A 60,948-nucleotide genomic window follows, 5' to 3' on the forward strand; every position below is an offset into this window, starting at 1 on the left:
GGGATGTTCCTTACTGGCTTGCTTCCCCTGGCTTGCTCAGCCTGCTCTCTTATAGAACCCAAGACTATCAGCCCAGGGATGGCCCCACCCACAATGGGTCCTTCCTGCTTGATCACTAATTGAGACAGTGCCTTACAGCTGGATCTCATGGAGGCATTTCCACAAGGAAGGCTCCTTTCTCTGTGATAACTCCAGCTTGTGTCAGGTTGACACACAAAACCAGACAGTACACCTGGCCCTGATAAAAAGTTCCCAACAATCTTAGTGGCATCCAAAAGCACCACAGCCTGCCTCCTGGTGAGTTCCCAGGAGGTGTGGACAAACCAGTGCTGGACCATACCTGATGCAAATCAGGCCCTTAATGGTTGGGCCGGGCCACCAGACTGCTTGGCATTCAGCAGGTGCCCATGAACAAGGAGCCATGTGGTAGCAGGAACTGCCTTGGCCAGGAGCCAGTGTCCCCTTTCCACGGCCAGCTCAATACAAGAATGCAGAATCAGAGCCCATAAAACTCACACCTGCTGTCCCGTCCTGCTGCGTGAGGCAGGGTGTGTGTGTGTGTGTGTGTGTGTGTGTGTGTGTGTGCATGTGTATGTGTGTGTGCGCGTGCGTGCGTGCGTGTGTGCCTGCTCACTCAGGACCGCCATGAGCTAACTGGGTGGGCTCATATAATGGCCTTGAGAGAGCTGGGAAGCCTCCCAGCAGGAGCCTTCCGACCAGGGCCCACCACTTTCCAGCCCTCCTGCTGCCCACCCCCAACCTCCCAAGAAACCCTGTCCACTTAACAGCCAAAGAGAAAGCTGGAGTGCAGGGAGGGAGCAGAAGAGATGTGTTCAGAGGAGAAATGGGGACCAAATTGCTTTGTGATATGCCTGGGGAGAAATTGCTGACACTTCAGATCACAACTCCCTTCTTTGCCTCCCTCCTGGGGCGTCCAACGGTACTGGACCCTCCCCCCACCCCACCCCCTGTTTCCCAGGACAGACCTGCCCTGTAGAGCATTGGGCCAACAGGACAAGAGATAAGGGTCCAAGCTAAGAAACAGACGAAACTGCTCTCAGACGCTGTCAGAAGTGGTGGAGGGGACATGGCAAGGCCCTGTGGTTGGAAAGGGACCCTGTCTGCACTGAGCCTGGGTTCCTGTCACCTGCAAGCTCTTCCTGGATCCTTGTCTAAACAGTGTGAGGGGTGAACACGGAGTGATCCAGGTGGCCCATCTCGTCTTCTGAGCCGACATACAACATACAGCTGCTGCCCAGTGGGCCACACGCACTCCCAAACTCCGTCCAGTGCGGCCAGCTCCGCATGTCCAGAGGGTGGCCACTGTGTTGAGGTGCAAGGTCGGGTCCTCAGATGTGCCAGTCTGAGTGATGATCTGTGACATCCCAGACCTTCCCAACACAGGGACCATAAGCCACCAGAGCCTGGCATCTGGAATTGCCCTAAGCCTGCCACATTCTCCTCTGCACTGGGGCAAGACAGAGACCATCAAAAGTGGGACTCAGATGCAGGCTGGGGTACAAGCAGAGAGCTTAGGGGCTCATCCAGGCCCTACCCAGCTCCACTGCCTCCTTCTAAGGGGCTGTAATTGGGGGCCCTGGGGACCCAAAGCACCCACCGGCTGATCCCCCAACAAAGATGAGACTGAATGTGACCTAATCCGGATCCCTGCCCCTCAGGGGTGCCCAGGTGCCTGAGCTGGGCCGGGCCTCACTAACAGACTCTAATTGGAAGGTCTGCATGGGGCAGGCCCCCAGAAGCTCTCCCTGGGGTGCGGAGGGCTGGAGCGCAGGTGGAAGAGAATAGGGGCTGGAGGGGGTCGTCACCCACCCCTACCCTGCCGCGTGGGATCCTCAGGGTCTGGGATCCCTGCCTGCACCTGAGCCCCACCCTTAAGGCCTTGCCTTTTGTTTCAGATATGAGGGCCATCATTACAAGGGGGCACTGACAGAAAAGTCAGGAGCCAATGGACTGAGTTTTGCCCTGCCCCTCCCTGCCCAGCTCTGTCCTGACCTGAGGAGGTGGTGTTGGGGGGGGAGGGGAGATGAGTATTAGTGTCTTGTCTCAGAGCTGTGACAAAGCAACTTAAGAAAGGATTTGGACTCACTCTTTGAAGGGTTAAAGGCTACCATAATTCGGAAACCACGGTGGCAGGGTGACAGGACTGTGGGGCGCCCAGTTGAGGCACGCTGTTGTTTTTGCCACCAAAGCAAAGGAAGCAGGGAGATGTGTCACTGCTCAGCTCCCTGCTGCTTCCTGCCCATGGAATACCAGAGCCCCTGGGGCAGGTCTTTCCTCTTGGGTTAGCCATTTCTGGAGATGCCATCACGCAGGCCAGAGGTGTGCCTCATTGATGCCCTGGCCGTTTCTTAATCCAGTCAAGTTGATTATGGGAATTAATCGTCAGTGTGGGAGGACTCCAGCAACCCAGTGCTATCTGCAGGGAGAAGCCAGCTTAGGACCCCACTTCTGGCCCACAGCATACGTGGCCTACCACTTGGGGGTTGGGAGGGAAGGGAATACTATCTATGTTGTCACAAAACCCTAGACTCCACTCTGGAGGAGCCCGAAAGGACATGTTGAGGGATATCTAAGAGGAACAGCCTGGTCTCTCGACCGTACTACTTCACTCCTTTCCCGGAGGGTCCAGTGGTCTCTCCAGAAAGGCCCCGGGTCCTCTCTTCTCCTGGGCCCACTCCTCCCTCCCAGTCTCTGTACCCTGAGTCTCTCCCCAGCCTACACCCTGGAAGCCAACACTAGCATTCTAAGATGTGAACCTGAGAAAATCACAGAAGAGCGCCCCCAAACCCTTCTCTGCCCTCATACCCAGCTAACATCACCATTGGCTTCACTGACACAGGAGCGTGTGCCCCTCCCACCAAGCCCCGAGGAAAAAACTCCAGACCACTTTTGCCAGCGGTGGCAGTGCTGGGGTAGGGGGTGGGGGGCACCGCTACCAGATCCATCAAGAGCAGAGCTCATCCCAGGCGATACCCAGTACACACGTGCACACACTCTCACACACATGTACACATGAATTCACACACCTTCTCACCAGAGCAAAGGGACAGAAACGTGGCAGAGGTCTTGTGGTGGTTCCCTCTTTGAGGACCTGGGTGGTTCCTCCAGGGTCTCTATGTGGCCCGGGAGCTGAATGCCTGATCGCTCACTCTCTCATTGGGGAGGTGGATGGGCAGGATCCCTGCAGTGCTCCAAGGAAGATGTCCGCAGAGGTAATTTATGCTCTCAGCCTGCCAGGGAGAGGCTGGGCGAAGTGTGGGCATTGGACTCTTAATTGTGCCAGTGCCAGCCTGGACAGCCTTGCCCAGTGAGACAAAGACAACACATTCCCCTTCACAGGCATAATTTATCCTCCATTAATGTTCGAGACAACTGACAAATTAAATCTCTTTTAAATTTAATCTGTCTCTAATAGTTAGCAGAAGAAAGGGGGAGGCCTATGAGCTCTTTGAATATTTAAACCTCCGTGTAAAAATTTCAAACCCCAGGAGCACGGAAGAACTAATATTATCCCAGGGAAGGAGGGCTCAGGGCCACTCCCTTCTTCCACGAAAATGCCCTGTTTTTATCTGTGGCTTACAGGCTTGTCACAAATAGGATTAGGGAACCATTTCACGAAACAGAAGCCAACAGGACTTAATGGAAAGACCAAAAGACGGTCCGAGACCCATTTGCTTTAATGGCTTCTCTAGCCAGGAGGCTCTGCTCAATGGCCTCCCAAGATGTGCCCCCAGGACACGCGTCCCCCAAGACACAAGCTAGAAGAGCTCGGGGACCCCGATAAGAGGACAGACCGAGGTGAGGGAGAAGGGCTGGCTGCCAATTACACAATTGATCCATCAATACAATTCACTTACTGCCTTTGCTGAGAGCCAGATCATCATCCACAACTTAACCCTTCACTCTGGAAGCCCATCCTGGGTCCAGGGGGACAGCGCTCCAGCATGGGCGCAGGAATGACCAGCTGGGCACACTCAGGCCACCAGATGAGCTGTAGACAGGCCAGCCAGGCAGCTAGGGGACAGGGGACATCCCCGGTGACATGCGGTGACCCCTGCATCTCTGGCCAGAATTGCCAACGACGAAGCAGACAGAGATTCCTTGAGTCTGTTACTGCAGAGCCAGGCAACCCCAGGCCTCACTTCACCACAGCCAGGCTAGCCATGCCCTGGCTCCCAGCTGGCTCTCAGGTCTTCGTTCCCGCAGTGTATGTGTGTAGAGGAGCGCTTTTACCAGGACTCACGCCACCCCAGCCCATGCCTCACGCAGAACTCCTATTTGCCTTTGGCCAGCAGTGCTCCCAAGGCCCCCCTTTTTCTCAAGCCCTGGCTTGAGACCCCGAAAGCCTCCTCAGCCACCCCTCTTTCCTCATCAACACTCTCAGGTTCTCACTCCACATCACCTCCCTACACACTCATCTACGTCACCCTACTCAGTGTGAGGCCAGGAACAGACGCTCCTTTGAACGTCACATGCTTCCGGCCCTACTGAACCGGATGCAGCCTCCTCCAGCCGCCAGCTCCTCAGACAGCCTTCCAGGACAACCCCGAGAGAAGCCTCTCGCTCAGTTCTCTGGTGTCCTAGAACCCACCACACCATGATGGTTGTGGTGGTTTGAATGAAAACAGCACCCATAGGCTCATAGAAAGCGGCAGTATTAGGAGGTGTGGCCTCCTTGGGGGAAATGTGTCACTGGGGTGGGCTTCAAGGTTTCAGAAGCTCAAGCCAGGCCCAGGGTCTCCCTCTCTTCCCGCTGCCTGACGGGCGATCCAGGTGTAGAGCTCTCCGTTCCTCTCCAGCTCCGTGTCTGCCTGTGTGCCGCCACCCCTCCCAACACGAAGATAACAGACTAAATCTCCAAACTGTAAGCCAGCCCCAACGAAATGGTTTCCTTTATAAGAGTTCCTGTGATGATGATGTCTCTTCACAGCAATGGAAACCCCATTTAAGACTGTTCCCACGGTCGTAGACCCAGAGGTACAGGGTGCAGGGCTAAGATGTGCCTGGAGACCCCTCCTGCCGCAAGACCCCGCCCCGGCTCAGGCCTGCCTCCAGGTACCTAGTCTCCCGTCTCCCACCTGAGCACCAAGGGCGAGTTGGGACCGTCTCTCACAGGCTCTGTGCCCACCTCTCTGTGCTTTGTGACTTCTTCCTCCAGGTGCCAGGTGAGGCAGGAAAAGGGGAAGAGGAGATTGCCTACCGCAGCAGTGACAAAACTGACAGGGTGGCCCAGGGGAGGGGCAGAGACCTTGGAGGGGAAAAAAATGGCTGTGGTCACCGACAAGGAATCCATTTCTCCAAGATCAGGTTTTCTCACACAGGTGGGCATCCTCCCTCTTCCCACCGGCTGCCTCAGAACTCCACCAGGAGGAACTTCAGCAGCTCAAAGGCTTAGACGGGTCAGGGTATCAGGTATCTGACTGCTCCGGTCTGAGGCCGCTCAGTCACAGGCCCAGATCTTTGGGGGAGGACATGGTTAAGACACTCTCCTTTACTGTCTCATGGGAATGTGCTTGGGAACAGACAATTATGGGAACAAGATGGAGCAGTGGTCCTGACAGCCTGAGGATCTGCAATGGTCCCCCAGGAGAAGACGAGGTCTCTGCAGGGAACAATGAAGCTGGGGAGGAAGGGAACATCCTGTGAGTACAAAGGCAAGGGCTGGAGTTACCACACACGGCCAGACCCAAGCACTGTGCGCCGGCCTCTTCCCGGCACCTCAGCGCCGCCTGTATTTGGAGATAGTGCCTTTTAAGCTTAGTTAAAATGGGTCACTAAAGTGGCTGCAACCCAGTGAGAATGACAACCAAGGCACAGGGGACAATAGAGTAAGGCGTGCGGAGAAGGGGGAAGGGAGAGAGAGGCCTCAAGAGAGACAGCTCTAGGCACCTGGAGAGATGGCTCAGCAGCTCAGAGAACTGCTGCTCTTCCAGAAGACTCGGACTCAGCTCCCGGCACATACAACTGCCTGTAAATGTGGTTCAAGGGCAATCTTCTGGCCTCTGTGAACACTGCATACAATGGGTACTGTACAGGCAGACGGATGGATGGACGGACGGACAGACACACACACACACCCTCACACAAATAATAATAAATTCCTTTCTAAGGAAAGAGGGGGTCAGGGGCCCCTCCTAACTCTTGACTTTAGAAGGAAGCACAAATAGTGGGCATTGTTAGAGCACCCCCTCTCCCCCGCAAATGTACTTCAAGTCTTCGAGGGAGGGAATGCTGGGAAATCCTGGGACGTTGGTCACAGCGGAAGTGACAGAAGGCCTGTGATCAGAAAGGCCATGGAACTGCGTCTATGGGAGGTCCAATGGTTAGTTTTGTTGTTTGTCTTGATGTTTGCCTCTTTGTTTGTCATTTTGACACACTCTAGAGTCATCTGGAAAGAGGAAACTTAACCGAGGAAATGTCTTCCTCTGATTGGCCTGTGGGCAAGCCTTGATTTATGATTGCTGTGGGAAGGACCAGCCTTCCGTGGGTGGGGCCAGTCCTGGTAGTCCCAAGTGGTACAAGTAAAGTAAGCCAGGGACGGCAAACCTTTGTGGACGGCCGCTGCTTCATTCCCACCGCCAGGGATTCGCCTCGCTTCGGTTCTTGAGACACCCAGTTTCCCTCAGTGAAGGATCATGCTAGGAATATGAAAGCCAAGCAGGCCCTCCCCCACCCCAGCTTGGTTTTGGTCATGGTGTTTGATCACAGTGATAGAAAGCAAACGGGACAAGCCACTGTGCAGGTTGGACCACATTAGGAGAAAGGTACCGTTGCCCCAGACCCACACACAGCCTTGCCCAACAACCCACTGCCCTCTGGGAACTCTACTAGACTGCACAGCCCAAGGCTGTTCTCTCCCAGCTGTGGCCATTCTCCAGGCCACACATGCCACTCACGGACAGAGGGTACAGGGCTGCTAGCTGCCAGGCCTTCTGGGCATCAGGAAGCCTCTGGCCCAGATGGCTGTCTTACATCTAGAATACGTCGTTCCTCTGAGAGCTTGTCTCGCCAGCAAACGCCGAGGAGGCAGGTGGTCTACAGCCAGGGCTCCCCTCTTAGGCAGACCAGCCCTGTTTCTGGGTAGCCTGAGCCTCAGTGTGGGGGTAGGCGTGTTGGCTCTCTCCGAGATGTCAGGATGGGTTCTGCACCTTCACGGCGAGCGGCCGTCTGCTAAGCAGTGGAGGGAATGAGACCGAAGGAGCGACATCTCCAGCACACGCTGCCTGGCTGCCTCTGGCACCCTCGCCTCGGCAGCAATCCAAGGGCCAGCTTTCCTTTTAGGTGCCAGGGTTCAGTGGCAGGAGGGTTTGATCATTTCAGATTGGAAAAGGGTTTTATAACCATGAGTAAAGTCTTGCATCAACCTGAGGGGTGCTGGGAGTAGGGGGAGAGGCACCCACAGTCTGCCTGCCCTTTGCTAATGATGATATCTTAGCTACTTGGCCCCTCTGGTCACATACTGTTCTCATTTCCAGAGTCGGGGTCACGCAAAAGGTGGGTGCAGTCGCCTAAGTAGGGGTCTGCTGGCTAAGCAGGGCGTTCGTTACTCAGCATTAGAAAGCAAATGTTTTTGTTTCTGAATCAAGTATTCAGGGCAATCTCTCACTCTTAGCTTTTTGCTCCACCCCCAATCCTCCTGCCAAAGCTGCTCGACATATAGTAGAAAACCCAGAGAAAGCAGTCTGTCCTGGGTTCAGTGGGTTGGACCATTTCACAGCCCAGAATGCCCTGGGTTCGCAGACTGCTAAAGTCAGCAACTGACCCCTGAAGGTTCTGCATGGCACGCTTGTCTCCAGCACATTGGGGTGCCACAGTCAAGAGGCAGCAGGCACGTGCCTCCCCCCGCCCCCCCCCCACTCATGAGGCTGCAGACATTGCTAAGCCAACAGTGAGGCTTGAAGGATCATAAAAATGGAGCACCACATGAGGATGTGGTTAAAAGTAAGACCAGTAAGGAGGTCCGTGTATCCCATCGCACCCCCAAAATGGACTCCTTCACATCGCTCCATATACTTAGTGTCCTGGTACCCAAGGGGAACAAACAGCCTGCCACTGGTCTAGCCCCAGGTCTTGTTGGGATAGGGTACAGCCCCACCCACTCACCCCCAGGCTGAAACCGGAATTAACGAAGAAGTCCTGGCTCCAGAGAGCATTTCCAGGACCAAGGCCGGGTATCAGAGCTGCTTAAGGCTGCCTGGTCCACAGGCAGAGGGCTGTGGCGGCAGAAACTCTGGGGCAGCAGCGGGATGGCAGCTTCCTGCCTAGCATGTGGCCCTCTGATTGCTACTCAGTAGCCCCGAGGCAGCACCAGCTCAGCGTTTATATAATTACATTTTCTGACCACCTCAGCCTGAGTGCCTCAGAGTGTGCAACACTGTGCACGCATCTGCACATATGTGCCCTCCCCGAGACATGCCGCCCCTAAGTACCCCAGAGGGCTGAGAGGCCCGGAGTGGAGAGGACAGTCTGCCACCGAGCCTGCAGAGGGCCCCTTACACCAGACCAACACCCTGTCGTCGTATGGGAGGGAGGAAGGGAGCTCACATGCTTGTTGGCTGTCTCTGAAAGGCCAGACTGAGAGCCCACGGCCACACCCATGTGACTTTCCACACTTGGAGACCCTGGATCTATATTTCAGTTCAGGGTTCCTGGTGTCTGTGAATTCCAGAGCCAAAATGGGGAGGCTAGAGAATGAGGATCCCACCCCCTCCTCCCCCCAGACTCAGTTTCCCCAATGTTCATGGCACTGGACATTCAGTCATCTGCTCAGGGCTTCACCCCGCAGTGACAGCCGTGTGAGAGCACCTCTCCCTGTGGGGTCCTGCAAGTGCTATCCTCTGCCCTGCACTGCAGGAGGCCCAGGGCTGAACCCTAGGCAGATCTCTGAGACCCCAGTGCTACTGCCTCTGATGACTTATGCAGGAGGTCAACAGATGAGCTATGGGTGGGTCCTCAGTGCCTCATGCCTCCACTCAGGACCTTAGGCTGCCTCACAGAGGTTCAGAGAAGGTCCCCAGGAAAGGCCACACAGCCCCACCCCAGCCAGTGCCAGCGGAGCCTTGCCAAGATAGGCTCATTACGGAAGCAATTAGCTCTAACAGCTTTTAGCTGGAGCTTGGTGGCTCCAAGAGAAATTAACCCTAATTGCCCCACAATCGCAGGCCCAGCACTGCTTAGCCCACCCCTGGGTCACCAAAGAGAAGTTTCGGAGTGGTCCAGGTATCCTTGGGATTGCCACAAGAGCCTGGGCTTGCCCAGAGGACAGCACCAGGCTCCCCCTCTCTTATATTCCTGAGTGTTGGTAGTCTTTCCAGGTGCATGATGTTGCGGGAAATATTAAAAATGATCCCGCCAACACTCCTGCCCCACCCGGCCTCAGCACCATGTCCAGGCAGGGATGCGCTCAGCGCTGTTCTTGTGGCCACTGAGCTGCTCTCTCCCAGCTAGCTCCCACGGCACCTCAGCTGTGCTCCCTCAGCTGTGCTCCCTCAGCTGTGCCCTCCACCACTGTCAGACCCACACTCCAGTAACCAAGTAAATCAAAATTCTTGAAGCTTCATTAACCAATCAGATGTATGTATAAATAATATCACAATATACAAGATGCCGATACAATAACTTAAGAGCCAATTGATAATGATAAAAGCTTTATCCCAATATTTCTAACCTTATAAAAACTTAGCTAGCTATTTGTGACTAGTAGATGCTACACAGGTCCAAGTCTGAAACCATCTCAGTTCCTCTTCTTCTCCTGCAACCTCTGACCCCTCCCAACTCCTAGCTCCGCCTCCCTTTTCCTGTCCAATCACAGGCCTTCCACTGCCCTAATATGATTGGACATGGAAAATCCTGCAACACACAAAATATTCCTTCAGACTATTTCTTCAGAGGGGCTCCCTTAAGAGCCCAGGCCAGTTGACCCTTACTGCTCTGCGTGCCTCTGCGACCTCTGTCACTCACATACAGATGTGAAAGCCTCTGACCATGGCATCCCATCTGTCTTAGGGTTAATATTGCTGTGATGAAATGCCACAGCCAAAGCAAGTTGGGGAGGAAAGAGTTTATGTGGTCTGCACTTGCATATCATAGCCCATCACCTAAGGAAGTCAGGACAGGAACTCAAGCAGGGCAGGAACCTGGAGGCAGAGCCGATGCAGAGGCATGGAGGGATGCTGCTCACTGGCTTGCTCCTCGTAGCTTGCTCGGCCTGCTTTCTGATAGAACCCTGGACCACCAGCCCAGGTGTGGCAGCACCCCGAATGTGTCAGCCTCCCCCAGGAATCACCAAGTAAGAAAATCCCATAGAGGCTTCCCTACAGTCCGATCTCATGGAGGCATGTCTCAGTTGAGGACCCTTCCTTTCTGAAGACTCTGTTTTGTGTCAGGTTGACATAAACAAACCAGCACGCCATCCTTCCATCCACCTGCACCTTGCATCCTGGGGACCATCTCTCTGGCACTGGATAAGTAAAACACAGAAGCTGAGAATGCTGGGGCTGGACAGACGGCTCAGCAGTTAAGAGCACTGGCTGCTCTTCAAGAAGACCTGAGTTCAATTCCCAGCACCTACATGGCGGCTCCCAAGTGTCTGTAACTCCAGTTCCAGGGAATCTGAAACCCTCACATAGACATACATACAGACAAATATCAATGTACATGAAATTAAAAAGAAAACTTTAAAAAAATAGGGTTGCACCCCATTCCTGTGGGAAAGTAGCATTAGACTGGGTTCTGACAACTAGCCTCTTCAGAGGACAGAGACCTTCCACCCACACAGCACACACAGCATTGCTACTCTGCTCCCAGGTCCTGGGGACAATTCCAATAGAGGGCCCGGAAGGGAGGCACTGGTTGCCTGTGCCCTGAACGGTCCCCCCTGCCTCTGGAGAGAGACAAGTCCTTTATTCCCACAAGCAGAATCAGACAGGAATGAGTCCTGTTTAGTATGCTTTGTGGTGGAGATCACATGGTAAGGACCAGTAACAGAATGGAGGCCCATTGAGTCCCTGAATCTGAACTCTGAGACACATCCTTGGCTGGATTCCTCACCAGGAAGCCAGATTGTCCAGTGGTTCTGATGCTATTCTGGGTTCAGCACGTGCTTCTACAGAGGTCCTGAGAGAGCAGGACGCACAGGCTTGGCTGAGCAGGCGTGAGGTAAGGAGCAGATGGGCCCCCGTGCATGGGGCTTGGGGTGGGCTGGGGGCGGTTCTCACAGTCTCTAGAGCAGAGGCCCGCTGCCACTAAGTGCCAGTCAGGGGGACAGATGATGAGAAAGGGTCTTTTGGTCTAAGGACAATCCCTCCCAAACTTACCGTGTCGAGGCCCTGTTCCCGGGACCTCAGCATGGAAGTATATTGAGAGGTGGGGACTTTGAAGAAGTGACTGAGATAGCAAAGCCCCTAGGTCAGACATCACCTAGTCTATAGCCTCGTGAGAAAAGGAGACAGAGACACAGATACTCGTCGAAGGACAACTCTCGGTGGGATCAGAGACAATGCCAACTTCAGGGGTCAGCCGGCCGATGGCAGCAACCAGCAAGCAGTATCTCCATGGCCCTGAATCATCTCCTACCCCCAGGTTCCTGCTTTGAGTTCCTGCCCTGAGTTCTCTCAGTGAAGGGACTGTGACCTGACAGTGTACGGAGAAATTAACCCATCCTTCCTTCCCCATGTTGCTAATGGTGTTTTATCATAGCAATAGAAATCTTCAGGAAGACATGTGAGCTGGAGAAGACAGTCCTTTGTCATGCTAGTCATGAAGGCCTGAGTGGATAAGGGAACTTCGGAGCTCTGCCTCCCATGGGGAACTGTGGAGCTGTGGGAGGCGGAGGTGTGAGTGTGGTCGGTGGGAGCGAGGGCCTAGTTGATTGGCATTAGGATGAGAGAAGAGGAGAGGCGGTCACTCAGGAGAGGCCCTGGATGTTCAGTCAGAGCGAGGAATGGAGAGGCCTCATCCTACCTCTCTGCCCACCAGCTGGCTTTGGCTCCAGCTTCAACTCTTACAACCAAAATCCTCCTTAAGACATGCTTCCCGGCCTTGCTCGGCCTTCTTTCTTGTAACACCCGGGGCCGCTAGCCCAGGGATGGCACTACCCACGATGGGCTGGGCCCTCCCCAAGCCATCGATCACTATTTAAGAAAATGTACCACAGGCTTGCCCAAAGGCCAATCTGATGGCGGCATCTTCTCACTTAAGGCTTTCCAAATGACTCTAGCTCGTGTCAAGCTGACATAAAATCACCCAAACCTGGCTTTTGCCAAATAGCCAATAAATTATTCAGTTTGCAAAATGCCATTATGTGTGAGTTTACTTAATTGAATAGAATAATTTATGGTAAAACCTGGGGAAAGGAAGATCGATGAGGGACGGCAAAGAGGAATGATTGAGCATCAGCAAAGGCAATTTGATTTTTATCCCTCATTATAATAATGTTAAAGGGAAAACATCAACTTGGGTCAGAATCAATATTTGCAGAGTGTCTGGACCATGAATTTTAACTGGAGGTGGCAAGGAGGTGGCTGGGCGCATCAATAATTAATGCTTTGTCTGCTGCCACAAATAACGCCTGGGTTTGGGTACAGATGCCCACTACCCACAGATTTGTTGGTGATCGTAAAAGGTAATTTAGGAAGGAGTCTGTTGGCGATACGTGTTCAACACGCCCGACATGATTCAGGACTTCGCACAGGGTCCTCACAAATCACTGGGACAGATGAAGTGAAACTTGGCTCTTTTCCAAAGTCCCTGTCTCCAGGAGTCATGCAGCCCACCTTTTGTGCATCCCAGGCTCCCAGCTCTCACACAACACAGGCTGCATACCACTGACCGTGGGGTACCCGTTACCCCAACAGGGCAGTGGACGGCAGGTTCCAGGTATGAGACACACAGCCACGCCCCCTGAATGGGACCCTGAGTATATCAATCCTTGTCACAGTGTGCCCTTGAAGAGCCAGAGCCCAGAGGTTCTGCTGAAGGTGCCGGCATTTTGTGCTCTGCTCTGGTGAAAACTCCTTGTCTGGTGCCTTCTGCTGAGACACTCCCACTGCCAGGGCGTGGGCATGCGTCTACACAGATGGCTGCTGACTCTGGCCCTGAAGGTCTGGGGAACAACAGTGCCCAGGGTCCCTGAGAGTGCCTCGCTGAGCCAGCTTCCTATACTTTGGCATCAGAGATATCCTGAAACCGCCAGGAAGCCCTTCTCTGGCTAGCGTGGTCAGCACCAGGAAACTGGACTTGGTGAATGTAAACTCCAAGAGAGCCGATCCTGTCCAGGCCTGGTGAAGCACAGCTGGAACTCCATGTCCTCACGAGGCTAGCTGGATTGTCCCGTGTTCAAAGCCAATGGGGGCAATTCAGCGTCAAACCAGTGGGGCTGGAAACGCGGAGTAGAATGGGTTCACTGGGAAAGACTGGTGAGGTCTGAAGTCCCCCAAGACCCTGTCTTCACTGGGATACCTTTTACGCTGTGCTGTTGGGCCTCAAAAGAAATACTCTGAAAGGGAGATCTGATAGGCCATGATTTGAAAGAGGAAAAGGGTCATCTCATGTCCATGTAATCTGCCACCCACCTCATAAATACTCATAAAAAGATTCTTAAAACCCACCGCCCAGAGCCCACTGTACAGGCCGTCGCCAGTGGGCCTTTGGCCTGCCTGTCTCAGTCTTGTCCTGGTATGGACTAGACAATTCTTCTTTGCTAAAGAAATGGCTCATAGTGTGTCTCTCTGCTAAATTCTTTTCTTCAAGAAGACAAAAGCCAAAAAAAAAGCCTTTACCCAGTAGCAGAAGGCTGGATGGCTGATGGACAGATTAAAGTATAGAAAACAGTTGCCGAGTGATTGACGGGTTGGGAAGGAGGAAGGAGGTAGACAGATATGGGGACAGTACATGGGACCAAGCACTGGCCCTCCGAAAGCCAAAGACCACCCTTGGTCTCCTCTCGGGGAGAAGGAAGACACGTTGCATGTTCATCACATGGACTTCAGCGTGCACATGGTGTTGGGTCCAATCCTCAGCAACACACCTCAGCAGCTGTCTCCACCCCTTCCCCTGCCACGGTCGGCCCTCCTGATGGACAGCCCAAGCCCAGGACATTTTGTTCTCTCTGCAGCCGAGAAGGAAGCTGGAAGCGGCTGCTCTGAGCCGCAGCAGCGGTCCTGCAGACTGACAGGCAGGTAAGGCTCCTCACACTGCTGTCCCACCCAAGCCTGGTTCTGGTTCTCAGCGGGGCACCTGTCAGCAGGGGTCAGGTAAATGAGTGTGAGGCGGGCAGGCACAAATAAAAAGCCACTGCCACCTGTCATGAAGGACAGAAACAACTAGAAAGGGCTAAAGACAGAGAGAACAGCCTGCAGGAATGAGCTCACCTCTGTATCAAAAGGGGGAAATCTAAAACAGAATCCCTCGCCTGAGGTACTCTTGAGACCAAACCCTGCTCCCGCCTCCTCTGGCCCCCTCTCTAGCTGGCTGCACCCACCGCCCTGTCCCTCCTTTCCCTTGCTTGGTCTCTTCGTGGGTAAGCTCTGCCTCCATACAGCATACCCTCTCCTGTCCCCACCACCTTCCCTGACTATAATCATCCAAATGTACTGACTTCTGGTTTGTCCCCACTCCCAAAGTCTTCCCAGGAGTACCAGTGAGCAGTCCACAACTGGCTCTTTGGGAAAAGGCATACGATACAGAAAGCTTTGTATAAATGTCCCTGCTGTGGGAGCTATGTGCACACACGCCATGAAGGGTAAGAACCACACAGATTGCAAATGGTACCTGGCCTCCATCCACACAGCCAACCCTGAGGCCACCATTCACATGATCTGACAAAGGAAGCCATGTGTCCTGCCCCAATGAAATCACTTATTAAGTGTGGCCTGTGATCTGTTCAACTTCCCTCCCCCTACACAAATTTAATTCATCCAACAAAAACTACCAGCCACACAATGTCAACCCCGCTTCAGTGACTTTGTGATGGGGCAGGATCAGGACATGAACTATGCTACATTATTTAGTGGCAAATGTTTGGCAACTGGCTCACGCAACCTCGAAACATTTAGCCACTGCATTTTGGCAGCAGCAGAAGCCAGTGCCTCTTGGTTCCTCTGCAATACCTGTTTGCCACTGTATGTGAATGGCTAGATGGATGGGTAGGTAGATGGATGGACAGATAGATGGATGGATGATGGATGGGTAAATGGGGCCATGGATGGATAGAAAGATAGATGTGTGGGTGGGATGTGTGGAAATACGAGTAAAGGGATGGTAGATGGACAGTTTGGTGGATGGATAGGTGGGTGGGTAGACTGATGGGTGGTTAGATGGATGGATGGACAGATGTGTAACAGAATGGTAGAGGGATAGTTTGGTGGATGGATGGGTGGGTGGGTAGACTGATGGGTGGTTAGATGGGTGGATGGACAGATGTGTAACAGAATGGTAGATGGACAGTTTGGTGGATGGATGGGTGGGTGGGTAGACTGATGGGTGGTTAGATGGGTGGATGGACAGATGTGTAACAGAATGGGAGATGGACAGGTTGGTGGATGGATGGGTGGGTGGGTAGACTGATGGGTGGTTAGATGGATGGATGGACAGATGTGTAACAGAATGGTAGATGGACAGTTTGGTGGATGGATGGGTGGGTGGGTAGACTGATGGGTGGTTAGATGGATGGATGGACAGATGTGTAACAGAATGGTAGATGGACAGTTTGGTGGATGGATGGGTGGGTGGGTAGACTGATGGGTGGTTACATGGATGGATGGACAGATGTGTAACAGAATGGGAGATGGACAGGTTGGTGGATGGATGGGTGGGTGGGTAGACTGATGGGTGGTTAGATGGATGGATGGACAGATGTATAACAGAATGGTAGAGGGATAGTTTGGTGGGTGGTCAGATGGGCTAATAGGTGGTTAGATGGATGGGTGGGTTCGTGGATGGAGTGATGGGTAGATAAATGAATGGGTGGAGAGACAGAATGAAACAAAGTCTCTCTGCACAAGACACTGCCACTAATTCTGAAAACATCTTGGGCTGATCAGGCCCCAGGCTCACACCTTGGCTGCTGAACCAGAACCACTGTGAGATCCTAGGACCCACAGCCTCCTTCATTCTCACCATGGCTGGCACTCCCCTGCTCCACCCCAGCCCCTCCCCCAGCACACACTGTCAGCATACCATCTCTGGGGTCAGACTCTTTGATACCTCCCTCAGCGCCACCTGCTACTGAGCCATGCTAAGAGCTTACAGTTTGGAGATGCAGGAAATTCTGCATCCACCTTGTGCAAATATTCAGGGCCATTATACCCAGCTGACCACATCATCCTTCAAGAAACAAGGATGCTTTGCCCCGTTTTTAGAAAAAAATAACTTTCCAGACAGGACAGACCAGAGGCCCAGCCCACCCTCCACTCCAGGGCTTGTGCTGTGGCCCTGTGACTCAGGACCCAAGGCAGACTCCATCCAGGACAGCTATGACACAGCATGGCTTTGCCTCTACCTGAGGGCCCTTTCTTACCCCATGATGGCCAGAGCCAGTGTTCTATCTCACGTTCACCAGACATGATCCCCCTACTGCCAATCCTGCAGCACTCCCTTGGACCTGATCTCATTTGCAAGTCTAACTGCCCTGTGCAGCTCTGGCATTCACACCCCATATGTTAGCACCCAAAGCTGTGGTGATGCTGACTGGGTGAAGTGCTTGAGGAATGCTCAGCTGGGGGCAGACCCCTGCTTTACAACACAGAGGAGATCTCAGGAAGATGTCTCACATGGAGCAAGGCTTGGGCACCATCTCCCTGCCCCCCCCCCAAGTGACTCAAGCTGACACTGGCCCAGCTGCAGGAGGCTGAGCTGCCCTAGAGACCCAGAAAGACTTAGGCAGCCAGGTCACGGGGTTGACCTCTCTGTGCTGACAAGTCTCAGGAGCAGCCGTGGAGTTGGGGATAAATTGACCCAGAGTCCTTCTGCCTCCACCTTGCACAACTAGAGGCACCTGGGACAGGACCTCTGACCATCACCTGATCTTGGGTCACGATGATTCCCCAGTGGAGTGCCACAAGAGACAGACCATACCCCAGCCTCCTCACACCAACAGGGGACTTCCAGGCAAGCCTGGTATTGTTCACACCCACAGGCATGTTCTCATGTGCACACCAATGCCCACACAAGTATCAGACGGGCAGCTGTCCATGAAGACCTTGTGAGCACCGGCCTGGCTTTGCTTCAGAGTCAAAGAGGCCCGCTGAGGAGAACTCAGGCTTGCAGTGTCTCCACCCTTCCTTCTGATCTTGGGCAGGCCCGAGCCCCTGGATCTCACTTTTCCAGACTGTGAAGTGGGTTGACAGCTAGCAGCCAGGTCTGAACAGGAGAGGACACTGACTACTCCAAGGTGATGGCAAAGAAGAGCCACACAGAAGCAACACAGGCTTCCTGACAGCCAGCACTCCCTGCTGCAAGCAGGACACCTTTTCTAGTCCCTAGACTGGGAGGTGAGTTCAGAGAGGGTGTTCCACTTTCATTTCTATTGCTGTGATAAAATCTTATCCTAAAGCAACTCAGGGAAGAAGAAAGGTTTATTCATCTTACAGTTCCAGGTTAATGGCCATCACTGCAGGGAAGTCACGCCAGGAGCTAAGCATCTAGTCACACCACATGCACAGTAGCAAGAAGCAAGAAACAAACTCACCACGCTACCTGCTGCCTGCTCATCTAGATTCTTCCTGACCTACATAGTTCAGGACCCCTTCCCTACAAAGTGGCACTGCCCACAATGGGCTAGACCTTCATGCATCAATTAATAATCGAGATAATCCCCTATAGGCATGCCCACAGACCAAACTGATAAAGACTAATTGCTCAATTGAGACTGTCTCCCCAAATGGAGAGTTGACATTTCGAATGAACCATAGGCCAGGTGGTGGCAATGCAAGCCTTTAATGCTAGCACTTGGGAGGCAAGAGGCAGGCCAGCCTGGTCTACAGATCAAGTTCCAGGACAATCAGGGCTACACAGAGAGACCCTGTATTGAAGCAGACAAGCAAACAAAACCTAACCATAACCATGGATAAACATCCAACCCAGGTCACACAGCCAAGGAGGCTGTGCACCCCTGTGCTTTATCACGTGTGTAGCCCCAGCTGACCCAGTTCACCAACACTCACTGTGTTCCAGGCACCACCCAGCCCCTTACTAAGCTCAGTGTCTTGGTGGAACCCCTACTTTATGTTGCTTTTGATTTCAGGAGAGCACACTAAGACATCACTTGTAGGAAAATAGCCCCAGATAGACCATACCTTGCACCTGTGTGTAGCTATGTGCATGCACACAGACTGATGAGAGTCTGGCCACCTCAGGAAGCCATTGTTCTCTCTGGCAACTTTTTAACCAGCACACAGACTGACACCTGGAGCTCTGAGCGCAGCATGTTGGAAAATTACCAAACAGTGGGACACAAGCTGCCTGGTAGGCCCTCTGGCCTCTTTAGAACTGTCTTCCCCAGACCCTAGGTCAATCCATTCTCCTTCCTGTGGGGACCCACAGAGGCCCAGATGGTAAAAGAGACAGGTCTACTGGAAGAATCCCCATCCTCCCAGGAGTGTCCCCACAGATACCTCCCAATGTGCCCCACGACAACAAATGCTTGTCCTTCCAAGGGCTAGAAAACCACTAGTGAGAGGCGACCGGGTATCCCAGAGCCTTGTCATAGAGATCAGTGGGGATACACTGCTTCCCACTCTCTGAGATTGACAACGGGCTGCCTTCCTGGCTGCCAGCACACAGTGGGTCTCTGCTCGAGAGACATAACAGGCAGAGGCTAAGTACTGGGGATAGCACAGGAAATCATTTCCTGCCTCCCTCTCCCACACAAGTGTCTAGGCAACAGGGTGCATCCTCAGGCCGTGCTATCGCCTCAACATCATCCAAGTCTCAGGCAGAGCCTGGAACTTCCTGTCCTTGGGAGTCCCTGGCCTTCTCATGCACAGTGCTTGGTGGAGATCACTAGCAGAGGCAGTGATCGGGCAGGGCAGTGGGAACTCCTGGGAACACTGGGACAACTTCATCTACCCTGACTCATTCATCCCCACCCAGAGCCAGGCTTGCACAGACTGGTTGCCTGTGGAAACTCCAAGAATCCAAAGATCAGGCTCCCAGGACAAGCACAAAAGGCCAGTACCTTCCTGCCTCGGCCTTGCGTTAGAGAGAAGCCAGCCCAGACCTGGCTCTGGGAGACCCTGGGGTGAGTGCTGGACAGACAGGCGAGATAGCCAAGCTGTAGCTCACGCCAGCTCATCACAGCTCTCAGCGGAGGCCCCTGCATCTCATAAAGATGTCCAGAGCCGGCACCAGCAGAGCCAGGACCACAAATCAGTGAAGGCAGTGTCTGTGGGTCTCTGCCAGGCGGACCAGCCCTGAGACAGCCACAGGCTGCAAGAAATACAGCCCGCCATCCTTGGTGTAGAGGAAAGGAGAGATTTATTCCAAGCACAGAGCCCTGTGTGTGATGTCTAGGACAGCTCAGACGCAGCCAAGAGATGCGCTTTCTCCAGTAACGGAAATCAAGGGACTGTATAGAAAGAGCTGCCAAGGGCCCACACCTAATTTCCTCAGATCTCCCTGCCTGGTCCTCAGCAGCATAGTGTGGGACTCTGGGGCAGAGCCCATGTCATCAGGGGACTCGACAGCAGGTTCCCTCTGTGGACTGAGACTTCTTCCTTTCTTCCACTAACTGGTCTCTTTTGCTCCATAGCCATAAAGCCGGACCCTCTTGGTGGGGCCATCTGTTATCCTGCTTTGAAAGACGAGAGCAAGAGGCGACAGCCTTGGGCCTGCGGCCAGCCCAGTCTACAGGATGCTCTAGGAAATGGCCCGGCCAACACCCACTGATGGCAGGCAGGTGGCCACAGGAGCCCACCACTGGCAAGAGGCCTGGCTGCCCGGGGCAGCACATCCAGTGTGAACTCACTCCCAAGGTGACTATGACGACGACAGTTGGAAGGTGGCTGTAGTGACCTCACCTGGGGACCGCTTGCGGGTTCTCAGGGACGTCATTGCTCCTGCTCTCAGCCTCGGGGACAGGCTGGGCTGTCCAGGCCACAGTAGTAATTAACGTGGCGTCACCCTGCCCAAAGGCCAGCAGCCACCTCCCTCTCCATCCCTTTTCCAACTCTGGGCCACCGAGTTCACTGTGAAGCCCAAGGCTGGTACTGGGCTGTCGTCAAGAATGGCCCAGCCAAGTCTGGGGCAGTTTCTAGGGCTCATCGGGGCTGTCCTGAGGCCTGGGGTGGGGTCCTGCTTTTTGCACATCATCTTTACCCCTAGAAATTCCCCCTCCTTCCAAGGAGTCCAGACAAGAACCATCTGCATCCACCACCACCCATGTGTGGGTCCTCTGAGAACTTAGCTCCTCCCAAAGTCCTCATATGGCCTCACATCTGTCACGCCTGTGAGTTCGGGGTATGTGGTAGGAGAGCCCAATAATGCTGTGCGACAGCTGGAGTTGAGTGTGCCCTCCAAATAAACATGCTGGGGTAGGGCTGGCCAGCAAGGTCTCAGAACCCAGGCAGATGGCTGACCTCTAGGAGACAAGCAGTGGCCCCAGGGCAATAGTCGGGGAGCAGGAAATCATACCAGCTGGTTGTAAGGGTTTTCAGCAGCCTGACTGGGTTTCAGTCACAGATCTAAGAGGGTGGGCAGAACCCGCAGCAGAAAATAGATAACTGCAAGTCCAAATTGATGTCAATAAGTTGACCAGAGGGGACACACTTCTTTCACAGAATCTCCAACTATTTGTGTGAAGGCTCCCACCCTCCAGAGGTGCAGAATCGTAACCCTGGTGTGGCGTCTTTGGTTGAATTTCTGGGAAAAAGAAAGACACAAGGGGTGAAACCAAGGCAATGGAGACAAAGGCTATGCCATGGTCTTTCATAATGTACCCATCCCGCCTCCTCAATCACAGTAAATGTTACCATGGTAACGGGAGACAGCGTACTGGGGAAGCAATGTGGGGTTTGGGAGTCCTGTGGTATCCCAGCATTGTGCTTAAATATAAACTAGTGTTAAGTGTGGTTCTATGAAGCTGAGTGTGGATGTACACAACTGTAATCCCAGCAGGGGTCAGAGGCTCATGAGTTCAAGGCCAGCCTGAGCTTCTCTTAAAATAAAATATAAAAACTAAAATCCAGAAGGGGCACACCTGACATCCCAGTACTTGGGGGATGTAGGAGGCAGGAGAATGGGAATTCAAGATCATTCTTTGCTACATAGGCAATTCAAGGGCTACGTGTTTTTAAAAATAAACAAACAAAAGTCAATAAAATAAGGTTGGAAAGGCAGCTCTGAGATTGAAAACACTGGCTTTTCTTTCAGGGGACCCAAGTTCAATTCCCAAGACCCACATGGTGACTCATAACCTCTGTACCTCTGGTCCTAGGGGAACTGATACCCTTTCTGTGGGCACCATAAGCATGTGGTACAGACGACAGACATACTCATTCTCATAAAAGTAAGTTTAAAATTTTAAAACACAATAAAATAAGTAAAATGTGAAAAGACAGTTCAGAAACGAACGCTCTAAGGGACTAAAGTGCTGTTTTTCTAAAACTTGGATGACTCTGGGCCTCACACACACTGAGAAATTCCCACTGAGCGTCTTCCACAGCCTTCTTTTACTGGCTTTCTGTCTGTGCGCCATGCGTGTGCCTGGGGCAGGTCCTCAGGAAGAGCAGCCAGTGCTCCTAACCTCCGAGCCATCTCTCGGCCCCAGCTTTTGACTCTAAATTTTGAGACAGGGTCTCAAATCCAGGTAGGACTTGAATGTTAGATCCCACGCCTTTGCACAATTACCTAAGTAATTGTGATCACAGGCCTGCACCTCAGCCCATCTAAAGGCTGGGGGAGGGGCATTTAAAAGAACCTTGGTAAGGAAGACACCTGTGGAGCCTTGGGCCCCTCAGGGCAGAGCACTGCCTTAGAAGGTTCAGGGGGGCCTGGGCCTCTCTAGACCTCCCAGAGGTCTCCGGCCCGAGAGGACAGATGCCGCTTGCAACAGCTCCTGTGCCTGGCACCCTTGGATTCTGCAGAAGGGAAAATCCTCTGCCCTGACTTTATCTGAAGGACCAACTGACATTGGGGCTGGACCTCAATGTCCCCATTCATAAGAACTTTTTTTGTTTTGTTTTTTGTTTTTGTTTTTTCGAGACAGGGTTTCTCTGTATAACCCTGGCTGTCCTGGAACTCACTCTGTAGACCAGGCTGGCCTCGAACTCAGAAATTCACCTGCCTCTGTGAGTGGAGCCTAACCCTGGGTAGCTTAGCTTCCTACCGAGACCCCACCATACCTCATCTTGCCTCCACCCTACAGGAAAGCCAGCCTCTTGGCAGCTCAGGGAATTCCTTCCCAGCCCCTCCCAGCCTCCAGGGCTTCCTGTGTGGAAACGGCCTGAATCCTGCCTTGCTAAACACAATATCAGGAGGGAGAGAGCCCCCTGGGAGCTTCCTGTTTGCTGGGAGCAGATCCCAGGCCCTGTCCCAGTGCCCCCGGCTCAGGAATGAAGCTGCCAAGCCAGAGGGGTGGAAGGCTGGGGGGTGGAAGTGTCTTCATCTCAGTTCAGGAAGGTAGGGGGTTCTCCTGGAAGGATATGGCTATGACACAGGGCCTTACAGTTCTCCCGGGGAACATGAGGTAGGTCCTAAAGCTGAGGCCACCAGAGAGTCCAAGGCTTCTCCTTCCTAGCCAACCTAGTTCTTGAAGAAGGGATCACACACACAGAGCAAGAGCGAGAGAACGAGAGAGCAAGAGAGAGAGAGAGAGAGAGAGAGAGAGAGAGACCTTTGTAGGCCTGGTCCTGCACAGGGATTTACTCCCACAGCACCCCTCGGTTGGGGGCTTGAAGAGGTGCAGCCGAACAACTCAGCCACTGCCCTGCCTGCTCTGACAGTCTGGCTCTGGCCAGGAGCTCCCTGCTGAGTCCTGGAAGCCCCTTGCCCCTCCTACCGTCCGTGCCCAGGGCTGCGGTGGTTAGGGCAAACAGAACAGGTCCCAACTCGCAGGCTGAGTCAGGCGGGCACCTTGCCTTAGGGAAGCATGTGGCCAGGAGCCAGGCCAGCTTCTGAGCCTGGGAGCTGCCACCCGAGCTGCCACCAGCCTGTACCCGGATGGCCCAGGCAGGCGCCCCTGCCTCTCCAGCCTCGGGACACTGCTGGCTGTTATCCCTTAAAGGCGGTCTGCATTGCAGCTTTGTTCCAGGCTTCCCCGAGCTGCGTGCTCTAGGAAATGTTCCCTCAAGGTCTCAACCCACCCTCCTCTGTGTAGAAGTGGGATGAGGAGCTCCCTCTCTGCTTCGGTTTTCCGTCTAAGGAGGATGCAGACAGACCCATTACAGTAGGCACGGGGCAGACTGCCATGGGCCCAGCTTCCACTACAGAGCTGGGTTCTGGGTGACTGCTGTGTTCCCATCCATAAAATGGGCGTAGAGGGACTCACATGGCTCCCCATGAGATTCCCAGCCCTTAATGACAGGGCTCAGGGCTTTGATGTCCCAAATGAAAGGCCACACAAGGCTTCCAGGATAGCCTCAGGACAGTGGGTTCCTAGTCCTGAGCTAGTGCCTCCTCGCTCCTCAAGTCTGGACTGTGGGCAGTGGGCTCTACCCAGGAGGCCATTGGCAGGCTGGGCTTCGCCTACAGCCTGTGAAGAACAAGGTTGGGGATCAAGGCCAGGGATTCCTCTCCATGGAGAAGGTTCTGTCACTCTTGTGACAGAAAGGTCTAAGGGTAGCAGAGGTGTCCCAACTGCCGCCCGCCCGCACACAGCCTGATGGCACATGTCCGGAAGGCAGAGCCCATCCCAGGGGCCCTGTGGGAGGTTTTTCCTAGGCTCCATGTGGACCCTGCCTGGACCCTAGGCCGCTGTTTCTTCAGACAGCATCTCTGTGCGATGCACACAGGCACTGAGCTGCAAGACATCAAAGCAAGCTTTTCTCCTCTCTCCTGAGAACAGCCTCCGGTTCAACACACCCTGTGCAACGGGACACCCAAATCCAAGGACGGAACATCTTGGATGACACAGCTGTCTGAAAATATTACCGTCCTTCTCAGAGCCTGCGTGCTAAGGACAGTACAAGATATGGGGCCGGGGAAATCTGGGCACCTTCCCAACTGGCTGGACTCTCAGCCCCACACATCCGCTGCAGTAGAGCAAGGCAGCCCAGGGGACAGCCCTGTCAGGGCCACAGGGGCCAGAGAGCAGACACGGTTAGAACAGCTCTTGGGCATTCCGCAAACAGCCGAGTACTGTCTGCCCAGAGCTTGTTTCTGGCCCAGACAGGGCCCTCTACAAGGAGACTCATTCCTTTGTTTGCTTATTCTCTTCAGCAAGTGCCCCCCAGGGCTCTCTGGGGCCCAGCCCTGTGCCATGCAAAAGCATGATGACTCAGACCCCACCCCACCCAAAGGCCCCACCGAGGCTAGGAGATATATACATGCAGAGACCACACAAGGTGTGACTTGACACCAAGGAGGAGCCCTGACAGCAGGGCCACCAAGGAGAGGCCCCCACAAATACTGCTAGAGGCCAGAGAAGGGGTATCCCAGGCATGGGGCTACTTGGAGGGGCAAGAGTAAAGAAAAGCAGAGCACCCCCGGGGGGCCACAGCAAGATGGGACCCTGCAAGAGGACTGGGCCCAGGGACAAAGGGAGAGAGGCAAATCACTTTAGTAGGTAACAAGGAATGTGAGGCCACAGAAGGTAGCCCATGCTAGGCCTTCCTATCATAGGGGGAGCCAGCCCTGCTGGGCAAGGGCTCCCGTGAGCTCAGCTCCTGGAAGACAGAAAACAAGGGGCACCACAGCCTTTCTGGAATTCACCTTTGTCACTTTGGCTTCTCCACACAATCAGCCCCAGTGGGGAGGGGCTAGCAGCCACCAGGAAAATCTGTTTCCTTCCACCTGGCTCCCAAGACCAGCTCCCAGCTTCACCTTTGACCTTAGGGTCACAGAAGGTCTTAGGGTAAAAGAAGTGTGATTTTTGAAGTCCAGGCTGTTGCTGGCCACCTACTCAACTTCATGGGGGCTCATATAGAAAGAAGAGGCAAAGAACAGGCAAAGTCCCAGCACAACTCCCTGAAATCCTCAGGCTCTGTGGCTGCCCTGCCCCCAATTCTGGGCAGCCTTCTCAACCCCCTCGCACAGTAAAATATGAGCACATGATGGGGGAAGGGCTCAGGGGCATGCAGGAAACTCAGAACCATATAAACAATCAACACATCTTTTATTCACAAATAAAAACAGTCGTGAGATGTTATCTACACATTTGTACAAAGGTCTGGATGCTTAGAAAATACACAACGGTCGGGAAGCACGAACCTGCGTGCAGGCCACACCACAGGCTGACAGGCTCACCCCTCATCTGCATCTGAAAAGAACAGCCCCCCACAGATCCCCCACAATGCCCCCAGTGTCCCCCAGGAAAAGCCTGCCCCCTCACAGCTGCCAAGAGCCCCCCCCAACCTGGGAATACCTGTAGAAAACCATAAAAACTTAGATCATTTGTCTTCAAATTCTCACTGCAAACTCTGTTTATAGGCAAAATGATACAAAAATATGAAGCTAACAGAACTTTTACAAAAAAACCCCACACCCCGCCCTTTGTTGGCGGTGGCTCGCTTCATTGTTTTGTTTTGTTTTTTTTTTCTTGTGGTTTTGGTAAGAATTCCTGCCGTGGAAAAAAGCATTGTGTGCTCATGGCCCAGCCCCAGTTTGTGGCCTCGGGTGTCCTCAGAGTGCAGTGGGGCCCTCAAGGAGAGGAGGGGACTGGCGGCCAGATGTCCACACCCCGAGGACACCACTGTCAGCATGGCGGAGGCCACTCAAGCGGACTGTTGAACCAACCCTAGGAAAGGAAAACCAACCCTAAAAGAAAGCTGGCCTGAACAGGCCTGCCCTGCTACACAAAACTGCTTGGTTTTAAGGAAGGCAAAATCAGAAACAAACTGGCTTTCGTCTGGTCAGAGTGGCCACAGCCGCGTAGGCTGAGACTCTGTCTGCTGGTGTCTGAGTTCTGTCTTAAGTCCGTAGCACCAAGTTAGATAAGGAGAAAAGGCCTACTCAAAATTAAAGGCACTTGCGTGGCTGTCTGGGTGGCGACAGTCTTTCCATCTCCGTGCGCTCTCTGTCCACTGGCTGGCCCTCCCTTTCCCCACCCTCTGTCTCCTCTCAGATCCCCCGGTCCTGCACAGACCCTGCGTCTTCAACCCGCCAACCCTGCACATCCTCACTCCATCCCACATTACGCTCACACCTCCTGCCCTGCATGTCCTGCCTATGCCCCGCGCTCAGCCTCAAACATCCACCTCTTGTGGCCCAGGTACAGCAGTGGTGGCAGCGACTCCAATGTCAAAGCAGGTGACCATCATGACATGGGCCTTGCACAGGTTAACGCACTGCTCCAGGGCAGCTGTGGCTTGCTCCAGGGCCACCAGATACTCAGCTGACTCTGGTTCCAGCTCTGGGTCCACCTCAACTGGAGAGAAAGAGACAGTGTCAGGGCGGGGGTCAGGATAGAAGCCAGGCTCCTCAAATTCCTCAAGGAAAAGTGTCAGCCCTGCAGATCTTCCCCTCCTGCCGTCTACTGCTTGAGAGCAGCAGAGAGCAGCAGAGAGACAGATGTGGGAGCAGGGGCTGGGATTTTGCACCTGCTGGGGATCCCCCTGTTCCTCCACAGAGGGAGAGGGGCACTCACACTGCTCCAGCCAGCGTCCAGGTTCCACCATCAGCCGGCCCTGGGTCTCAGCCAGCTCCTCGCAGAGGTGGTCACGTTTGGCCTGCACTTCCTGCAGCCGCTGCTGCCTGCGCTCTGCTAGACGCAGCTTGGAGCTGATGCACACTGGGCCCTGCTGGCAAGGGACAGGAAGACTGGTTCAGATATAAACGGCAGGGACTCTCTCTCCCTAGGGCCTTTCGGCAGCCTGGCTTTGGCCACGGCCTTCCTCCTGCTTTGGGGCCCACACATACACATGGCCAGCCCCCAAGGTAAAGAGAGGAGAATCTGCAGGGGGCCCACACTTGGAGTTCCTGGACCCTGGTTCCAGTTCTGTGGAGACAGCTATAGCCTGAAGAGTCCCTGCAGTCACCCTCCCCCGGCAATGGGCGCCAGGGGAAACTGAGGGGTGGTCCACGCCAGTTCCTACCTTCTCCGTGTCCTGGGAGGGCTGTGGACAAAAAAAAAAAAAAAAGGTGAGGTCAGGGGTTACCAGGCCACCTCTTGAGGGGCCCAGATATTCCATCAGATGCTGATCAGCTGGCACTCCCCGCCACCCCAGGGCTCCTGGCCTGACTGAAGCCTCCCTGACCTTGGCTTCATTCTCCCTCAGAGGCAGCCGGTGCCGTTGCAGACGCTGCACATCATCTATCTCGTACACCTTGATCTCGAAGGGCTCCTTCAGAGAGCTGGCCAGGGGTGGGGGCAAGTCCACCCACTGCCCAGGGAGGCTGGGCTTGCGGCCCAAGGCAGCAGCATCAGGAAGTGGAGCCGGGATCAGCCTCCTCCTCTGTAGACCTGAAAGAGAGCCAGGGACACCCAGGAGTCGAGCCCCATCACCCGCACAGCCGCACCAACTGCCTGTATAGCAGTAATGCTTCCGGCTCTAACTCACGGCCTCCCTGCCCCTCTGGTCGACGGGGAGAGCCCAGAGCAGAGCCGGCAGGAACTCTTTCTTGGGCAGTTCGGACACTGGGCAGGAAGAGCCTGGCACAGAGCCCAGTGCCTAGCTCGAACCCAAACCCTTGTCTCTTTATGGTCAGGGTTTAAGAACCAGCCTCAGGTATGGAGCGGGGTCAGGGAAGAGAGCGCCCTGTGACTGGCTGCTTATAAGCCAGAGGGTAGAGGGTCGCGCACAGCAAAGCCCAGGGAGTTCCTAGGAAAGTGTCCAGCTGAGAATCACGTGTGCTCGCAATCTGAAAACCTTTCCCAGCGTTGGGTTAAAGTCTACACCCTGTGAAGGGCTGAATGGCCCCACTGCTTACAAGCTACCAAGGGCTGAGCACAGCTGGCATTCGTAGAGACCACAAAGGGCGAGGCGCCAGGGTAGAGAAGCAGGGCCCACCCCCAAGAAACAAGAACCCCACAGAACTGCCTCTAATCCAAGAACCCACAGGGCTGAGAGACCCAGCAGGGAGGGGTGGGGATCAGGGTACAAAGCCCAGGGGGTGACCCAATGCACTGCGGGGGACTCTCAGGTCTGCACACTGTGGAGTGCTGTGCCCACAGAGGGGCTGCCAGTGCTGCTCACCCGTGGCTCTCTTCTTTGGGGACTTGAGGCTGCGGGAGCGGGCCCCCGGGGAGGCCGTTCCACTCTCACTCATGGAGTCCGGGGCCGAGGAGGCACTGCCCGTGGCCTCGCTGTCCCGGATCATGCTCTCGTAGCCGCTGCTGCCACCACTATGGTAAAAGAGAGCCGTGCGGCCCATAGCAGGGGGGAGCTCCCCACTCAGCACACTGCTGTTGTCACTGCCATGGCCGCTGCTGTAGCGCTGGGGTCTCCTCGGCGCGGTCACTTTGCTGTAGGGGGAGGGCAGGGCGGGGCTCGCGGGCTGCCGCTCCTCGGCCAGGTTCACGCCGCTGTCGTTGCCGCTGTCCGAGTCGGTCGAGCCCCAGGAGAGGCCGCCTCTACCAGGAGATCCACTGGCTGCCAGTTCGTGGACACGGCTATGGGCAGCCCGGAAGGCCTGCTTAGTGCCCATGATGGTGCCCCGGCCCGCCTTGGCCCCAATACCCGGCACGGCCCGTGGAGCAGCTCGGGGTCCTGGCACAGCACCGCTGCCAGCTGTCTTGCCCGCCACAGGTGCCAGTGGCTTCACCGGAGCACCCAGAGCCCGAGATGCGCTAGGCCCCAGATTACGACCCTTAGCTCCACCAGCGGGAGGCTTGGATGCGCCAACACCCTTGGCTGGGCTGTTCCTACAGGCAGGAGCTGGTCCGAGCGGAGGGCTGGCCGGTGGGACCCCCAACCTGGGCACAGCCCTTGGTGGCCGTCCTGCGACATCTCTGACCTTGCCACCTCCGCCATGTGTCACGCCCTCACACCGTTCCAGAGACATGTGACCAGAGGGGCGGTGTGTGGTCTCTATCTTGCCAGCTCGGGCTTTCAGGCTAGATGTGGCCTTGGGAACAGAGGAATCAGACCGACCACTGGGCCTGGCTTCCTCAAAGGCAGAGGTAGCCCCTGGCCTGGTCAGTCCCAGGGCCTGGGTAGGGGCGAGGGCCGTGCTCTGCTCCAGGCTAGACTTGCGCACAGGCGGGGCTGGGGGACCTGCCCCACTAGGCCTTGGAAAGAAGGCGCCCTTGGGAGACACGTTCTTCTTACTGCTGGAGGCGGTCCTCAGGCTTCCTGAATGGGCAGCTGCCTCTGCCAGAGCGTCCCCACAGGATGCAGCAGGTGTGGTCACCCCAAGTGTGGTGGCTCCCCTCCGCAAAGGTGGAATCCGAGCTACAGCCTCTGGTCTCCGCGACAGTCTGGATGCCACCTCACACCCATCCACCACTCTCTGGGCACAAGCCAGGGTTATCTGAGTCTCAGGCAATCGAGGGGAGCCTGGGGTTGGGCTCGGGGCCCTGCCCGTGGAAGCTATCTGGCGTGTGTCACAGTCCTCTGCCCGGAGTAGCCAAGGGTCCTCAAACAGGCCACCGGGGCTGTATGGACCCCGGCTAGGACGAGCTCGGCTGGCTGTGGAGGTAGTCCTGGGTTTCCGGGGCAGGCTGGAGTGGATAGTCTGGGCCGAAGCTGCCTCTTGTGGGGACCTGACCCAAGGCTCTCTGACAAGTTGGATCTGTGTTGTTGTAACTGCCTCCCCAGAGTGGGGACTCCGGGCTGAGTTGGGATTGTCTGGTCTTCCACACTCTGAGGGCCTGACCTTGCTGTCCTCTAGGGAGCTGCTTGGGGTAGGAAACTCTGGTGGACCTGGCCCTGCTGCAGAGTCAGGGCTGAAGGGAGGCTGTGGTGTGGGACCGCGGCTTTCAGGCAAGCAGACGCTAACGTCACTCAGCCAGGAGCCAATGGATGAGGCTGGACTGCCACCAGCCCACAGTGTTCCTTCTGGGAGCTCCCCGGGGTCTCCAGGGCCCTCAGACACCTGCGAGGTATAGGCGTCGAACTCATCATTGATACTGCTGATGATACTGACTGGCCTGGACCCTGAGGCCAAAGCCTGCAGGGAACAGTCACTGCTCATGCTGGCCAGACTGGAGGGCCGTGTGGCCCCCGCAAGTCCGCCCAGAGGGAGCTCCTCGACCACCGTGAACACCAGCTCATCCTCCCCATTGAGCTCCACCGGCTGCTGCAGGGTCACCGTGGTGGTCAGCAGGCCCCTCTCCAGATGGCGTCCACGAGCGGACGCGGAAGGGTAAGTCGAGTCTGAGAGCAGCGGGGACAAGGCCGCCTGCCCACTCATGCCCACCGGAGGTGTCCGCAGCACGCCATCTGCACCCTTTCCCCCAGGTTCTGAGGGGACGCCTCGAGCTTCCGGCTGCCGAGGCGGTGGAGGGGCTGGACTGGGCAGTGGCCTCTTGCCTCCGCCTCCCGTGGTCTTGTCTGGAGCAGGTGGCTCAGCCCGGGTACCATCCGCTCTCTGCTCACCCTGTGTGCCAGTCTTAGAGGGCTCTGAGGTGTTCCGGTGAGTATCCTGCCCAGGGCTGCCTCGAGGGCAACTGGTAACCACTGTGGGGGTCACAGTCTTCCTAGGGGACATGGCCTCAGGGAATGAGGGTTTCCTGCCTCCCTGGGCAGGGCTGGCTTCGGCTCCGTCAGAGCCACCCTGGGGGCCTGGGAGTCCCTCGCTGCCGTCTATGCACTCCAGACGCTCCTGCAGCTCCGCGAACGTACTGCAGCGGAAGTGGTCGGCATCCCGGGGTCCCTCGGAGGGCCTGCGCCGGCTCAGGGCAGGGATGATGGGCACAAAGTCAGGCGGGCCCTCGTTGTCAGTGAGCTCGCGGTCTGACAGCGCCGTCCCGCCGGGACCCACATAGATGACCGTGTCACAGGACTGCTCGCTGCTGGATGAGTAGTCGGGGTCCCCAGACAGGCCAGGAGCCGAGCGGTCAGGATCCAACAGCATGGTGCGTGGGTGGAAGGGCCGAAGGTGTGGGGGCCGGCGGGCCCGGCCCTCCTCACAGGAACTCTCCCCTCCCGAGGAGCTGGATGCATGCTACGGCAAGACCACAGAGCCCTGTGAGTTCACCCGCCCCATGGCACACAGCCCTGGTCCCAACCCATCTCTTCCTTGGACTCTGCCCTCAGCAACACAGGAAGGAGTGTGCTCTCTGAGGCAGTAGCAGCTGAGCAAGGCCTGTGAGTGCTGGGAATCCCAACACAGGGCACAGAAGGTAAGGGAGGCTTCTGGGAGCTCTGTGAGGGGCGGACCATGTCACAGAGCTGATAGAGAGGAGCTCAGGCAAGAAAGGCCAACATCCAGACTTAGGGCAGTGACCACAGGTTACCTCAAGTGCCCGAAAAGTCTCCTGCTGATTCCCCTTACAAAGTAAACCCCACCAGAAGCATTCTATCCCTGCTCAGTGAACCAAGGACATGCGGCCTAAGAGGCCCAGCCACAGCTGGACACACCTGTCGCTCTCTCTCCCTGATATCGAGTGGGGGGCTAGCTACAGAGGGCGTGGGAGCCTGAGGACCCTAGAGAGGCGGCAGAGGCCGGGCCTCACCTTGCCCTTCTTCCTGCGCAGGCGGTGGATGCGGGCCGCCAGCTGCACAGTGCTGAGGGTCTCTGCATGGTGGGCTGGAGAATCCGAGATGTGTGCGATCATAGTGGTGCGGCAGTTGGTGGTAGCCAGGGACTCCCGCAGCAGCATGGTGAGTCTGTGGTCCCTACAAGCCAAGGAGATGCTCAGAGGCTGAGGTGAGGCATGAAGCACTGCTGGCCCTCTGCACTGAGGCGTCCAGAAATGCCAGATATCAAAAGAGCCAGTTCCCCAGAGGTCACCGCGCTGGTGCCCCGGCTCCCACTCACCTATAGGGCACGTGCTTGGCCCCGTTGACCAGGGCCAGGATGACACTGCCCAAAGCTGACAGAGACAGACTCAGGGGTCCTCCTGAAGCGTCCCCTCCTCTGCCAAGGGCTGCGTCACAGCTGCCCAGGTCGATGAGATGCAGGCGGCTACGACCTCCAGACACTGAGAACACATTTGCAAGCAGGTGCTGTGGTCTGGGCACCCAGATGCTTCCGCAGCCCACCCAGGTGGTCAGAGATGCCCACAAGGACTCCCCTGGGGTTGGGGGATGGGCACCCTCACAAACGTGGCACCTACTTCCACCTTGGCCGCATTTCTCCACCCGGTACTGGTACACATGGAGGGTAAAGAGCATATGGGAGGTACGTCGTATATCCTCCCCACAGCCGGCCCGGCTGGTGCTGCGGGCTGCCAGGGCCGCGTCCAGGTAGAAGGCTGCCTTCTCTGCTGTGGGTGCGCGCAGCTCATTCTGGTTCTGGAGCTGTGAGGGGAAAGCAGAAGCCACGCGTCTTTAGTGGCTCGCGGGCCCTCCCCCATCCTCCGCAGTCCCAGAGAGGCCGGAAGCGTTGCCGCACCTGTGTCCCACACACGGGGTCCTCCCGAAGGTACACGCCCGGAGACTGGGTGTCCTGAAGGCTGCCCGAAGCCACCTCAGCGAGCAGGTCCCGCAGACTCTGGTCGTGGCCGCACACTTCCACGGCAGACACACGGATGGAGAAGCGTGTGCCCAGCCTTTCCTTGCGTTCATCGATGAGTCTGAAGAGCCAGGAGATGGCGCAGGGCACGATGCCCAGGCTCTGGGGTGAGCTGTCCTTCCCAATCATGGTGTATGACTTGCCTAGGAGACGGGGCCATGTAAGAACCTCTGGTGACTCAGCCTGCCCTCAAGAGTCCTGTCAGCTCAGGAACCAGCCCAGGGTGCTCAGGGCCAACCCAGAAGGACCTCTGGAGCCTCCAGCCACTCTGAGGCCTCTGTCTTCTGGCGTTGCCTGCCTCAGCTTCCTGTGAGATCCCCACTCCCACCAACCATAGAGATGGCAGCAACCAAGAAGGAGGACAGTTAGAAGACATCATGGGTGCACAGGGAATGACAGGGCACTTACCGAGACTCATGTGGCCAAAGGAAAAAATGCAGCCATCAGCTCCACCGACCACAGACTGGAGCACATCAGCCACCGTCCCTGAGCAGACCTCAGCCTGGGGAGGAACCCATGGGGATTAGGCTGGTGTCTGAGCCAAGGGGCTGTGGCCGGTGCCTTCTGCTACGTCTGCATACACCTAAGGCCCGTCTGTCCTGGTCATAAGCAGGCAGACAGTCCACAGGGCGACTGAACTACACGGGGCCCGGAACACAGGGCCCTCCCACACTCACACAGAAAGTACAGGACACAGAAGTCAGCAGATGAGACACACAACACAGGCAGGAGGTACCAGCTGGCCACCTATGCCCAAACACCCGACCCAGCACGAGGAAGTCATGGTCACTGCTCAGTGAGCTGGGTGGGCACCCAGTGCCCCTAGCTTCCAGGGCAGGGCATGGATACTCCAAAATTTCATCGGGGACTAGGCTCTGAAGAGCTCAGTGTTCCCCAGCACTTGGCCTGGAGAACCAGGCGGGGCCGGGAAATGTCCGAGGAAGGCAGACCTGGCAGGCACAACGACCAGCTAGACTCCTACTCTGCAGAAGTACATCAGGTTAGACGCCATCACAAGCACCCGGGAGTTCCCCTCCCCCGTACCTGCTCCGAGTCCTGGGGGAAGATGGCGTCAAAAGCAAACATCTTGGGGACCGGAGCTGTGGGGGCGTGCCGGAGTCCTGCACAGCCTGGAGGCCCGGCAGCGGGGTCATAGAGGGTCACTTGCTTCTTGCGAGAATCCACCTTCAGGAAGGATGTGGACTCGGCTGAGCGCTGGGCTCCTCCTCCTTGTGCTGGCCATATGCGAAGCATAACCTTCACCTGGGGATTGGCACAAGTAGGCATCTGAGCTCCGCCCTGCGCCCGGCCGGCCACTAATTACAGGGCAGGGGAGGCGAGCACGAGTCGGGACGGCAGGCCAGGTCTCGGCATGGGTACCTGTACCACAGGAATGCTGCCTGAACGGATCTCACATGAGGTCAGCAGGGTAGAGAGAAAATGAAGGCCAGGGTGGGGTAAGGTTGGCGGGGTGCAGAGCCCATCAGCACGCAGGAGACAGGGCGAGGCAGGGAAGTACAGGTCAGTTAGTAGAGACGGGAAGGAGGCCCCTTAGACCCCTAGACGGGTCTCCTTCAGGGCCCCTCATCCTCCACCAGCAGCAGCCTCAGGCTGAAGTCCTCCATGAAAAGACTTGCACCCCAAGAAAACAAGAGGCACACCATGGGATGTACAAATGGACAACGCCGCAGGGGGGGGAGGGGCCGCGGAGGGCCAGGCTCTGGGGAAAAACTCCATGCTTGCTGCCTCTGCCTTCAACCAACTCAGGACCCATCACCTCAGAGGAGAAAAACTATGACAGGCCAAAAGTGGAGGAAATTCCACTGGAACGAGGACCCAATCTAAGAAGGGGGAATTGTGAAATCTTGCTTAACAAGCCCCAGTTTGGGGAAACTAGGGGTGAGAGGGGTGTGGAAGAGGAGAGGACAAAGGTGGACCTGAGCTCCCAGAGTTCTGCTATTGACTTGTCAGCCTGGTGGACCTGAGCTCCTGGAACTCTGCTATTGACTAGTCAGCCTGGGCTATGGCGGAAACACAAAGGAGATTCCAGGGTGCCTTGTGCCCATGCCAGGCCCTGAACCCTCAATGAAAATGCAGGGGAGGATGTGAGGAGGACAAAGAAAACAACATTGCAGCACCCCAAAACCTGTGTGGGGAATGAATACTCCTCAGAGGTGCAGGGGAGGGAGGCTGGGGCAGGTGTGAGGCGGCAGGCAGGCCCTATGTCCTCGAGGCCACCCCGAGTTAGGGCTCCCCTCCGCCTGGAGGCCACACCTCTCACTCTCCAATGAAATCTCTGACTTCTCCACATTGGTGTAAATCAAATTACTAAGACTCATTTCAGAACCAATATTTTTCAAGGATTTAATTGTAAGTGACAGATACATAACGGTGCAAAAATTGGTTTAAGGGGGCAGCCTGCCCAGGCATCACAGCTTGCTCCCACCGGACAAGGGGCACATTGATATGCAGAGCCTCCCGTGGAGTGCAGTGTCCCACCCTCTGGGGCGGAGGGAGGGAGGGGGAGAGAGAGAGAGAGAGAGAGAGAGAGAGAGAGAGAGAGAGAGAGAGAGAGGGAGGCAGGCAAAGAAACCCTTGGCTATTGTGCTACTCAGAACCTGGGCTCCATCAGGCAAGAATCGATTCTTTTATTCCCCGGTGACAGGTACAAAACGGTTTCATTTCCAACCACTGCGCAGTGCAGATGAAAATGTGCACTTCCAGGTAATTTTTGGCAATTTTTTTTTCCAGCGTGAACTCCTCACCACTTCAGGAGCCAAATGGGTTCTGGAGATGTGAGAGGCTGCCTAGTGGGAAGGAGAGGCCTGGAGAAGCTCTGGAGTCTCCTGATGCCTCTTGAGCAGGCACTGATCCGGGAGTCTCCTGGCAGGGAGGGGACGGAGCAGCAGGGCATGTCGTCCAGCCTGCCCCCCACTGCCCCCATCCATTGTCTGCTGGAAAGAACCTGTCATTACCTCAGGGAAATGACAGGGTCTCTCAGGAGACAAGAGCATCCTCACCCCACAAATGTGCAGATATCACAAAGCCTCTCGCTCAAGCTGGGGGGAGGGAAGCACATTTTTTACATAAAAGCAGGGCTCCTAGCTCCCCAGAGGTGGACCAGTCTGGGGGGGAGGGGCGCCACTCAGCACCCAACACCAGAGATGTCTTTTTTAATACCACAGTATGATGAATTATCTTAAGTAGCACATTAATGTCAGACACTGAATGTAATCTAACTTCTTTTCTGAGGCAATATTAAACGCCTTTCAGGAGGCGCTTCTGGTGATGTGACATTAGTGCTAATAACACCGAGGGCCAGGGAGGGGTACAGAGGTATGGGAGACAGGGGCTGGTTAACAGACTGGTGGCCGGGACACCTGGGTCTCGGGGGGGGGGGGGGGGAAGCCCTGAATGGTCCAGGGTCGGCAGCAAGAAGGTCGAGGGCCTCCCTCAGGTGGCAGAGACCTGGCAGGCCCCCAAATACAGTGACAGGAAAGAAGAGCTGCACTCAGAGCTTGAATGGTTCCCTGACCAGCTCTAAGGCAGACACTCCCCGCACCCACCACAGCCCTGAAGAAGAGACACCAGGTGGGCAGACAAGCTAATTGGCCAGGCTGGGTGTGGCCTGGACTTCTTCCTCGGGTCTCATCCCGGCCCTGCACCTACACAGCCCAAACAGTGACAGCCTGGTCCACCTGTCTACCTGTCCACCTGTCTGTCCTAGAGCTATGGCAGACGAGATTGGAGTGTTCCAGTCAGTCAGGCCTGGATCCAATCTCCCTCCTTTCCTCTCACTAGACAGCGCTGAAGCCTCATCTATTAATCATTGCCAGTGTGAAAGGTGGGAGCGGTCAAGGACTGGCAGGCAGGTAGTGGGTGTCAGGAACACCCCCCCCCTTCACCACAGAGTAGGCACCGAGGCAGGCGCAGCAGCCTGACACCCAGAACTCTGTCCTAAAAGAAGGCAGGCTGCCTTTGCCCTGCTCGCTCACACCCCGCCCACCCAGGGCTGAACAACTAACTGTATATACGTAGGCCTTCATCCTACAGAAAGGCCCAGACAGCTGAGCAGCCCAGCTAGACACTACTGCAATATAGTAACCAGCAGGTTAGTCTGAACATAGACATGGCTCCCATGCCAAATGTCCACACTCAACTCCAGGCTGGTCTATTTCCCACACTCATCAGAGGCTACCTTCCAGCCTTGAGGAAACCACGAGGCGTGGCCCCATCCCAGGGGAAGGGAGGAGCCAGGAGACCTGGCTTCCAGCCACCAATTAGCATTCTGAGAGCAGGACAAAGAAAGTTGCCCAAGACACTAAAAGGGGGCACAGTGAAGTCAGCTGGGTCTGAAGGAGCCCCAGGCCCTCCGCTCGCCTGCAGCTGTCCGTCTGGACAGCCCTGTCTGGAGAGTTCTTCCTTCCTCTGGGGCTCTGCCACAGGAGGAGGCCTCCCTTCGGGAAGGAAGGCAGCAACGCATGGCTTCCTTTCTGGTACCTATTTAGGAGTTTACCCCCATTAGCCAGCTCTGACCATGTGTGCACGCCTCAGGCATGCAGGGCTAGTGCCAACTCAGGAATGGCTGCCCTGGGCAAGGTGGAGCAGGCCCAACTCTGTAACTCTCAGGATGCCTGGGAGGGGCCACCACACTTGGAACAGGCCAGAGGTCAGCAACACCCTTCCACAATGTTTTGGAGGGTCTGGCTCTCCACCTCACCCAAGCATCGTTTGCATAATCCTGCCACAGGAGTACCCTGTTAAGCCTGGGGTACAGGGACTTCTCCCTCAGAGAGGCACCAACCACAGGAACCAAATCAGAATTCTTGGGGGGAAACTCTGGGGCCAACCAGCTGTCCCATCACCTCGCAGGGCTCACACCCCTCCCAGACCTCAGTTGCCTCCGTCTAAAACCCATCTGGCTGGGCTGCCCAGATAACTGACTCAGGAACACTGAGGAGTCCCACCTCCCCCCTTGCCCAGCCCGACTCAAGGCAGCATCGGTGAGGGTAAGCAAGAATGATCAGCTCCACCCCCAAAGCCCAGAAGCTTCACCACATGGCTACCCTGGAACAAGCCCTGGGGACCAGAGGACAAGTCTCTTCTCATCATTTCTCACAGCTCCAGAGACTCCCCAGGCCCTTTCGGGCTCTATACCTCAGAGGCTCAGTCTCCCCTCCCTGAGCTCTGCCAGCTGTCTTCCCATGACCCTGCTGCTATCCTGAATCGGCGAGCCCGGCCTCCACACCTCCAGGCACCGGACCTCGCGTGGCCATCTACCTTTCCGAAGCTGCTGGGGTTTTCCTTGGCCTTGGAGGCAGCCCTGAGCAGGCAGGGAGGCACCGGGGGCGGCCACAGCTGCAGAGAGCCACTGAAGTCGGTGGGGTAGGTGGATGTGCCTCGGGCAGAGGGCGCGGGCGGCGGGTGATGCTTCTTGCGCTTGGAGGCCAGGCTGAGCTTCTGGGCAGCCCTGCGGAGGAGAGGAGGGTGCTCAGGGGATACCAACAGCTACCGCTGTTGCTCAGTCACTGTGCCTATATCCACAGCAGGCTGGCCCATCTCAGACTCTACCAGCCATGTGGAGAGTCACTCTGAGGACACAGGCAGGACAGGAGGCAGACAGCCCATGTAGACGTAGGACCACATTCTACTGTGTGCTGAGCTCTGAAATTACAGCGTCTAGCCAAATATCCATACCTTTCTTCCAGCTGGCCCTATTCCAGGGATGGGGGGGTCAGGTGTTTGTCCTGGAATGGCCTTTCCTGTAGCCCCCAGACCCCTGCGACAGCCTCCCCCCTGCCTCCCAATATACCTTCCCCCCCAAAAGTCCTCTAACCAAGTGTCAGGCCTGTGGACCATGAAACTACATGGTCTAACCCACACCTCCAACACAGAGACCCAAGAATATCACCAAGTTTATATTACACACACCAAGAAGCTGGACCACTCTCCCTGGGCCTGGGGCCTGTCACCACTTTCCAAAGGAGGAGACCCGGGTGGGCGCAGGTGACCAGGACGAGAAGCTATCTAACCAGTTCCACCTCTCCCCAATATCCCCAAATGTCTCCCACCCCACCCCCATCCCTCTAGGCCTCCCAAGTCCCATTTTTTCTTCCTCAGGAGGATCCAATATGCCGGAGCCCGGAGCCTGGGGCCCCCTTGGCACCTCCCACCACACTGCTGGTGCTCTGGTAACTCCTCTCATCTTTAATAGGAGTTGTCTTTTAAGAGGCCCCAGGGACAGCTTCCTCCTAGTGAGGTGTCATCACAGAAAATAAAAGTAATCTACGATGCATGGCGGAGTCTTTAACAGGGCCGCCGCGACACCCGTGTGCTGCAGACTGGGCAAAGTCGGGAGTGGCGGTCTCCTGCCCAGGAAGACCCTGGGCCAGAACCTGGGTTCTCTGCCCGTGGGGGCACCTGCACCCTGGGGTGCCCCAAGCATCTGCCTAGTACCTGCCTGAGCCTGTGTTTGCAAAGCCCAAATAAGTCTTGTGAGAAAGTGTCTCAGTTTCTCAGCCCCTTCACTTAGCAGCACACAGCAAACCATGGGCAAGAGAGGCGGACACTGCTACCTGCACCACTGCATACACTGAGAATGGTGAGGCCAAGGCTTCAAGGGTCCCAAACTACTCCTGTGTGTGTGTGGGGGGGGAGTCCACAGGGCATGGACAGTGGCCGGGAAGGGCCACAGCAGACAGAGCCTGCACCAGCTCAGGACTCTTTGTGCCTCCTAATTCCCTATCTGGGCCCCCACTCCAGATCACACCCCAAAAAAGCCTCAGTCCCGCCTCAGAAAGCATCGTTTTTCCAGGTATGACCAGGGCTGGGAAATCATGACCCCCTTGCCTGGCACGGCCCAGGGATGGGGCCTAATATAAGAGCTATGCCACCCCAGCTGAGCAGAAAGGGGCCCAGGACTGCCTGAGAAGGAAAAGAATGCTTCCTGGCGTAGCTTTTTTGCCCACAAGTGGATGCAAAGAAAACCTGTTCCTAGGGTTTGGAGACAGTACGGGGGCTGCCAAATATTTGCCTGGGCTAGAGGGTGTGGTCACACACACACACACACACACACACACACACACACACAGCCTCAAGGTGTCTACATTGATCAGCAGAAAGCAGAGGCCAAGCAGGGCCCAAGTGCAACCTTTAAAGAAGGCTATGGGGGAGGGGGCGCCCATACCTCAAGGTATATAGATGCCAGCGGCGGACAGACAGCTGGAACAAGATGGCGGCTAGGAACAAGGCTGGCTTTGCTGAGTAGGCTACTGGAACTATAAACATTCTTGCCCTTGGTGGCCCCCTCAGAAGCCAGAGACCACAGCACAGGCATCAGCCGACCTGGGCACCTCCTGCATGTGGCCAGCTCCCGGGTCTGACCTGACTTGCAGTAGCAGAGGGGTGGGAGCCATCAGCTGCTGGAGCAGGCCCAGGCCCCAGGTACCTCTTTTATGGCGCAGGACACACAACGCATGACGCGCAGCGGGTGTCTGACAGATGTAAGGAACAAGTACCTTGTCTTTGATGAAACTGGACAGATTTCCACCAACCTCCCAAGCCTTCCAGGGTTTGGCTTGCAGGGGCTTTAGGGAGTCCTAGAGGCCAGGACTGACCCTGAGGGCCCCAGTTTGGTAAAGACACAAACCTGGATTCTAAGCAGCAAGAACACACAAAAACACTGGTCTCGCCAAGGCTAAGTAAGATAGGGTATCATGCCAGGGCCACTAAGAGCACCACACTGTTAGGAAGGGGCAGCCCTGGAGCACTGGGGTATGCAGGGAGGAGTGGACAAATCTGAGCAGAGATTATATTTCCCCTGATGGAGAAACTAAAAGAAAAAAAAGACAAGAGCTTCCAAATAGCTCTCACCCTCAGAGGACACCACCTCCAAGAAGCCTGCCCTGATGCCCCAATATAGACCCCAGCCCTAAGCTTCCTATTCTATAGAACCACTCTTGCCTGAGACTTCCTGAGCTTACAGGACACACCCTTGCTGAGGACGTGAATGACCCAGTTTGGGAACACCAGCCTGACAGCAAGCTACCCCCAGATCCATCATTTCTCTGGTCACTGACTCGTGAGAGCAGAAAGAAGAAAATTCTTGTCTCATAAAGAAATCTTACCTCTTTCAAAGAGGAAGGTACCTTAGAGGCACCCGAGCTTAACACTGAGGCAACCTCTGAACATCTGAAAGGCAGCCTGGTCCCTTGGAGCCACCAGCTGCTGCCAATCCAAAGCTTCCTCAAGCCGAGAGGTTGGCGAGGCCACACACGGAGCCTCCTTCACCACAGCAGACCTGCCATCTGCAGGATCTGCCTCCTGAGGGCCGGGAGCTCCTCCTCAGTGGTTCAAACAGCTAAAGGAACTCAAGACCTGATTAGAGGGAGCGACCACGGAAGGCCTCCCAGGGCCTGCTGTCACCTGAGGACCTTACCAGGAGCAAGTTGGAGCAAGCGAGAGGCCATTCTGCCAAGTCCTCCGGCCTGGCAGCCCAGGCCCAGCCTCAGTTTCCGCACCTCTGCCAACTAGGCCGAAACAGGGAGCGGATGTCACCCCACCCCTCCCCCAACTCCTGGGCTCCCTTGGGACTACAGTGTAACTAACTTCATGTGGGCATGGCTCGCTGAAGTGCTTGAGGATGGCTTGACTTTGATGTTCAGCCTGGAGAGAACAGTCAGGGCAAGCAGAGCCTCGGACTGTAAGATCTGAGAATCTCAACTGCTGCACTCACCCTGTTCTCTGTGCACGGCATTGATGCCCCTGGCACTACTTCTCAGCCCTTGAAGCCCTCCTAGAGGGCAGCTCTGATCTGGCCTCCATCCCAGACCACCTTCACGGATTGCAGACACACGCCCCACCCCCCATTGTGCAAAACTCCCAAGGGATCGGCTAGAATCACTCCTCCCATCTGTCCGGGTTCAGAGGGTGAAGGCATGGACACAGCACCTGCTCAGTGTGAGCCGTGGGGTGGGGCGGAAGTTCTACAGCCTCCTGGTGCACTCCAGGCAGCCCCCTCTCCAACTCCGTGCCTCTGCCTTACCCACAACCCCAGCCAGTGGTTACAAAGTTTCAAAGCTCATCCTGTGAGCCTCCCTCTAGCAATCTCAGCTCTACTGGATACCACCTGCAGAACACCTACCCTGAACCTGACCCCGAGAGGCCACACATCACAGGTCAGGAAGCCACTGACACCACCCTCAAAGAGCGTGCCCCGCCTTGGGAGGAAACCTGCCTCCAGCCCCCCACCCAAGTCCACTTGTTTCTTTGTTTCTATGGTAACTTTCCAAGGTCAGGGTGTTGCTCAGGCAGAGGAACCTCGGTCCGCCTGGGATGAGACAAAAGGCAGCTAGCAGCTGCTGCCTGCTGCCGGGCGGGGTGGCTAATGAGACAGTGGGAGGGGGTCACACACACCACACACGCTGTGTCAAGACCCTCCTCAGGCACCACGGGCCTCAGAATCAGGGTGCTGGGTGGTATCCAGACTCAGGACCTCAGCCACGTAAATAAACAGCTTTTCAATAGATCTGAGCATTTCAAAACCTCCTACCTAGTACCATGCCAGGAGTGTAGCTGCCACACGGGCCACCAAATCCTCCAAGCACAGGCCTTTGAAATCACAACGGGAGCAGGATAAGGACACGCCCAGCCCCCTAGACACCACCCTGACTGCTGCTGGCACACAGGGGCTCCCAGGCAGGCTGTCCCCATCTGGAAGGTCCTTGCCAGGTTCTCGGCATCCACTGGGCTGGTTGCTGAGGCCGCATCAGTCACAGGAGGTTGTGAGTGCGTGAGGCACTGCTGAGCCGCATTCATCAGCCAGCCCTGACAATGCCCCTGTCAGGCCCCCCCATCAGGCCCTCCAGTCCCCCCGGACCAGGGCTGATAAGACAGCCTCGCACACGGCCCAGCATGATACAGAGAAGCTTATCAGCGCCCATTCGGGCTGTTAATGGGACGGTGACCCCCAGCTGGCTGCCATTACCTCTCATTATGGCGATTATATCCTGTAATCCCCGTTCCCTCAGGCTGCTGGATGAGGGTAGGACTCCAGCCTTGGGTCTGCAGAACCAAAGGCTTTGCCTTGGGCCAGGGAAACTCTCCAACCCATGCACTGCCAGGCTCCCCACCCATCCACTGGCCAGGCTCCCCCGCCCATGCAGTGGCCAGGGTCCCCCACCCGTGCACTGGCCAGGCTCCCCGGCCCATCCACTGGCCAGGGTCCCCCACCCATGCACTGGCCAGGCTCCCCCGCCCATGCAGTGGCCAGGGTCCCCCACCCGTGCACTGGCCAGGCTCCCCGGCTCATCCACTGGCCAGGGTCCCCCACCCATGCACTGGCCAGGCTCCCCCGCCCACCCACTGGCCAGGCTCCCCTGTCCCATCCACTAGCCAGGCTCTCCACACATCCACTGGCCAAACTCAGGGAGAAGGGGTCCTGTTCCCACCTCCCACCCTGAAGTACTTCTCTCCCTCTGGCCAGACCACCATAACCACACCATCTCACATCACGCAAGGCACCCTTGGAGCTATGCATCCAAGCTCTAGGCCCTAGACAGGAACCCTCGAGAGCAGTCCCAGGAGGCCAGCCAGGATTCATCGCAGCCCCAACTCTTCCATTGACTGAGCCACAGTTCTTTCTCAAGAATAGGTCATACGCCACCAGGGACCAAGAACTCAAGACCTCCGTTCCCCAACAACACACTGACTGCAGCTTGTGTGACCCCAGAGGACCTACCTTATAAAGAAAGAGGCTGCCGCTGAGGGGCCTGTGGAGCCCCCTGCTGCGGGGCCTGGGGCTGGTGTAACCAGGGCTGCAGTGCATGCTGCCCCTCGGCCCCACGCCTTAGACACACGATCAGGGCCTGCTGTCGGGGGACAGTCTCGGACAGTGTCGGCCACAGCCACGGCAGCGACAGCAGCCTCAGCCTGGAGGAAGGAGAAAGCCACATAAGGAACAGGCAGGTGACAGAGCCATTACCCCAGGCTGAGTACCCTCACTCCTAGACGCCCCCTAACCCCCCACATACACAAGCACTTGCAAAATCCTGCTATGTAACTGGAAATCACAGTCAGAAGACTGGGAAGGACCCTGTGCAAAAGGCCCAACCTTCAAGGCAATCTGTTAGGACTCCTGTCCGCAGCTCAGGACATGTGACAAGTTGACCCCAGCCATGGAGGAAAATGCAGACCCCACCAGGGGCTGACTCTACAGCCCTTCTCAAGTCCTGGAGTGACCCCAGAGGTCAGGCAGACAGACCTCTGGCCCTCATCCCTGGGCCAACTGGGAGCACCCAGAGGTCCAATTATACAAGGCACTACAATAAATATTTGGCATGAGCACTAATTGTCCCCCATGTGATAACGTATGACACTCTACTGTCTGAAATACAACTCTGGCATTTCCAACTAATTAGCTAAAATAAATTCTAGAAAGGGAGAGGCCTCAGCATGGTGCATGGATATAATTAAATGTTCCCAGGACAGCTTCCACACGATGTTTACTTGCCCCTCAGGCTCTGGGGACAGAGGGGACTCAAGCCTTAGCAGAAAAGGGTAGGCAGCTGGTCTCTCTCAGAAAGCCCCAGGCCCCTCAAGCTCCAAAATACCCTCTCCACTCAGACAACATGGTCTGCGTCCCAGATGACAGGCTCCCCGGGCCGAGAGGACACAGGCCTGGTGTGGTGACCTGGGATGAGTTCAGCATTACCAGGGTCTCTCAAAGGATGCAGCCCTGAGACCAGGTGTGGGGCCTCTGTAGAACGAGCCACCACGTACTCAGAGCCCTTACTGAAGCAGGGCGGTTACCCTCCTTACAGCCAAGGCCTCACCCTGCTCAGCTCAGGAGGACGCCAGCTTCTAACCCCAGTCAGGAGCACTCTCTCTCTGCCTGTGAAAGTCCCAGGCCCAGCCCAAACCTGAGCCAGTGACAGCCCTGCAGCTTCCTAGTCCCAAGCGACACCCGGGACCCTGGGACTTGAAAGGTCTACAGCCGGAAAGGGCAAACCTGGAACAGCTTACCAGACAGTGCACCCGACATCTACCATGCTACGTGCCTACAGGTGTATGTATGGGCGTCTAGGGCAACAGTCCTAAACGTGCCTCAGAACCCAGCCTGGCCTGCCCCCTTCTCAGAGCCACTCCCTCACCCCAGCGTGGATCCTGTTTGAATCACTCGCTATGTCTTCCTATAAAGACCGAGCAGCTCAGTGGGGAGAGTAGCATAGCATAGGAAAGAACACTGTATATAAGGCTGGTGAGCTGTGGTCTGAGCCCTTTGGAGCAGAGCCTGATTTGACTTAGCATCTCCTGGACACAACAGCCAGAGCCCAGGGTCAGGAACTTGGGGAGGAGGGGTGTTCAGCCCACAGCTAACCTTGATTAGCTCGAGTTAGCTCGGCAGTCTGTGAGGGCAGTGCCGAGGGGTCCGTGCCCAGGATCCCACAGCACCTGGTCCGACTGCCAGACATGGAGGACGGAAGCAGGGGGCATCGCAGGGGACCAGAGCTGCTGCCCCATCCCCCACAAGGCCGTTCTACCCACTCCCACAGGCCCAGCCACCCCGGGGCACCTTCAGAGGTCCCGGGGCCTTCAGCTGGCCGACCCACCTGCGCCGCTGGTCCTCCCCACACTGACCTGTCTCAGGAGTCCCGCACGTGACTTGGTTCCACCGTCCCACCAGCTGCCATGACAACACGGCTCCGTCCATCAGGACGGCCACTGCCAATTCCTGCCAGAAGCAGAGCCTGGACACGCCAAAAAGAAGCCGTCCCAAAGCGAGTGCACAGCAGCGGTGGTGAGGGCGAGGGGGAGGGACCACGACATGGGGAGGATGTGGGTGGACGGCCAAACAGAAAGTGTGATGGAGGCACACGGCAGCAAACAAAGGAAAAGCATGGAGAGAGGAGAGCGTGAGGCCAGCCCCGGCCGAGGGGAGCTACAGAGCCCTGACTCCATCACGGCCTGATGGTGTCCGCACAGAGGAGAGACACCGCAGAACCTAGGCAGACTCGCCCCTTGTCGGCTAGAAACACAGACCAGCCCACCTCAGCAGCCCTCTAGGCCTGAGCCCTATCTGTGGGATTCTAGCAAGAGAAGCACAGTCCCTTGTAGGACGCCCTCCCTCCCCCATCCGTGCCCTGCCAGGTGCTCCAGAGAGGCTCCGAGGAGCAGCCCAGAGGCTCAGGGCTATGCATGAGGCAAGTCTATATACCTGAGGGGGTTAGCATCTGGCAGAGAATGTTACATCCTCATTCTTGCTTGCCTGCTCCTGGCCTCATCACCCAGAGGCCTCCAGGGTCTGGCGTGAGGTAGGAAGTCCTGTGCCTTCCGTGCACTGTGCCCACCCACACCACAGAAGCACTTCACAAGGAAGAGGAGGCCATCTCACCGACCCCCACTACATGGGGGTTAAACTGAGGCCTGGACAGGGGCGTCGGCAACAAGTTAGGATGCCTGTCGACAGGGAGGCTGTAGGTGAGAGTCCTCCACCTCCAATATCCGCCTAAGGTCTCTAGGAACGGCAGGCAGCGGGCTCTCTGCATAGCTCTGAGTGGGAAGCGAGCAGGACGGTGCCACCCAACCACCGTGCTGCGGGGAGTCCCAGCTCCTTGAGGCCTCTCTGATATCTCAAGCCAAGCAAGGGGTCAGGAGGTTGAGTCCTGTCCTGGAGCTTCTGCTACAAGATGCGGACAGATTTCTTGGCCTCCATGGGGGAGGGAAGCTTGATTGTGGGATGCCACAGCTGGCATTGGGGAGACCACACGTGAGGATGCACCTCATCTGTTACAACCGTGGCTCTGCCTGACAGGCTAGAACAGCGGTTCTCGATCGTAAAGCCGTGACCCTTTAATCCGGTGCCTCACGCTGTCGTGGTGACCCCCAACCATAAAACTATTTCTGCTGCTACTTCAGAACTGTAATTGCGCCACTGTTCCCAATCATAATGTAAACAGCTGACAAGTGATGGGCTCAGGCAGCCCCTGTGAAAGGGTCCTTTGAGGTTGAGAACTGCTGTTCAAGAGACACTAGTTGGGACAGTCCCCCAGGAGCTCCAAGGGCAGTGGATGCTTGGTGGCAAACCAGGAAAGGGCCCCCTCTCTGTGCAAGGGCCGAGGAGAGCCAGGCCCTCACCAGGGTGGCTGGTGGGAGGGGAGGTTCCGAGGACATCCTTCAACCTGTGCATGTCGGTGTGTGGCCAGGTACTCTGGCCTCTGTCACCCATCCACAGGGCAGATGTATGTCACCTGATGTTTGTATGCCCCAGGACGCCTGTCATGGCAGTCTCCCTCCAAATCCAAGTGAGATGTGGCTGTGACTTGGGTTAAATAAAGCTGTGTAGGCCGACAGCTTCTCCACCCACTGAAACTCAGGGCCATAAGGGCAACTATGCCACAGTCACCCAGGTGCAGGGTCCAGGGAGCTCTGAGCCACATGTCAGCACCTGGCATGTCCCAGGCTTTGCCGGTGGCTCCTGAGGGCCCCAGGAGCCATGGGTTATACTATCCCTAAGGCCCACTCTCCTGCCTGAGTTGACCACCTTCCTAGCCCTCTGCTCCTCGTCCCTGTACAGCGGGGGCTGGGTAGTCTGAACCACCTGTGGGAACCAATCCACCTAACGGCCCCAAAGGCCACCAGCCATTTGTGACAGCTTCTCAACCCATCTCTCCAGAAGTGTTTAACAGCAGAGGCCCCGGCAGTACTTGATCATCAGTGATCGACGCCCTGCTTCAAGGGACACTGCCTCCTCTGCAGCCTCAAGTTCTATTTATGGTTCTAATAATCTCCCTATTGATCACCAGGAATGTTCTCTAATTATAAATCCATTCCCACCTTTCCCCGAACACAATCACTGTGCAGTAAGAAGCAGGGGCTTAAACGGTCACGCTTTATGACAGGTAGGCCATAGTCAGGCTCGCCGGCCCCTCCCGGAACCCCCCCATCCCCGCACCAAAGCAAGAAGACCATCGGCATGACACTTGCTCCACGTCCGCTCAGACCCAAGGCTGTGGCCAGTGAGTCAGTGGGGCCACCCGACACCCTTGGGATCAGTGTCGTAGGTCTGGGCACATCACCTGCGGCGTCCTTTGACATCTGGCTCAGTGTCATTCGCCTGAACAGTCGGGGGCATCTGCACCCTAGCCCTGGGTTCTGTTCCCACTCCTCGGGCAGCCCAGCAGTTGGGTCAAAGTCCCAGGAGGACAGAGCAGCTGGCCCCCTTCAGTTTGGTAAGGGAAGGGTGCTGGGCCAGGATCAGCATGGTACTGCAACCCCAAGGGTAGACGGCCTCAAAAGATGAGCCCCTGAACCCCAGGGACCAGTTCCAGCCTGGGGAGAATTCTCAGCACAGCCCACACCCAAGGGCAAAGTCCAGCCAATGCTGTGCCCACCTCAGAGAGGCCTTCAGTGGAGACAATGGGAGGAACCTCCCTTACATGGGAGCTTGCTCTGGGGACTCTGGGCACCTCTGTCCATCTCCCCGAAATGCCACTGGACACACAGACCAAGGGCGAGAGCCGACCAGCCCACCTCAGGGACTTTGCCAACTCCAGAGCCTGCAGAGCTGGCTGCTGTGTGCCTGGAATGCACACTTGAAACTCAGAAACTTGAAACCTCAGAAGCAGGATTCCCTAGCAACACCTATAGGATCCTCTGCTGTCAGCGGCCCAGGGAGCAACTGGGCGGGGTGGGGCTGGGGCTGGGGCGAGCTACTCCATGCAGCTAAGCACCCATGATCCACAACAGTCTGTCCCTGCCTTGTTCCACATCCCCACCTCCTGCCTCTTCTCCCATCAGCCATCAGTGTCTCAATCCTGGTAGATCTATTTATACCTTCTCCACCTAGAGGATTCCTCCCAAGGTCACCTGGGGAACTCAGGCCAACACGTCCAAAGTACATTGCCCTTCTGCTGGGCACTGTGCGCCCTCAGACTAAGGCCTCAACAAGCAGGTGGCTGTGCCCTCAGCATGGTGCCCCTGGCAAAGGGGCTACGTCAAAGCAGGGCTCAGGCATGGTGTCGGCAGGGCCCAGGTGGTGTCAGGCCCTCCCGGGGTCCGGTCCCAGATCATCTGTTAGAGCCACCTGAGGAAGCCTCGAAGCCAACTCTCTCACCTTCCACCCGGTACTCCTTGAGCTAGGTAGAAGACTGGGGACGCTGAAAGGTGGAGAGACTGCACGAGACATGGTGAAGTACCCCCCTAAGGCAATGCCCCAGAACCCCACCCCGGCCAGCGACTGCAGAGATGGACTGAGGGGAGCCAGGCCCTCCACACAGCCACCAGTGGCAGCAACTGAGAACTTCACTGTGTAATCTAGGCTCTGCCCTCCATCCATGGGGCATGTCTATGTCCCCCAAGCTGTGCCTCTCAGGACAGACAGCCTGTCGTAGAAGGTTCTCGAAGGAAGACGTTCTCTCTCTAAATCCAAGACCAGACAAGGCTCATCTCTAGAGTCCTTGGTTCCTCATCAGCCCCACAGCATCACAAAAGATCTAAGAAGCAAAGTTAGCCAAAAGCATCTGGACTCTGCTAATACCATGCTACGGGGCACCCAGAGGTGGTCAGGAGCCTAAGAGAGAGTCATCTGGAATCCAGTACCCACCTACCCAGAACACTCACCAGGCAAGTGGGGGGCAAGAAGCTGTTGACCCTTGAGAGGCTCCACACACCCTCCAGGCACTGCTGGGCCTGGATGGTGACTGTGCTCAATGCTCCTCCAAGGCCCGCCGGGGCCACGGACACCTGGACGCTGGGGCCGGGCGGCCAAGCTGCCGCCTTCCTCCTTTCAGGCCCCACAGCAGGCTGCCTCCCCATGAGGCCCACTGGTCCGGGTGGGTCCCTCGGGCTGGGAGCCCCAAGGCCTCCTCGGGAAGCATCGGAGTCCTCGTGGCTGGCAGGGGTCTGTAGCAGACGCAGGGCTTCCCGAGTGAGCTGGTGCAGGTGCGTGGTGCACACGTCACAGCGACTCTCCGAGTCGGGGTGGCACGCCGGCTGAACCCCAGATGCTGGGAGCTTGTCAAGCAGCAGGGTAGAGAGACAAGGATCCTGGGGACAGCAAGGGACAGCGATCAGCGCTCTGGTGCACAGGGAGGCCATCACCTCAGCTCACATTGTAGCCAGAGCAACACCATCCGTAACATTATTATGGCCCAAACCATTTCATCCACACGAGCCCAGCAGGAAGGTAATTATCAGAGTTAATAGCGAGGCTCCCTGTGCCCTTGACAGCCACCCACCTCCCCACCATCATTAACCACGCTGGTTCACGGCTAACAAGATGCATTTGTAGCTCCCTGACAACCAGCTTGTGGGTAACAGCACCGGTCCAGGGCCTGGCAGGAGGCTGGCGGAAGCAGCCCCCGGGCCCCCTGCTTTCTCTCATGGGGCAGAGATCCCATCCTTGTCTTGCAGTCTCCGGCCAGCCCTGGTAGAGGCCGAGAGCACGAGATAGGGTACTCGCACGGATCTGTCTCTTAGCCAAGTCCCCAGAATGAGTGTGGCCATCTCTAACCTTGACAGCAGCAGAGATGGCATGCACGGCTCATTGTCCGGAGCAAAGGGTGCCCAGAGGCACTGCCCAGAGACGGGCAAGAAGAGGCCCCTCTACACAGGCTGTAGGTCAGGAGGATAAGATTCCCACCGAGGGAAGACACCCAAAGAGACAATACCTCCCAGAAGGGACACACCTCCCACAGAGAGACTGGGGCTGGGCCAGACTCAGAGTGACCTAACTAGAGGCAAACCCCCATCGTGATCCAATTCTCTGCTCTCCTGTCCGGGCTCACGCCGTACAGCCCCTTAGACAAACCCAGCCGAGAGCAGTTACACCTGTTGCCCCAAGAGCCCAGGATGGCTTCTCGGCGGCCCACTCCGCCAGCTCCAGCCTTGGCCTCCTTCTGCCTAGTTTCACGCAGTTCCACACAGAGCTGACCATACAGGCTCTGAGGGTTTTCTCACAAGGCCTGACTCTGATGCAGCAGCCTCCCCAAATATACCCATTTCTCAGTCTAGAAGGCTGAGATCATCCATCCCACAAAAGTGTCTCATTTGTGCAAGAAATGCAGGTTTCCTCAGGGCAGTGTGCTAAAGGGCTGGTCACCCGTGTCCATAATGCTCAAAGCGGTGAAGGCTGGGGCCAAAGCAGCAGAAGCAGTGAGAGGCTACCATGACTAAGGTCTTTCCTCCTTGGCTTCATTTCCACCCAGAGCCCACAGCAGGTAAACCAGTGACCTCTGTCAGAGCCAGTACCACGTCAGCTGCCTGATTTAGGGAACACTCCGTCAGTTCTGGATGGTTTCCAGGCTGAGAAGTGCCTGGCAGATCAGGTCCCCGTTAGCTGATGCCCCGGTATTCACCAGGGTCAAGCACACAAGGAGGCCCTGCAGGGCAAGAGAGGACCCCAGAGATGGCCCGGGGGTGGAGGTTGGGGTCACCCGAGCCCATGACCCAGGCCCAGGCGCAGGGGGAGGGTAGGCTAGCCTATTTCCAGTCTGGCTCTCCTGAGTGAGTTTCCACTCAGCAGGAGGCTGCAAGGGGAAGGAAGTGTGGCCTGGTGCAGCCATTAGCTCAGCTTGGAAGGGGCCGCCCAGCCCAAGCTCCAGCCTAGAATCCAGGCCCGGGCTGACTCCCCTTTGTTCTGGGCCCTCTGAGCAGGCCTGGAGGCCTCTGCCTGTCCTAGGGGCCACAGCCTCAGAAATAATCCCCCTCCCCACAGCAGGAGGCAAACATAAAAGCTAAGTCTAGGGGCTGGGCAGCGCAGAGGAGAGCCCACCAGCCCCCCCAACACAGTTAAGCAGAGTGGGAGGGAAGCCCGAGCGGCCATCAGGAGCAGAAGAGGTTCATCCAGGCACAGGTCAGGGCCCACGAGGGAGAGGGAGTGGACTACCATGTCCAGATCCCCACTGAGAAGGTGGCCCAACATCATTTGCTCATCTGTGCAGGCAGCTCCGGGCATCTCAGACAAGAGGCTTTCCTACTCCCGACAGCTGCCTTGCACCCGTCCCTGCTGTGTGAGCTCCTAGCGGGCCAGAGCCCTTGGCCAAGACCCAGGTTGGGGGCAAGCACCTCTCATATAAGTAGCCAAGTCAGTGGTTTTGGTCCCCTCACCACCACCACCCACGCTGGGAGTGGAGAGATCAAACCTTAGGCCACCTTTCCAACCCTGGTCACATAACAGGAGAGAAGTCGGCCGATGGTGACAGGCTGCTCAAACACGCTATGATGCAGTTGGGGTGGGGCGTGGGGACCATGACCCACAGCCCTGAGGCCCACAGAGAGCAGAGCCACTCTGCACACACACACACACACACACACACACACACAATGTTCCAGCAAGGCCCTTTCACTCAGGTCGGACAAAGGCCTTGAGGCAAGCCACCAGGTTCCCATGCCCTGCCCCCTCCGCCACCAGCAAGCCTTGCTTGCCTGAACTTCCTCTAGCTGTAAGGAGCTCTGAGAGCGGCAGGGGCGGAGGGGAGTCCAGGAGGAAGTGTGCAGGCTCGCCTTCCCCCCGGCTGCGTCCCAGCTCACAGTCCAGGAGCTCGAGCCCCCAGGGGTCCCAGCCCAGATTTTAACTCAGTCCCCAGGCCCTGGGCCTGTTACTTCTGACACCCATTGCTTTCAGAGAGACAGTAATTACCCCAATGCAAAATATTACTTTTAATTTCCGCTTTATGGTCTAATTAAACAGATATTTTACTTGTGCTTGGGAAAGTATTTTTCTTAATTTGATTCAATTTAGCACTGTGCACAACCCACCCATCACGCGGTGGGTTTTAGGGAGCCTCCCGTTTAAAAATGATGACTTTTCGGTTTTCATTTTGTTTCTGGGGTCTGCAAGTTGCTTTAAGTAATCTTTCCATTTTCTCCTAGGAGAATGGAAGGGGAGCCCTGGCTTAGGGCTGGTCAAGCTTCACCCAGGTCAGGGCAAACATACACTCTCCCTGGGCCCTGCCGATCACCCATTTATGTAAAAGGGACCCCAGCGCCCATGCAGGGCAGGTGAGAAGTCCTGGCCTGAAATGCCTACACGCCTGGCACCCTGGGGTTCCCACTGCACCACCACACCAGGACAAGGGAGGGAGCAGGCCACTGTGAGCGACCTGTGACTACAGTGCCTGCTACCTCAACCTCCCTTCTTTCCCAAACAAAGCATTCTGGGCTATGACCCTGTACAGCAACTGTTTCCGGAGTTGACAACAGGTCCAGGAAGAGACTCCCAGTGGCCTGCTGTCGAGGACATTCCTGTGTCTCGTGCAGCCTGGCAGGGTGGTCCCGGGATCAACTTTCCAGCATGGAAACTGGCAGGCACGCCCAAGGCTGCTCCACCCTACCAGCACCTCACTGGAGGCCCAGACCTCCATCTTATCAGCCTAGAGCCCAGCCCACCCGGCACTGACTGGCACGCCACCCATAGCCCTGTGCCAGGAGAAGCCCAGCTGGACGACTCAAGACAGACTCACTCATTGAGAGCCTCCCCCTCAATAGCCACCCTGTTCTCCACGGAGAACCCACCACAAGATGCTAGAGACCCAGGGGGTCACCGACAGCCCCGGCTGTGGGACACAGTGTCTGATCAGGACCCCACCTGAAGGGACATACACTATACCCTCTGACTCTGAGTCCTGAGAACTCATTCTACAGCACAGGCTCTGATCCCTAGACAAAGCACAAAGCCCCGTGTGCCTCAGTTTCCCCCACTGGACCACGAGGCAGCAGTTTCCTGCTGCCAGGTTGGGGTACATAACCTGGGACCACAGTGGGGTTTGCTTACACCTGAGCACAAAGCAGCTGAAAGTCACCTGGCAAGGAACACGTGCGGAATCTGGATCAGGTCCCTGCTCTCCAGTCCCTGGGCAGAGTCCTAGAGACCACCGCAGGCAGGTGACCGCAGATGGGTCCCACCCACTGCCACCCTCCAACAGGGGCTGCCCGAGTGCCCTGGGCTGCACCACGGGGAGATTCCTGGCTACCCCTTTCAGCAAAGACTTTCTGAGACAATCCAAACCTCAGCCCCGGCCCCGGGGCCTGAATGCTGCTCTACCCACAACACCCTGAAGAACTGCCACCTTACTGGTTCCTAACCCTGTCTGCCACCTAGGACCATCTCTGCATGAGCTCCAGACACACCTGTGACACAGCTATGATGCCACGTCTCCGGTTACACTTGCGTCTCCCCGACTGGTTTGAGTGTGGTCTGCCGATGCTGCAGGCCTCAGCTGCCCAGGGCTGCCCTCCGGGCTCTTGGCTCTGCTCGGGAGGCAGACGTTGGAGGAGAAGGACATGGACTCAGGCAGCTTCCATCTCCTCCCTCACTACACTAGAAAAGAGGCCTACGCGCCTGCAGGCTTAGAGTCTGTCTGGGGTGTGCCTTCTAGCTTGTACCAAGAAGCTCTTCGCCCCACCAGGTCTTAGGGTACCTACAGAAAAGGAGGAGTCCTGACCCTATAAGAGGTGCCCACCACATCAGCAAGTCCAAATCACCTGCCAGGCAGGACCCCCACCCCTCCCCTGCCCATCTGTCTCCCTACAGAAGTAAAATGACAGACAGGCTAGGTCCTGGCTATCATGCAGAACCCAACACCTGACACATGACAAAGCCCTGCCTCTCCACCTCTACATACATGCAACAACCTTGTCTGACCTCCTTAGGAAGGCCAGACAGCCCAGGTAGTAGAACTGAAGCTCTGACTCTAGTCCCCCCACCCCCAAGGCCTCACACCTACCAACCCCCCTCTAAGCCCAGCCCCCTCTGCCTGTGCATATCAGGTTTCCCGGTCTGGGGATCAGAGAGCTGGAGTCAGAGCTCTGGGTCCTTCCTCTTGTGGGAGCAGGCATGGGGACAGAGGAAGACAGGCCTTATGGTTGCACTAAAAACAAACACTGAGTTGGCTTTAGGACAGCCTCTGGAGTTCCACACAAGCTGGGCCCATGAAACCGACAGGAAAAAGCCAAGGCTAGCCTGCCAGGAGGCAGCTTAGGCCCCGGAACACAAGATGCAGCGTGGCACGCTCCACCGGGAAACAGGAGACTGACCCTCTGCCAGAGTCAGAGGTCAAGCAAACAGTCTGCAGAAGCATCCATCTGAGACTGGATACAGCCAACACCAGGCCTGACCCTGGACTACACATGACTAACAGTCCATCAGCACAAGGACCTGCAAAACCTGCCTGCCCACCCCCCCCCCCAGCAGGAGGCTCCCGCGGGGCAGGAACGAGACAAGGCTGGGGGCCCTCTCCCAGGGAGCCAGCTGCCCAAGAAAACAGCCTTGGGCTTCCTGACCAGAGGTTCACACCTGAAAGCCGCTGTCTGGGAGGATACAGTGTATTCATCTGCAGAGCCATTACTGACAGACCTGGCAAGGGTTCAAACCAGGAGCAAAGGTGACTCCTCTTTGGAACAGATGGGGAAACTGAGGCCTCTGGTTCCTGATGAAGGCCCTTGGCCACGGCTCACTCCAGTGGTAAAGGAGAGATGGAACTCGGCAGTTAGCAGAGGCTAGGCCACCCACCCGGCTGCTAGCAAGAACCCACAGGGCCATGCCAGTCTTACCCACCTGCCCCGCCCTGCTCAAGTTCCATGTTAAGTGAAGCAAATAAACAGAGAAGCTAGGCCAGGGCTCACTCACTCACTCGGGCATGAGCACAAAGATGCGTGGTAGCTTCCAGGAGTGAGACAATGTAAACTAAAAACTAAACGGTGTGACTGACACAGTCTAACCTGAACACACTGAACACCACTTCCCTGAAGAGAACAGTACCAGCAGGCTGGTTGGAGTTAGGAGACCTACTGTGAGCTTTCCAGCAGGTTAAAGTAAATGAGAACTAGACCTTCAATGAATTGAAGACAAGAGCCAGCTCCCTGACTTCTGACTGGGGGGTGAGGGTGCGGGGGGGGGGGGGGGGGGGGGGGGGAGGGGGGGTTAACATCCTACCTACTCCAAACCATTGCAAGGCTCTTCAGTCTCACTGAGTCACTCACAGGGCTGGGAATGCTACAGTCCCCTTGGCCCCATGCTGCCACCCACCATGAGAGCACAGCGAGGCCACCAACCACACAGTTTTTGTCAGGCTTCATATATGACAGCCTTCCTGGCAGAAAACACACACACACACACACACCTCAAGACAGGAGCTTGCACCAGGCACCCAGGTATGCAAAACAACTTCAACACTGCCCCAGCAGAAGTTCAAAGGAAAAAAATCATCATGGACACCTTAAGCCTAAATTCTTCCCCAAGTGCCCCACCCCCACCCCAATGCTGGAAACCCCAGCAAAACCGGTAAGAAAGAGAAACGCTGTAAGAAAGGTAAGTGCTACTTCTCTCATTGCTATACACAGAGAGAAGCAGGGACGTCAATCCAGGGAACTGCAGACGCTGGAGGGTAAGGCTGGGGCGACCAGGCTCCTCCTGGTCTCACCTGGACCCCAGAGCAGCATAAATCTCTGAGCACCTCCAGTCCAGGCCCTGCAAAGGGCACCTCCCTGCTGAGTCACCTCGTCCCCCAGCCAGCCAGCCGCAGGGAGCACCAACCCCTCTCACACCTCCCCCTAACTGACACCTGGGCTCAGCTGGGAAACAGTGCTGACGCCAGGGCCCCACCCTGCAAGGCCCCAGGCTCCTACTGGGCCTGGCTCCAAAAATCAAGGAAGGTGGCAGCCTTGAGGGTGGGGGGGCGATAGCTATCCCAGGGAGCAACTTCCAAATCAGAGGGACCAGCCTCAGTTCTAGATCGCCCCGGGCCATAATTGGTTGTGGGGGGAGCAGACCTCCACACAAAACACAATGCAGCCAGAACTGAGGCCTATGCAGCCTTTCCAGAGGCTTGCTCCGCGCGCAAGGCAGCCCAACCCAATGAGAAAGGGCCAAGACACGCCCACAAGTGGTGTCAAGAAGATATGAGCACAAACCAAGCCCCTGAGGCCGGACCACAGGGAAGGCAGGAAGGCCCCAGGCCCTGACCCTCCAGGGCTGGCTCCTGTAGATTTGAAGGCTCCCTGGGATTGGGAGCCATCAAGGGACCAGCAGCAGAAGATCCAAGCTTAGGCTGCCTTGTGCGCAGCTCTGCTCAGGCAGGTAGAGGCCACAGCAAAGGAACAAACAAGGACCCCGGGAGGCAGGAGGATGACACCCCGGGCACATGAGCAGGAGCTCTGCAAGACCTAAATGAGAGTCAATCATTTTCCCATCGGGGAATCATTAATTCAGCTCTAGTACTGACAACCAAGAATGTCACTGGGCTGAGAGGAGTCACCAGCTCTGAGTAACTCTCTGGGCATCATCTGGAATGGCCCCTAAGCGACAGCAAAACATCCTTTGTGGGGGAGGGGTTATCTTCCTCTGGGACCATCACCTTAGGGTGACAGAATCCAGCCCAGCAGCCTTTGGGGTGGCCGTGCATGAGGCCTGAGAGGAAAGTTTGGCCATTCCGCTGTTTAACAAGCACTTCCACGTGACTAACCACTTGCCCTGACAAAGCTACTGTAGCACCCTAGGCTGGGATAGAGAGGGAGGCAGAGTCTGCGGGAACCTTGTGGCTGCTTCCCTATAGCAGATTAGACACAGGAAAGACGGGGCTCGGGCACTCAGACAGCATAATAAAGAAAGACCTAGACTTTGGCTCTTGGCTGGCTATGCTACGAGCCCCATACAGATCTCAGGGACAGGGATACCTGAAAGGGACCACAGCAGGGTGATGACCAGGTGGGCTCCAATTACAGCATCCAATAGCCACGATTACCCAAAGACCCTGGAACGAGGGTGACCCTCAATCCCACCTCAGAGCTCTGTCCTATGCGCATGCAAGGCAGGCGACAGGTGACTACTGTAACAGAGGAGACCAGCCAAAGACTCTGAGAGACCCTGCCAGGAGGGTAAGTGTCTGCTAGGAGAGAGGTAGGCCAATGGTTAATGGTGACAAGCTTTCCACAGGCACAGGATGCTACCCTCCTTGGCCCTACACCTCCTTCTTACGCTGAGATTAGATAAGTGTCCCCAAGCCCAGGACTCTAAGCACCAAGCCAGGATCCCAGCTTCAACCTCCAACCGGCAGCCTCGCAGCCCCAGAGAGACAGATGTGAGATTTAGGCAGACTTCCCTACAAGCTATGGGAGAGTTCTTGTTCCCACAACCAAAACTAAGAGGTAGAACCCATTGGAGGACGCTAGCGCTCCACCCTAAACTCTTAGCATTGCCTTGGCCTTAGAGGATAGAGTCACAAGAAGCCACCCACAGTGATGATCAGGGGTCCTCCATCTGCCCTTCAGGGGGAGTCCCTCCTACCTCAAAAGCAGACTGTGTGTGTGTGTGTGTGTGTGTGTGTGTGTATGTGTGTACACGAACATAGTGGTCAATCAAGGGCTACGTTTGCAGTTCCCTCTGGCCCACACTGGAAACACAACAGCAGGACCCACTGAAATCCTGGACGTCAGGTATGACACGTATACCCCGGGGCATTCGATTTCCTTCCGGAGAGAAATGAAGAGCAAAGCCTTTCTGTCCTGAGCACAGCACCCCCATAGGTGTGATAGCATTCTCAGAACAGACTGAAGCCTCCTTATGTGACAACAAAACACAAGATGCTCAAAGCCAGAGCCTTGGCCAGGACCCCCCCCCCCCCTGGATTGCCCACCAGGCCCGGGCTAGGTTAAGTAAGCCTTAACTGGAAGGGCGGAGGAGCAGCTTACACCAGAAGCCACAGGCAGGAACTTGGAGAGGGACAGTGTGTGTACAGGAGGAGGCCCCAGACCTCCATTGAAGGCCCCCAACTCCACCAGTCCACTACTGTGACAGCAGCTTCCTTTACTAGAACTCCATCTGCACCAGTGGCCAGTCAGCCTGGGCTCCTGTATCAGCTTGCTTCCTGGAGGCCTCAGCAACACATCCCAAGGACCCTCTCTGAGATCCTCAAGGCTTTCTAAGATCCAGTGGCAAAGGCTGCTTGCCACTGGTAAAAGCCAAACAACACCTGCGGTCAGTCACATCCCAGACAGGCCCTCAGACCTAGCTGGCCTGAGAGGCTGTTAATGTCCCCACCACAGACAAGCCAGGGGCCCTGGAGAGGAGCCCAGAGCAGACACACCTGACTGGCATCCACCATTATCTGACCTGACCCAGAGGAAACCCAGTGTCTCCTCCTAACCGCAGCACCCCTTAGAGGTATACTGGGACAGGATGGGGATTACAGGCGCTTCCCAAGGACTTCACCAAGGCTGAAGGTCAGAAGCAGCTTCCTGAGGCGACCCCCACAGCCCTGCCTTGCACACTTCCAGGGACCATTGTTCCTGGAACAATGCTTCTGTTCTTTAGATGCCTGGCGGGACTGGCCGGAAAGCCCAGTAGACTTGTCTCCCACCAGCACCTGCCCGCCATACTCCAGCCTGGGAAAGAGGAGGTTCAATAGTCGTTACCCACATGGAAGGCCTAGGCCCAAGAGGCAGGGAGCCAGGGCAGGGCATAGGCCCCTTAACAGACACCAGGTAAGTGTGGGGCAATGACGCACGCCCCTGGGTGCTGAAAGGGGCCGGCGCTCTCACCTTTTATGCCCTCTCTATACAGGCATGCCAATGCTCAGATGTCCAAAGTGCTACACCCTGACAAGCCCCGCCCTGTGTGAAGTCCCCAGTCTTTCCCTTTTCTGCCCCTCCCAAACACAGACTGACTCCAGCTGTGGGACATCTGTGGCTAGGAAAGAAATTTACCCAACCCCCTCTGACATGCAGCAGGCCTCCTAGGGTGAGGTGCACACACACACACATACACACACGTTGAACCCGCCACGCTCCAAACCTCAGCCCCAGCCCCAAAGACTCCCAAATTCCAGCTCTTCCCTGTTTGAGACATGGCCTGAAGAGGAATCACTTACCCGAAGGGGAGTCCCGGGCCCGCTGACCAACTTCCACGCCTGTCGTTTTAGCTCCACGAGCTTCGTGTGGCAGTGGCGGCACCACCCGCCCCCACCGGCTGAGTGGCTCTGCTCAGCGCTGGCCCCGGCGCCCTCCGGAGCAGGGCGGCTGCTGCACGGGTCTTGGTCGAGCTCGGCGGGCAGCCTCTTGCGAGGGGATACCTCAAGCTGCGGGGGCTCTCGAGCCGGGCCACATTCAGCCACCTGCAGGGGTTGGAGATGGGACAGTAAGCCCAAACCTTCGCGCGGCGCCACTGCGGGACTCCACGCGGCCGACTCCAGACCCAGTCGCTCACGCCCCTAAAGGCACGCTCGCACAAAAGTTAGGGCGCGGGATGCAACGCCAGGAGTCCCGGGCGGAGAAGCCCCAACCCGACGCTCGGGGCCTGTCCCGCTCCGCTCCAAGCCCCACCCCTAGAGGGCGCCGTACACCCCGCTAGCATCCTCGTTGTCCTGGGCTCTGAACCCGGTGCGGGTCGAACCCGGCAGCCCGCTCCTAGCAGGGCCTTGCGTACCGCGGGCTGCACCGCACACAAGGAGGCGCCGCGGCCGACCATGGCACGGACGCAGGAAGGGATACGTTGGCTCTCGAGGCGCAGCGGCTACGTGATCCGGCCCAGAGGCACCCCCATGGCCAGGCCTGCTGCTCTGAAGTTAGCAGAGAAGGCGAGTGGCGGAGAGCACGCCGTGGAAGCGGCCGGCTTGCTCCGGGACAGGCTGGGCGGGGGCGGGGGCGGGCCAAAGCTTGTAGGGGGAGGGAAGGGGGCGGTACGCCAGAGCACCGCCCCCACCCTGAGCAGAGCCAAGTGGGCGGGGGTCCTGCTCCTCCTTGCGGCCCCGCCTACTGCTAGGACCCCAACCTGTTAGTTGAATGCTGATGCGGGAGGGGCGGTGGGGGCTGCCGAGACACAAGTTACGCGCACGCATGCGCCTCTGGCCCTCCTGAGCGAGGATGGAGTGTGCCTCCTGGGAGGCACCCAACACTCTCATCACTTTGCGAGCGGGAAAACTGAAGCTTTTGCCCAAGATCGCACAGCACGGAAGAGGGTGTGGGGATGGGGGTAATGAAAGGGGCTGGACCCCGGCCAGTGGCTTCCCCAGAACGCCCAGAGCACTTCGACTGTGTCCCGCCATGCTTTGGCTCCAACTCTCTCTCTTGGGTGAGAGTCACGTTTCAAGAAGTGCAGTGAGCGGCTACGCGCGGTCTCTAAGTGTCCTTGCAGCCGCGCCTGTGTGCCTGAAAGCGGATTGCCCGCTGTGCCGCCTGGGAAGTGGGAGGAAGCGATGCTGCTGGCCCTGGGGGTGTGCCGGACCTGTT

General features: G+C 56.6%; 1 protein-coding gene across 2 annotated transcripts; it reads right to left on the reverse strand.

Annotated features, from left to right (window-relative positions):
* Window positions 1-25,502: 25,502 nt before the first annotated feature.
* On the reverse strand, window positions 25,503-60,338 carry Kif26a (kinesin family member 26A). 2 transcript variants are annotated; one of them, XM_052184934.1, is made up of 16 exons: window positions 60,146-60,338; window positions 59,592-59,834; window positions 49,348-49,773; window positions 43,469-43,659; window positions 38,011-38,200; window positions 33,775-33,993; window positions 33,139-33,232; window positions 32,611-32,873; window positions 32,333-32,516; window positions 32,035-32,197; window positions 31,730-31,892; window positions 28,308-31,218; window positions 27,369-27,574; window positions 27,207-27,227; window positions 26,759-26,909; window positions 25,503-26,539 (listed from the first exon to the last, which is right to left on the reverse strand). In XM_052184934.1, exons 1-16 carry the CDS (start codon window positions 60,185-60,187, stop codon window positions 26,358-26,360), a joined length of 5,649 nt encoding a protein of 1,882 aa, XP_052040894.1. In that variant the 5' UTR covers window positions 60,188-60,338; the 3' UTR covers window positions 25,503-26,357. The 2 variants fall into 2 exon arrangements, with proteins under 2 accessions (XP_052040894.1, XP_052040893.1); XM_052184933.1 differs by having other exon boundaries at window positions 26,759-26,912.
* Window positions 60,339-60,948: the final 610 nt, after the last annotated feature.

Source organism: Apodemus sylvaticus, chromosome 6 (assembly GCF_947179515.1).
Source record: "Apodemus sylvaticus chromosome 6, mApoSyl1.1, whole genome shotgun sequence".
NCBI lineage: Eukaryota > Metazoa > Chordata > Mammalia > Rodentia > Muridae > Apodemus > Apodemus sylvaticus.

Coding starts and splice junctions, on each gene's coding strand:
- Kif26a (XM_052184933.1), bottom strand. CDS start 60,187: ATGGTCGGCCGCGGCGCCTCCTTGTGTGCGGTGCAGCCCGCG. Junction 32,517..32,610: donor ACCCCGTGTGTGGGACACAG/GTGCGGCAACGC, acceptor TTCCCCTCACAG/CTCCAGAACCAGAATGAGCT. Junction 31,219..31,729: donor TGCGCAGGAAGAAGGGCAAG/GTGAGGCCCGGC, acceptor GTCTTGCCGTAG/CATGCATCCAGCTCCTCGGG.